The sequence below is a fragment of the Amblyomma maculatum genome, chromosome 11, assembly GCF_055883805.1.
Source record: "Amblyomma maculatum isolate TAMU_Amacu chromosome 11, ASM5588380v1, whole genome shotgun sequence".
Lineage (NCBI taxonomy): Eukaryota > Metazoa > Arthropoda > Arachnida > Ixodida > Ixodidae > Amblyomma > Amblyomma maculatum.
In genome coordinates this window covers 93,753,353-93,825,441 of record NC_139354.1, presented here as the reverse complement: position 1 = coordinate 93,825,441, position 72,089 = coordinate 93,753,353, and the positions used below count along the sequence as shown (strand labels likewise).

Here is a 72,089-nt window from a genome sequence, read left to right as displayed (position 1 = left end):
GGCAATTTGTATACATACAAGCGGTGCTGAAAAAGCTGCTGGGTACCGCCTGCGTGTCTCTAGTCTACCGTGCTCTTATACAAGCATCGCGTCATTTTTGTTCGCTGTACGGCTGGAGGTGTATGTGCCTGTTTGTGCGTTTTGTGAGATGCGTGATGTCCGGACCACGGTCCGCACTACGTCCTACGACAGTGCTGTGATGAGTGCGCTGAGCGTGTTCACATAGATGGTGTTCATTTATGATCGCCGATGTTTTATGTGCATGTCAGTGTTTCTTCAGTAGTAAGTCCAAAAATGTTGCGTAAAGAGAGCGTCGTGGCAACTTATTGACGCATGCTGTGCAACAGTCAGACCAAAATAAGTGATCGATAATTTGTTATCAGACTGCACTACGGAGCTCTAAACTCGGAAAATGGGCTATTTCTACAAATACACGCCTATTGTTTTGAAGCTTCGAAAAAGTAATGAAAGGCAATACTTTAACCTGGCGTTGCATAAAGTTGGGAATGCACATTATGTAGTTTTCGCATGTTGGATTGGACAGAAAAATAAGTGCTCATCCCACACTGCCAAGATGCGCAATTACTACAGGTGAAAATATTAGCTGCCAGGCACAGCACCTTCCTTCAGGCTTTGGGGTGTTATTGAAGGCCACTTTCTTATTAATAAAGGAACAAGTATGCTTTATATGTGCTAAGGACTAGTGTTGTATTATGTTGTTTTAGTTTTTCCTTACGTTTGCTTTTTTATGCTAGGCAAACGCAAATGGTACACGTTTAAGCTTGTCGGTGCGAAGCTGAACATGAATATCTGCCTTGCATGTGACTACTGTTCTGGAGAGGTTACACGCTGCGACGTCTCAGCATTTCATTCAGCTACTTGCCCCAAAGTTGTGAGATTTAACCCCTGTGATGGCAGCCGCACTTTGGTGGAGGCGAAATGTAAACACATCTGTTTGCTGCGATATTTCAATGCAAGGTGCAAAGCCCGGGCAGTTAATCTGGAGCCCTCCACTGCAGTATTCTTCATATATGTCACTTTAAGATGTGACACCCTACATACGACTTGTAGGATGTGCGTTTCTTTAGGTATTTAACCTCTCATCCATGTTATGCAACATTTGGCTAATTATGGTTCTGGGACAGTTGTTAAAGACGAAACCGAATCATTTCTTGGCATGATTTCCTGCTTGGATTAATTTGCTAATAACACTTCTTTGAAGCTTGCATCAATGCTGGACAGTTCAAATAGCAAGCAGTTGAATTACAGGAATGATGTAAAGGGTGCATTTCAGTTCTGACAAATGGAACGTAACGGTCCTCTCGATGCATGCACAGGTGCCCTTAGGTGAATACATAATCGGGAGTGTGTTTGTGACACAGGACTAAAATAAAATTGTAGAACGCTTGCTGTCCCATGCAGAAATAAACTGGTCGTTTTGTGCATGATTAACTGACTATGAATAGCGTCTTACTCAGACCATGATGTTATATATAATATATAGTTTGGCATCTCAAACAAATATGGCTATGAGGGACGCAATATTTGAGGGCTCAGGTATAATTTTAACCACATGGTGTTCTTCTACAAGCAATGGCACCGCACGGTGCATTACAGCCTATTTTGCCTCTATTGAAATGCCTGCTGCGGCTGGAATCAAATCTGCATTCATCGGCTCAACAACCGAGCACTCTTAACCACTGAACCAACAAGACGGGGTCTAGCAACAAAAAGCAAGCCATTATATTTCCTTCTAGCCTGTGGAGTCCTTCCCAGAACTAATGTAAACATGAAAAAGTGAATAGCAAAAAACACTATTTTTGTTGCACGTTATTATCACATTTCTACAAACAGTTACTAAAAGGAAACTTCTCACAATGTTTGCATGAAAACTATGAAAACGATGCACTCACTGCCCTCAAAGCAAAACGATGCACTCACTGCCCTCAAATTGTTAATGGACGAGGTTGTATCTATGCTACTACACTGCACTTCTCACAAAACCACAAGCCCCATCAACTTTGGCCAATCACTTGATCAAACTAACGGAGACAGATGTCGCACACGACCGTTGCTCGTCTCGCTGCACATCTCTGCATTCGTCGTATTTCAATTTCATGCCTTTCCGCTTACTTTCAACTTTTGCTAGCACTGTTAGTCACCCATATTCTGTGAAATATTACCTTACGTTGTTGAGACCCGCCTCCTCGCAATTGATGGTCTTCGGCATTCTTGATGCTATTATTTTGATATCCTCCTCACCTAGAAGAACGAAAAAATGACTTAAGCCTTGAGTAGACAAACATTTAGGGAGGTACCTAACCTGCACCTGTAAGGTTATGATGTGCCAGTGTTAATGGCTCTTGTCTGTTGATACCACTGTGGATTCCGGTTAATGTACCCCCGTAAGCAAACGTTGTACATTCCACTTAAATGGCAACGATTGCAATTTTTTCAGTATAAAAAATGTGCCACACAAAATTGCTTGGACAAGATGGCAGGTAAATCGAAGAGGATACGTAATGCATATCTCAGAAATAACTGCTTCTCTGTCAGAAAAATCTGGCGGGCAGTTTTCTCGCAGCGCGTGTAGTATGCCACTTTTGCTCACAACTGTACATGCCCTTTGCTGCAAACCTAATCATTAATCCCTTATTTCATGTCTCTGGTACTTCACACAAACTCATTAGCAGGCAGTCATAGGCTGCCGTGTTATGTGAAAGAAAACTTCATGTATACCTCTGTAAGGCTTGTAAGGCTTTTGTTAACCAAACTGCACAAATGTGCCTACATGGTCTATGTTGGATTTTTAGCAAGACAGCGGTGCAGCTTGGAAAGTCATTATGGTGGTCGAGTGCTGGCCCCGGAATTGAAAGGCGAACAGTAATATAAGAGAGCAACAGAAACGAGGCAAAGGGGAGAAGAAGACAAGAATGGTTCTGTTGCGATCTTATATTATCTATCTATCTATCTATCTATCTATCTATCTATCTATCTATCTATCTATCTATCTATCTATCTATCTATCTATCTATCTATCTATCTATCTATCTATATATATATATATATATATATATATATATATATATATATATATATATATATATATATATATATATGAAGGAAAGAAGACAACAGTCGGCGAGGCCAAGGAAACCGTTGGGGATGGTACTTTGTCTTTTTTTTATTGTTTACTTGGATAATCACAGAAATTAGTAATGTAATCTGTTTAGGGGAAAGATAATTAGACACAAAGTATAAGAAAATAAACAACGTGCTGATGGTGGGAACCGAACCCACGACCTCCGAATATCGCGTCCGGTGCTCTTCCAACTGAGCTACATCGGCCGCTGTCCCCTCTGCTACTTTCTTGGGTATTTATGTTGTCTGTATACGAACCTTAAGAGTGTTCACCAGCGCCACCCTCAACCATAGCGGCGGACGTGGAACGTCCTTTGTTACCGCCAGCGTCACGTAGAACGTGATCAAGAGCGAGGGCGAAAGCTGTGCTAGAACCCTCTTATGCTACCTATGGTCTCAAGACTGCCAGAACCGAGACCTCCGTAAACTACAAGCAGATCAATTAGGGGAAATGAGGGTGCTCGTTATAATACATGAAGGAAAGAAGCCGACAGTCGGCGAGGCCAAGGAAAGCATTGGGGATTGTATATATATATATATATATATATATATATATATATATATATATATATATATATATATATATATATATATATATATATATATATATATATTGTAGTGTGGTAATCTTCATCGATATAACCACTGACATGCGTCGCGTGCTGCCGCTCTCAAGGAGGAAGAAGTTGTTCGCTGCCTTGCTCTTTCGCCACGCCTGACGCTTCGCTGCGAGTCTCCCCTGAGCGGCTGGAATCATCTGGGTTCACCGAATAAACACACCCCTACAATTGGTGCAGGTGCTGCTGGGTACGTTCCCGTCCACCCTGGAACTAAGAAGCCGCACGTTACCCTCTGCTTCCAGCATGCCGGACGACACTGCCACGACATCGTCGCCCCTCCCAACCACCGTGCTGTGTTCTGGAGCTCTACGGCAGCGTGATCCGTGCTTCTTCAGTGGCACAGCCGACCAGGACGTCGACGATTGGTTGGCGGCATATGAGCGCGTCAGTAGCTACAACAGATGGGACGACGCTATCAAGCTAAGCAATGTAATCTTTTATCTGACTGACGTGGCGAACCTCTGGTTTCGCAACCATGAGGCAGACCTGCCATCTTGGTCTGCATTTAAAAAGAATTTTGCAGAAGTGTTCGGCCGCCCTGCAGTTCGCAAGCTCCGGGCAGAACAACGCTTGCGTGAGCGCACTCAGCAAGTCGATGAGTCGTTCACTAGTTATATAGAGGACATCGTGGACCTATGCAAGCGTGTCGATCCGCTAATGACTGAAGCGGATAAGATCGATAACATCATGAAAGGCATCTCTGACGACGCGTGCCAAATGCTCTGGGTAAAAAATCCTGCCACGGTGAGTGACGTGATCAAGCTTTGCCAGAGCTACGACGTGCTTCGTAAGAAGCGCGCTTCTACCCGGCGGTCCAGTGTTAGAGACGACGCCATCTCTACACTTGCGCTGGGCGGTTCTACCCCATCAGAGGACAGCCCTTTACTTCAGCAAATCAAAGCCTTCGTTCGAGAAGAGGTCGCCCGCCAGCTATCGCTGGTCCCTCAGTTACAGGATAGTGGCCGCCTTGTTCCTGACATGGCTCCGTCTTTGGCCCCTACCATACGGCGTGCCGTTCAAGATCACATCGCTGACGTTCTTCCTCCCAGCTCCATGCTCCCGCCCAGCCCTGTGCTGCCGCCCAGCCCCGTGCCAGCGCAAGTAACGGCACCACTGACTTACGCCCAAGTTGCGGCCAGGCCGCTCATGCCATCAGCATCTCTTTCCTACCAGGCCGCTCCTTCCAACCTTCCTTCGCCTTTGCCTGGGTCTGCATTCCATGTCCCTATTCCAAGGGTACGCCAACGCCCTACGAACCCTTGGCGTACCGCGGACAACCGACCAATCTGCTACTCTTGCGGGCTGCCGGGCCATGTCGCACGCCTTTGCCGCCAACGCCTTCCACCTTCTCGACCTGAACTATGGAACTACTCCTACAATACAGACCAGCCCTCGCCGAGAAATCCGCCCAGTTCCGAATTTGTATCTCGTGACAATCAAACGTACACAGCTCGCCGATCACCTTCCCCTCGTCGCCGTTCCCCGTCCCCACTCCGACGTTCTACCGGCACCGTTGAGGGAAACTAACAGTCGCAGTTCCCGGGGCAAGAACTGCGCTTGGTTCGAACTCTTCAAGTCCTCGGTGTTCTCCCACTAACGTAATTCAAGTGTTTGTCGACGGCGTCGCAGTACTCGCTCTAGTCGACACGGGCGCTGCCGTATCAGTCATCAGTGAAGCTCTTTGCCGTCGTCTTCGTAAGGTGACCACCGCACTTTCCGACTTTTCGCTTCGCACCGCCTCATCACAGCGCATTCATCCCTCAGCGGCGTGCACGGCCCGTGTTCTCATCGAAGACGTCTTATACACCATCGAGTTTATTGTACTGTCTCGCTGCTCACACGACATCATCCTGGGCTACGATTTCCTTTCCACTCATCATGCCGTTATTGACTGCGCCCGCGCGGAAGTTTCCTTTTTACCTCTTTGTGATACCGTCTTGTGTGACGTCCCTACCCGGCCTGCAAAACTCCTCGTCGCCAGTGACACAGACATTCCTCCATTTTCTGCTGCCCTCGTTCCACTCTCCTGTGAAAGCGTTATTAGTTCGACTGTCTTCTTCACACCTTCCGACGCCGCTTCACGCCATCCCTGCCTCCTGCTTCCATTTGCGGTCCTCAAGTTCGAAGATGGCCTTAGTGCAATGTACGTCTCAAATCCATTTTCGTGCCCGTCCGTCCTGCTACGCGGCGAGTGTCTCGGTCGTATTGAAGAACTTGATCCCGCGCTTGTAAATACTCTTCCTGCAACGCCTACTTCATTAGACGTTAATGTGCTCAGCTCTTGCGATACAGCGACCGCTTCGACACCACCCGATGTTCTTCAACAAGCTATTGACGCAGATCTCCCACCCGCACAACGCGATCAACTCGCTGCTCTTCTACAGAACTTCACTTCTGCCTTCGACCTTCCTCACACTGCTCTGGGTCGCACGTCTGTCGTTACGCACGCAATCGACACTGGTACAAACGCACCTTTACGACAGCGTCCTTATCGCGTGTCGGCCTCTGAGCGCCAAGTCATTGCTGACAACGTGGACGACATGCTTCGCCGGGGCGTCATACAGCCATCTAACAGTCCATGGGCTTCTCCGGTTGTTTTGGTCACCAAGAAAGATGGTTCCATCCGGTTTTGCGTCGATTACCGTAGGCTTAACAAAATCACGCGCAAAGATGTCTATCCTTTGCCGCGAATCGACGACGCCTTGGACTGTTTACAGGGAGCCGAGTATTTCTCCTCTTTGGATTTGCGCTCCGGCTACTGGCAGGTACCGATGGCTGATAATGACCGCTCGAAAACTGCCTTTATAACACCGGATGGATTATACGAGTTCAACGTTATGCCCTTTGGCCTCTGCAATGCCCCGGCTACTTTCGAGCGCCTGATGGACACTGTTCTTCGTGGACTCAAGTGGCAGACCTGTCTTTGTTATCTGGACGACATCGTAGTTTTTTCTGCCGACTTTTCTTCTCACCTTCTCCGCCTAAAGGATGTCCTCACGTGTCTCGCCGGCGCTGGGCTTCAGTTGAATTTGAAGAAGTGCCACTTTGCCGCTCGAAAACTCACAATTTTAGGCCACGTAGTTTCTAAGGACGGCATTCTTCCCGACCCCACCAAACTTCGCGCAGTTGCAGAGTTCCCGAAGCCAACCTCCCTGAAGCAGCTTCGGAGCTTTATCGGCCTCTGCTCCTACTTTCGACGTTTCATCTTGAACTTCGCCTCTATCATCGCTCCTCTGACCCAGCTCCTTGCCGGCAGCTCCGACCTTTCCGCCTGGACTCCAGCCTGCGATAAAGCCTTTGACACTTTACGCCGCCTTTTGGTTTCGCCGCCCATTCTACGCCACTTTGATCCGGCTGCGCCTACGGAGATCCACACTGATGCCAGCGGTATTGGGCTTGGTGCCGTCCTTACCCAACGTAAGCCTGGTTACAGCGAGTATGTTGTGGCATACGCCAGCCGAACATTGACAAAGGCAGAATCTAATTATTCAGTCACAGAAAGGGAATGTTTGGCCATTATTTGGGCTATCGGAAAATTTCGTCCTTATGTGTATGGTCGACCGTTTTACGTTGTGACCGATCACCACGCTTTGTGCTGGCTTGCCTCTCTGAAAGACCCATCCGGTCGCCTTGCTCGCTGGGCTCTTCGTCTCCAGGAGTTTGACATTCATGTCATTTATCGATCAGGCCTGAAGCATACGGACGCGGATGCTTTTTCCCGCTCGCCATTGCCTAGAGATAATTCGTCTGACCACGTCTGTGCCTACGATATGTCGACTCTTACAACTATCGACATGGCTACCGAGCAGCGGAATGACCCCTGGATCAATGCACTTTTGAATTTTCTCTCAAGTCCTACTCCCGGTCATTCGTCCAAAGCGCTCGTCCGCCAAGCACACCACTTCTCCATTCGTGACGGTCTTCTCTATCGCCGCAATTATTTGCTTGATGGACGGAAGTGGCTTCTAGTCATCCCGCGTCATCTCCGCGCCGACATTTGTGCTGCGTACCATGGTGACCCACAATGTGCTCACGGTGGCGTATTGAAAACCTACACACGCCTACGTCTGCGATTTTACTGGCGTGGAATGTACTGCTTCGTAAGACATTTCGTGCGCGCTTGCGAATCTTGTCAACGCCGAAAAACTCCTCAGAAGTCCTCTGTTTCGTTGCAGCCGTTACCCTGCCCTGCTCGTCCGTTTGACCGCGTTGGCATAGATCTCTATGGCCCTCTTCCGACTACTCCTGCTGGAAACCGGTGGATTATTGTGGCAGTAGACCATCTGACTCGCTACACTGAAACATCACCGTTACCCTCTGCCTCTGCAAGAGACGTTGCTTTGTTCATTCTCAACAACTTGATTCTTCGCCACGGGACTCCGAAGGAACTGCTCAGTGACCGCGGACGCGTTTTCTTGTGCGACGCTCTCGAGGCCCTACTGAAAGAATGTCGCATCATTCATCGCACCGCTACTTCTTACCACCCTCAGACGAATGGCCTGACAGAACGCTTCAACCGTACTCTGAGTGACATGCTGGCCATGTACGTCAACGACGCTCATTCCAACTGGGACCACGTTCTTCCCTTCGTAACCTACGCGTACAACACTGCGATACAGACCACCACTGGATTCTCTCCCTTTTTTCTTCTTTACGGGCGCGAGCCAACCTGCACAATGGACGCGCTTTTTCCCTACCGCCCTGATGTTTCTGAATCGACGCCACTCTCGGACGCCGCCCAGTATGCAGAAGAATGCCGTCAGCTCGCTCGTTCGCTCACAAAGGAAAATCAATGGCAACAAAAACACCATCGTGACACTGGTGAGGCGCCTTCATATGCGCCCAACTCCCTGGTGTGGCTCTGGGTTCCTGCCACAACCGCCGGCCTGTCAAAGAAGCTTCTTGCTCGGTATCACGGTCCATACCGAGTCCTTCAAAAAACATCTCCTGTGAACTACGTAGTTGAGCCCGTTACGCCATCTGCGGACTTGCGTCGCCGTGGACGCGAAATAGTCCATGTGGACCGAATCAAGCCCTACTACGATCCGTCTGTCCTTTCGGCACCATGAGTCGCCAGGATGGCTCCTTCTCTGCCCGGGGGGAAACTGTAGTGTGGTAATCTTCATCGATATAACCACTGACATGCGTCGCGTGCTGCCGCTCTCAAGGACGAAGAAGTTGTTCGCTGCCTTGCTCTTTCGCCACGCCTGACGCTTCGCTGCGAGTCTCCCCTGAGCGGCTGGAATCATCTGGGTTCACCGAATAAACACACCCCTACAATATATATATATATATATATATATATATATATATATATATATATATATATATATATATATATATATATATGCAGCGTCAAGCGTACTACGTCCGCGCGCTCTCACATGAAACATGCAGTTGCACGCTAAATATTCTACTTTCGAGGGGCTGCAAGCTGCTGTACAGCAGCATGCTATGGAGAAGTTTTATCATTTCTGCCTTGACCAAGCACAACTCAGTGTTTCAGGTGTGGTCAAGCCAGTTCGAATAGCTCGCCTTTCAAGACGAATTAACGGCTGATTGGGCAAGTTGGTGAACCATGACGAACAGTAATATCAGATCGCAATATCCCCTTTGCCTCGCTTCTGTTGCACTCTTTTATTACTGTTCGTCTTTCAATTCCGCGGCCAGCGCTGGACCTGCATTGCGACTTTCCACGCTACACCGCTTTCTTGCCAGAAAGTAACCTAGGCGGCGTTTGACGTTCACCTGGTTTTTGTGGGTCCCGTAATGATAAATAACGCCTTCATAAACGCGCTAAATGTTCATAAGTATTCAAAAAATGTTAAAACATCATACAGTCATGACAAACACATCATGAAGACTTTTTAGATTATCTTCGTAGAAGGCACAGCCACAGCTGACAGAGTTTCATACCTATGAAAGAGGACAATTACTAATATGCGAAAAACGGAGATGAACTAGCAATAAACTTTTCGGGGGGGGGGGGGGGGGGAATTGTTCTATTTAACACTTTCACTCCCGGTTGTCTTCAACAAAGCAAGCGGGCAGACGTTGACAAAACAATTGAGCACTCCAGTCAAGAACAAACACCCGCACATTTTTAGAGATCTGTAGACTTTTCAGAGGTCACTTTTCGATTGCTAGGACATAGGAGCCTCACACCAAACCAAAGGCTTCTCATATATTATGGCTAACCAAGGTATACCTAACAGCGTTGTGTTGATTTTTATTTCACGTAAGCAACTATTGCTGCCATGCGCCAAGCACAAGGTTTAATGCTGTTGTTTTTTGCATAATGACTAAAATGTTCTTTAGGATGCAACTTATTCAGAAACATTGCTTCCTTTGGGAAACCAAAAATGCAGGTAATTTGGGCTAGTGCAGTTTCTAGTAAGATTATACTGGAATCGAATCGAATCTGTTGCAAAATTGCAGAAAATGTTTATTCTTAATTTCTTGCGTCTGGGGCATATGAAAGTAAGATATTATTTATTGCTAAATCATATCTTATCAAAATGTCCTCCATGGTGTGTTTTTGATCACTGCATGATTTTCAATACTCGATGACAGGTTTAACGAAGTGTAGTTTGTTGTTTATTTCACTGTTCCAAACATTCTGCAATTTTACTCTCAAATTTCTTTGTGCGAGCTTCTTAGTATTTATATGCAGTATATTCAACCTCTGTAATTTAGTATTGCGGCTAGTTACCCCGCTTATTTCTCTTCAGCTCGTTTAAAGACAGCTGTCCTGTGTTCATAAAATATAGGGCTTCTGACGACAGGAACTTCTTTCAAGTCATAGAAATATATAAAACTGCAAATCATTAGGTATCTAAGGTATGCATATTGCCACCTAGCGTTGCCAGGTGGCGCATGACTGAGGTGTGAAAGGAGGACGAAGTGGAAGAGGACGAAAAAGTGTCGCTTGCACGTTTGCGTCTGTGCTGCTGTGTTCTTGTGTCTGGGCTACCCCCTGCTATCATTGGTATCCTTAGTCACCGTGTACGTGACATTCTGGTGGAGCTGCTGGGTAAAACGATCGCCTATGCAAGAATCTCCATCTACAAGACGTCGCGCCAGCCCTGTACCATTGGACACCCCCGTGCATCGCTCTAGTCGACGGCTCCAGGGACTGTCTCCGGAGTTTTAGCCAGCACCCGCCGCCATGACATCTAGTGCTCCTGCGCAGCAGGTGACGGGCCTCGCACCGGCCTGCAACTACACCTTGCAGGCCCCTCGGGTACCGAAGACTTTCCATGGGGACCTCTTTGAGGATGTGGAGGACTGGTTCCTTCAGTTTGAACGTGTCGCTGCATTCAACCAGTGGGACGATGCTACCAAACTAAGGAACGTCTACTTCAGCCTTGAGGACGGCGCCCGTATCTGGTACGAGAACCGAGAGCAAGCTTTAACTTCGTGGCGGGAATTCCGTCGTCAACTGCTCGAGGCTTACACTAGCGCAGATCGTCGCGAGCATGCAGAACGTGCCATTCACTCTCGCATCCAAAGGCCGAATGAGAGTGTCCAAGCATACGTCGAGGACATGACGCGCCTCTTCAGGCGAGCCGATCCCGCCATGTCCGAGGACAAAAAGGTCAGGCACTTGATGCAGGGTTTGAAAGAGCAGTTGTTCGCAGGCCTTGTGCGAAACCCACCCTCGACTGTAAACGGATTCCTTGCGGAGGCCACCACAATGGAAAAGGTGCTACACCAACGTGCCGTGGCTTATGACCGACCTTTTCATACACGCACAACCGCGGAATCATTTGCATCTTCAGAGCGGCATCCCGATGCATTGCGCGAACTGATTCGCAGCGTCGTGCGCGAAGAACTAAGCAAGTTCTGGAGCCCTCTGCAGCAATCGCCATCTTCCGTTTCTGCTATAGTGCGGGAGGAGGTGCGGCAGGCACTCAAGAGCCCTCTTTCGCCTGTAGTTCCGAGCCCGCCATTGCTGTCGGGGACCGACAATCGTCCCACATATGCGGAAGTTCTGCAGAGTCAGGCTCCCCCTTCACCACCGCCCATTCTCGCGTCACCTACAGTTCCGCTGCCCTCGGTGCAGCCAGTGCAGAACTTCGACAATCGCCCGCTGCCCCGACGCAAAGCCGACATTTGGCGCACGCCTGACCGCCGTCCGCTTTGCTTCCACTGCGGTGAACCAGGACATCTCTACCGGGATTGTCCGTATCGACGCCTCGGTCTCCACGGCTTCCGCATCGACTCGCCTCCTCCCCGGTTTGGTCAACGACCCCGAGTTATTGAGGAGTACCTGGCGGAGCAGCGTTCATCTCGTTCGCAGCGTCAGCCCCGCTCCCCTTCGCCAAGGCGCTCCTCCTCGTTCACTCACGGTTCCTCGCGAGAGGACCAAGGCCGCTCGTCTAGCCCTGGTCGGGAAAACTGAAAACAGCGACCTTCGGGGGCGAGGCCGCTGGTAGTCGCTGCGTTGAGGACCTCCCGTCGTCGCCGCTTCGATCCGACCGCGAGCTGCTGGTACCGTCACCTAGGGAAGCAAAAAGCGTTTCTCTGGACATTCCGGTTATTTTAGACGGTCGCACTACGGTCAATGCTTTAGTGGACACCGGTGCCGATTATTCAATTTTGAGTGGTCGCATGGCGACTGTTTTGAGGAAGGTGCTCACTGCTTGGCCAGGTGTGTGCCTTCGAACCGCCGGCGGTCATATAGTTACTCCAAAGGGGATGTGCACGGCTCGCATTCAGATTAACGGACGTACGTTCGTCGTTAGCTGCGTTGTTTTAAGTGACTGCTCCCGTGACCTTATCCTCGGCATTGACTTTCTGCGGGAGTACGGAGCAGTTATCGACCTGCGAAATAGACTCGTCACGTTTTCGATGGGACAATCTACCGAACAAGATAGTAGCAGTCCTTGCAATAACGCACTTCGTGTTTCCGCTGAGAGCGTCTCGCTGCCGCCGCGAAGCAGTGCTCTTGTGGAAGTTACCTGTGACGATTTCCGTACCGGTGATGCTGTAGCGGAGGCGAACCATACACTCCTGCTTGCTCATGGCATTTGCGCTCCCCGAAGTTTATTGTCGTTTCACAATGGCCGGGCTGCACTCCTTGTCACAAATTTTTCTAATGAGTACCGACACTTGTTCCCGGGGACTGCTATCGCTTTTGCTGACCATGTTGCGCACGATCCGGTCTGTTTTGCATCCACGGCAGTAGAAACTAACGAGCCATCTCTTGACAACATCGACATTAACTGTCACTTGTCAAAGGAGAAACGGCGGGCTTTAGAGCAACTGCTGCTAGACTTCAAGCACTGCTTTGCTTCTTCCTCGAAGGTTCGTCAAACGCCCATCACACAACATCGCATCATTACTTATGACGACGCTCGCCCAATACGACAGCAGCCTTATCGTGTGTCTGCCAAAGAACGAGAAGTGATCCAGACGCAAGTTCAGGAGATGCTGGATGATGGTGTTGTGCAGCCTTCACAAAGTCCGTGGTCTTCACCAGTAGTCCTTGTCAAAAAGAAAGACGGCACTCTTCGATTTTGCGTCGACTATCGGAAATTGAATAATGTGACAAAGAAAGATGTATACCCGTTGCCGCGCATCGATGACTCACTGGACAGATTGCGACGTGCGAACTATTTTTCATCTATTGATTTAAAAAGCGGCTATTGGCAAATCGAAGTAGATGAAAGAGACCGAGAAAAAACCGCATTTGTCACTCCAGATGGCCTATATGAATTCAAAGTACTCCCATTTGGATTGTGCTCTGCCCCAGCTACATTCCAAAGGATGATGGACACCGTCCTCACTGGCCTCAAGTGGCAGATCTGTCTTGTGTACTTGGACGACGTAGTTGTTTTTTCCGAAACATTTGATCAACACCTCGAACGCCTTCGAGCTGTCCTGGAAGCCCTCCGTTCTGCTGATCTCACGCTGAAGCCCCAGAAATGCCACTTCGGGTATACAGAACTCAAGTTCCTCGGCCATGTTGTAAGCGCTGATGGGGTGCGCCCGGATCCCGATAAGACTGCTGCCGTCGCACGATTACCCGTTCCAGCTAATAAGAAGGCTGTTCAGCGCTTCCTCGGCCTGTGCGCATATTATCGGCGTTTCATTGCGGACTTTTCTCAGATCGCAGAACCTCTGACGCGCCTTACAAGGAAGGACACCTCCTTTGTGTGGAACTCTGAGCAGCAGATGGCCTTCTCTTTGCTTCGTGAGCGCCTTCAAACATCCCCTGTTCTGGCGCACTTCGATGAAGCGGCTGACACTGAGGTACACACTGACGCCAGTAGTATCGGTCTCGGCGCGGTTCTTGTTCAGCATCAAGACGGGTTTGAGCGAGTAATAGCCTATGCCAGCCGCACTCTCTCTCGTGCCGAAATGAACTATTCCACCTCAGAAAAGGAATGCCTGGCGGTCGTATGGGCTACTATGAAGTTTCGTCCCTATCTTTACGGCCGGCCATTTAAAGTCGTCACCGACCATCATTGTTTGTGCTGGCTGGCAAATCTGCGAGACCCATCTGGACGACTTGCACGCTGGAGTTTACGTCTTCAGGAGTTTGACATAACCATTGTTTACAAGTCCGGCCGCAAACACGAAGACGCCGACACGCTGTCACGAGCACCCGTTGACACTGGCGATACTACAGCCGATGACGATAGCGGTTTTCTAGGAGCCCTCAGCGCATCTGAGCTCAGGGATCGACAAAGAGCTGATCCAGACATCCTTCCACTCATCGATTATCTGGAAGGGCGTGATACGATTCTGCCTCGACACCTATCTCGGCACCTTGGTTCCTTCTGCATACGGCAAGGCGTATTGTATAAAAGAAACTCCCAGAGCCAAGACAGAACTTACCTTCTGGTAGTGCCATGCGAGCTCCGTGAGGATATTCTCCTTGCTTGCCATGATAAACCAACGTCTGGTCATTTGGGTTGCTCACGGACTCTTGCTCGAGTGCGCAACATGTATTACTGGCCAGGACTTTCCGCAGCAGTGAAACGCTATGTACGAAGCTGTCGCGAATGCCAGCGCCGTAAAACACCGCCCCAGAAGCCTGCCGGATTTCTCAAGCCCGTTAAAGTACCCCGCATTCCGTTCGACCAAATTGGAATGGATCTCCTTGGCCCTTTCCCTTTGTCGCAGGCCGGAAACAAATGGATAGTAGTCGCTACTGACTACCTGACTCGATACGCTGAGACAAAGGCAATCCCTCATGCCACAGCTTCCGAAGTAGCAGAGTTTTTCATGCACAACATAGTCTTGCGGCATGGCGCCCCTTCCTACGTCATTACCGACAGAGGGACAGCTTTCACTTCACAGCTGATCGACCGCATATTTGAGCTGAGTTGCACGACCCATCGCAAAACCACAGCGTATCATCCACAAAGCAATGGCCTTACAGAAAGATTGAATAAGACGATTGCGGACATGTTGGCAATGTACGTCGATGTGCAGCACAAGACCTGGGACGAGGTGCTGCCGTACGTTACATTTGCGTATAATACAGCCTTACAAGAGACAACGCGCTTCACACCATTTCGACTTGTTTACGGACGCGAAGTTCAGAGCATGCTCGATTCCATGCTCCCGTGCCCAGATGATGACCAGCTATCCTCAGATGCCCAGCAATATGCATCCGCGCTGAGGAAGCCCGCCAGCTCGCCCGTGTGCACATTGGGCAGCAGCAGACCACTGACGCGCACCGTTACAACCTCCGGCACCGCCAGGTTGACTACAAGCCTGGAGATCAAGTCTGGGTATGGACACCAGTTCGCCGTCCAGGCTTGTCAGAGAAACTCCTTTCCCGCTACTTCGGGCCGTACAAAGTGTTGCGCCGTGTGAGTGACCTTAGTTATGAAGTTATCCCAGACGGTGCCACACAACCAAAACGTCGAAAGCACAGCTCGGACATTGTGCACATTGTGCGACTGAAGCCGTACTACCACCGATAGCGTATGGCCACCCGCTGTGACCACTCTCTTGCTTTTCACACCATTTTTACCGGCCCTTCTCATTTTTTTTTCGGAGGGAGGGGGTAATGCCACCTAGCGTTGCCAGGTGGCGCATGACTGAGGTGTGAAAGGAGGACGAAGTGGAAGAGGACGAAAAAGTGTCGCTTGCACGTTTGCGTCTGTGCTGCTGTGTTCTTGTGTCTGGGCTACCCCCTGCTATCATTGGTATCCTTAGTCACCGTGTACGTGACAATATATATGTCGATCGCTCAGTGAAATGGTGTCAGTACGCTGTTAGGACAGGTCTTGTAACAACTGCCTTAGGTGGTCATTTATTGGTGTGCCATGTAACCACACACACTGACAAAACTCTTGATCATGTTATGTCATGATGCTCCCTAGCAAAATTATAGATACACATTTCAGGTCATCCAGTGCACCAATTCACCATTTGCCACCAATATTTCTGCGAAAATGTCTTTTTCATGCATGTTAACCAGCATGATTAACAAACAGATCTTGTGCACAAGCCAAAAGTGCCACAATCCAAATGTCACGAGGCCACACAATATGGCAGGAGCTGCTATCGCAAGCTTGCAAAGTTACATTTTGAAATATGTTCTGGGGCGTTTCACCTCCGAGTAATACAGGTTACTCCTAGGCCCTGTAGGCACATTTAGAATATTTATTGTGCAACTGCATAACTACATGTTTCATGTGAGAGCGCGCGGACGTAGTACGCTTGGCGCTGCACACACACACACACGCATATATATATATATATATATATATATATATATATATATATATATATATATATATATATATATAATGCCACCTAGCGTTGCCAGGTGGCGCATGACTGAGGTGGAAAAGGAGGACGAAGTTGAAGAGGACGACAAAGTGTCGCTTACACGTTTGCGTCTGTGCTGCTGTGTTCTTGTGTCTGGGCTACCCCCTGCTATCATTGGTATCCTTAGTCACCGTGTACGTGACATTCTGGTGGAGGTGCTGGGTAAAACGATCGCCTATGCAAGAATCTCCATCTACAAGACGTCGCGCCAGCCCTGTACCATTGGACACCCCCGTGCATCGCTCCAGTCGACGGCTCCAGGGACTGTCTCCGGAGTTTCAGCCAGCACCCGCCGCCATGACATCTAGTGCTCCTGCGCAGCAGGTGACGGGCCTCGCACCGGCCTGTAACTACACCTTGCAGGCCCCTCGGGTACCGAAGACTTTCCATGGGGACCTCTTTGAGGATGTGGAGGATTGGTTCCTTCAGTTTGAACGTGTCGCTGCATTCAACCAGTGGGACGATGCTGCCAAACTAAGGAACGTCTACTTCAGCCTTGAGGACGGCGCCCGTATCTGGTACGAGAACCGAGAGCAAGCTTTAACTTCGTGGCGGGAATTCCGTCGTCAACTGCTCGAGGCTTACACTAGCGCAGATCGTCGCGAGCATGCAGAACGTGCCATTCACTCTCGCATTCAAAGGCCGAATGAGAGTGTCCAAGCATACGTCGAGGACATGACGCGCCTCTTCAGGCGAGCCGATCCCGCCATGTCCGAGGACAAAAAGGTCAGGCACTTGATGCAGGGTTTGAAAGAGCAGTTGTTCGCAGGCCTTGTGCGAAACCCACCCTCGACTGTAAACGGATTCCTTGCGGAGGCCACCACAATGGAAAAGGTGCTACACCAACGTGCCGTGGCTTATGACCGACCTTTTCATACACGCACAACCGCGGAATCATTTGCATCTTCAGAGCGGCATCCCGATGCATTGCACGAACTGATTCGCAGCGTCGTGCGCGAAGAACTAAGCAAGTTCTGGAGCCCTCTGCAGCAATCGCCATCTTCCGTTTCTGCTATAGTGCGGGAGGAGGTGTGGCAGGCACTCAAGAGCCCTCTTTCGCCTGTAGTTCCGAGCCCGCCATTGCTGTCGGGGACCGACAATCGTCCCACATATGCGGAAGTTCTGCAGAGTCAGGCTCCCCCTTCACCACCGCCCATTCTCGCGTCGCCTACAGTTCCGCTGCCCTCGGTGCAGCCAGTGCAGAACTTCGACAATCGCCCGCTGCCCCGACGCAAAGCCGACATTTGGCGCACGCCTGACCGCCGTCCGCTTTGCTTCCACTGCGGTGAACCAGGACATCTCTACCGGGATTGTCCGTATCGACGCCTCGGTCTCCACGGCTTCCGCATCGACTCGCCTCCTCCCCGGTTTGGTCAACGGCCCCGAGTTATTGAGGAGTACCTGGCGGAGCAGCGTTCATCTCGTTCGCAGCGTCAGCCCCGCTCCCCTTCGCCAAGGCGCTCCTCCTCGTTCACTCACGGTTCCTCGCGAGAGGACCAAGGCCGCTCGTCTAGCCCTGGTCGGGAAAACTGAAAACAGCGACCTTCGGGGGCGAGGCCGCTGGTAGTCGCTGCGTTGAAGACCTCCCGTCGTCGCCGCTTCGATCCGACCGCGAGCTGCTGGTACCGTCACCTAGGGAAGCAAAAAGCGTTTCTCTGGACCTTCCGGTTATTTTAGACGGTCGCACTACGGTCAATGCTTTAGTGGACACCGGTGCCGATTATTCAATTTTGAGTGGTCGCATGGCGACTGTTTTGAAGAAGGTGCTCACTGCTTGGCCAGGTGTGTGCCTTCGAACCGCCGGCGGTCATATAGTTACTCCAAAGGGGATGTGCACGGCTCGCATTCAGATTAACGGACGTACGTTCGTCGTTAGTTGCGTTGTTTTAAGTGACTGCTCCCGTGACCTTATCCTCGGCATTGACTTTCTGCGGGAGTACGGAGCAGTTATCGACCTGCGAAATAGACTCGTCACGTTTTCGATGGGACAGTCTACCGAACAAGATAGTAGCAGTCCTTGCAATAACGCACTTCGTGTTTCCGCTGAGAGCGTCTCGCTGCCGCCGCGAAGCAGTGCTCTTGTGGAAGTTACCTGTGACGATTTCCGTACCGGTGATGCTGTAGCGGAGGCGAACCATACACTCCTGCTTGCTCATGGCATTTGCGCTCCCCGAAGTTTATTGTCGTTTCACAATGGCCGGGCTGCACTCCTTGTCACAAATTTTTCTAATGAGTACCGACACTTGTTCCCGGGGACTGCTATCGCTTTTGCTGACCATGTTGCGCACGATCCGGTCTGTTTTGCATCCACGGCAGTAGAAACTAACGAGCCATCTCTTGACAACATCGACATTAACTGTCACTTGTCAAAGGAGAAACGGCGGGCTTTAGAGCAACTGCTGCTAGACTTCAAGCACTGCTTTGCTTCTTCCTCGAAGGTTCGTCAAACGCCCATTACACAGCATCGCATCATTACTTATGACGACGCTCGCCCAATACGACAGCAGCCTTATCGTGTGTCTGCCAAAGAACGAGAAGTGATCCAGACGCAAGTTCAGGAGATGCTGGATGATGGTGTTGTGCAGCCTTCACAAAGTCCGTGGTCTTCACCAGTTGTCCTTGTCAAAAAGAAAGACGGCACTCTTCGATTTTGCGTCGACTATCGAAAATTGAATAATGTGACAAAGAAAGATGTATACCCGTTGCCGCGCATCGATGACTCACTGGACAGATTGCGACGTGCGAAGTATTTTTCATCTATTGATTTAAAAAGCGGCTATTGGCAAATCGAAGTAGACGAAAGAGACCGAGAAAAAACCGCATTTGTCACTCCAGATGGCCTATATGAATTCAAAGTACTCCCATTTGGATTGTGCTCTGCCCCAGCTACATTCCAAAGGATGATGGACACCGTCCTCACTGGCCTCAAGTGGCAGATCTGTCTTGTGTACTTGGACGATGTAGTTGTTTTTTCCGAAACATTTGATCAACACCTCGAACGCCTTCGAGCTGTCCTGGAAGCCCTCCGTTCTGCTGATCTCACGCTGAAGCCCCAGAAATGCCACTTCGGGTATACAGAACTCAAGTTCCTCGGCCATGTTGTAAGCGCTGATGGGGTGCGCCCGGATCCCGATAAGACTGCTGCCGTCGCACGATTTCCCGTTCCAGCTAATAAGAAGGCTGTTCAGCGCTTCCTCGGCCTGTGCGCATATTATCGGCGTTTCATTGCGGACTTTTCTCAGATCGCAGAACCTCTGACGCGCCTTACAAGGAAGGACACCTCCTTTGTGTGGAACTCTGAGCAGCAGATGGCCTTCTCTTTGCTTCGTGAGCGCCTTCAAACATCCCCTGTTCTGGCGCACTTCGATGAAGCGGCTGACACTGAGGTACACACTGACGCCAGTAGTATCGGTCTTGGCGCGGTCCTTGTTCAGCATCAAGACGGGTTTGAGCGAGTAATAGCCTATGCCAGCCGCACTCTCTCTCGTGCCGAAATGAACTATTCCACCTCAGAAAAGGAATGCCTGGCGGTCGTATGGGCTACTATGAAGTTTCGTCCCTACCTTTACGGCCGGCCATTTAAAGTCGTCACCGACCATCATTGTTTGTGCTGGCTGGCAAATCTGCGAGACCCATCTGGACGACTTGCACGCTGGAGTTTACGTCTTCAGGAGTTTGACATAACCATTGTTTACAAGTCCGGCCGCAAACACGAAGACGCCGACACGCTGTCACGAGCACCCGTTGACACTGGCGATACTACAGCCGATGACGATAGCGGTTTTCTAGGAGCCCTCAGCGCATCTGATCTCAGGGATCGACAAAGAGCTGATCCAGACATCCTTCCACTCATCGATTATCTGGAAGGGCGTGATACGATTCTGCCTCGACACCTATCTCGGCACCTTGGTTCCTTCTGCATACGGCAAGGCGTATTGTATAAAAGAAACTCCCAGAGCCAAGACAGAACTTACCTTCTGGTAGTGCCATGCGAGCTCCGTGAGGATATTCTCCTTGCTTGCCATGATGAACCAACGTCTGGTCATTTGGGTTACTCACGGACGCTTGCTCGCGTCCGCAACATGTATTACTGGCCAGGACTTTCCGCAGCAGTGAAACGCTATGTACGAAGCTGTCGCGAATGCCAGCGCCATAAAACACCGCCCCAGAAGCCTGCCGGATTTCTCAAGCCCGTTAAAGTACCCCGCATTCCGTTCGACCAAATTGGAATGGATCTCCTTGGCCCTTTCCCTTTGTCGCAGGCCGGAAACAAATGGATAGTAGTCGCTACTGACTACCTGACTCGATACGCTGAGACAAAGGCAATCCCTCATGCCACAGCTTCCGAAGTAGCAGAGTTTTTCATGCACAACATAGTCTTGCGGCATGGCGCCCCTTCCTACGTCATTACCGACAGAGGGACAGCTTTCACATCACAGCTGATCGACCGCATATTTGAGCTGAGTTGCACGACCCATCGCAAAACCACAGCGTACCATCCACAAAGCAATGGCCTTACAGAAAGATTGAAGAAGACGATTGCGGACATGTTGGCAATGTACGTCGATGTGCAGCACAAGACCTGGGACGAGGTGCTGCCGTACGTTACATTTGCGTATAATACAGCCTTACAAGAGACAACGCGCTTCACACCATTTCGACTTGTTTACGGACGCGAAGTTCAGAGCATGCTCGATTCCATGCTCCCGTGCCCAGATGATGACCAGCTATCCTCAGATGCCCAGCAATATGCCATCCGCGCTGAGGAAGCCCGCCAGCTCGCCCGTGTGCACATTGGGCAGCAGCAGACCACTGACGCGCACCGTTACAACCTCCGGCACCGCCAGGTTGACTACAAGCCTGGAGATCAAGTCTGGGTATGGACACCAGTTCGCCGTCCAGGCTTGTCAGAGAAACTCCTTTCCCGCTACTTCGGGCCGTACAAAGTGTTGCGCCGTGTGAGTGACCTTAGTTATGAAGTTATCCCAGACGGTGCCACACAACCAAAACGTCGAAAGCACAGCTCGGACATTGTGCACATTGTGCGGCTGAAGCCGTACTACCACCGATAGCGTATGGCCACCCGCTGTGACCACTCTCTTGCTTTTCACACCATTTTTACCGGCCCTTCTCATTTTTTTCCGGAGGGAGGGGGTAATGCCACCTAGCGTTGCCAGGTGGCGCATGACTGAGGTGGAAAAGGAGGACGAAGTTGAAGAGGACGACAAAGTGTCGCTTACACGTTTGCGTCTGTGCTGCTGTGTTCTTGTGTCTGGGCTACCCCCTGCTATCATTGGTATCCTTAGTCACCGTGTACGTGACAATATATATATATATATATATATATATATATATATATATATGAAGGAAAGAAGCCAATAGTCGGCGAGGCCAAGGGAAGCGTTGGGGATGGTACTTTGTCTTTTTTTTAATATTTACTTGGATAATCACAGAAATTAGTATGTAATCTGTTTAGGGGAAAGATAATTAGACACAAAGTAGAAGAAAAAACAACGTGCCGATAGCGGGATCTGAACCCACGACCTCCGAATAACGCGTCCGCTGCTCTTCCAACTGAGCTACATCGGCCGCTGTCCCCCTTGCTACTTTCTTGGGTGTTTAAGTTGTCTCTATACGAACCTTGAGAGTGTTCACCAGCGCCACCCTCAGCCATAGCGGCGGACGTGGGACGTCCTTTGTTATCGCCAGCGTCACGTAGAACGTGATCAAGAGCGAGGGCGAAAGCTGTGCTAGAACCCCCTTACGCTACTTATGGCTTCAAGACTGCCAGAACCGAGACCCCCGTAAGCTACAAGCAGATCAATGAAGGGCAAATGAGGGTGCTCGTTATAATACATGAAGGAAAGAAGCCAACAGTCGGCGAGGCCAAGGAAAGCGTTGGGGATAGTAGTTTATGTCTTTTTTTTAAATATTTACTTGGATAATCAGAGAAATTAGTAATGTAATCTGTTTAGGGGAAAGATAATTAGACACAAAGTAGAAGAAAAACAACACAATGCGTGGTGGTCGGTGACTACTGTAAATGGCCGCCCATACAAGTAAGGGCGGAACCTCGTAATTTCCTAAATTAGGGCTAAGCACTCACGTTCAGTTATGGAATAATTCTGTTCGGCCGCATGCAGAGTTGAGTCGGCTGGCATAGGCGATGACGCGAGGGGAACCGAACTGACGTTGTGCGAGAACGGAACCAATTCCATGAACACTTGCGTCGGTGCGTACTTCTGTGGGCGCTGACGGATTAAAGTGAGCCAACACTGGCGGACCGGTGAGGTGGCGAATAAGAGCTTAAGAGCGGCGAAGGCGGCTGATTGTTCATGACCTCAGGAAAAGGAGACCTCTGTTTTCAGAAGCTGCGTAAGTGGACGGGCGATTTCCGCGAAGTTTGGTACAAAGCGCCTAAAATATGAGTAAACTCCGAGGAAGCTACGCCCGTCGCTGCGACATTTAGGTATACGAAAACCACTTACAGAGCGAATTTTGTCGCAAGGAGTTCTACATGGGCATCACATAAGCAGGAAGGCATCACCTTGAATTGATAGAGGCCATCCGGGGTGATAAAAGCCGTCTTTTCACGATCTCTTTCGTCAGCAGAGATCTGCCAATATCCAGAACGGAGGTCAATGGAGGAGAAGTATTTGACACCATCCAGGCAGTCGAGGGCGTCAACAATCCTTGGAAGAGGGTACACGTCTTTCTTTGTTATCTTGTTTAGGTGTCGATATTCTACGCAAAACCTCCAGCTTCTGTCCTTCATTTTGACGAGTACTACCGGAGACGCCCAGGGGCTGCTCGGCGGCTCAATAATGTTGATGGCCAGTATTTTCTCCACTTCTTCCTGAATGATCCGACGTTCGGAAAGAGCAACTCTGTTAGGCCGTCAGTGAATAAGGCGGACATCTCCAGTATCGATGCGATGTGGGACGATGGACGTTTGGCCCAGGGATCCGTGACCGAAATAAAAAATGTCGTTCTATGACCGCAAAAGGCCGGCAAGGGCACTGGCTTATTCGGGACGAAGATCAGAGGCAACTATGGCTGAAATGCGGTCCTCCGGACTATGTGACGGGACTGGTTGGGCAAGTATCTTGGCGTCACGGTCGGACAGCACTGCTGATATAGTAAAGCTGGACAAAGGTGACAGCTCGGCAAGAAAAATTATCTCTGGGAGAACTTGCGAAGACATGCTGAAGTTGAGTACCGAAATGTAGGTGACGCTATTCGCGACGTGTACAATGTTATGAGGTAGGAAAATGTCGCGCTGTAGAGTGACGTCGGTGATAGGGTTGACAACGCAGTTGCCGCCAGGAAGGGAAGGAAAAGGTGACATGGGCACGTATACTGCCGCCTCGGGAGGTAGGCGAGTAAATGTACTGTAGCGGAGGCGAAGCTGGGAGTGGTAAGCAGAATGGCCCAGAGGAACAGTCAATAAGAGCGGAATGGGCTGTCAAAACGTCCAGGCCTAAAACGACGTCTTGAGGACAACTAGTAAGGACGGCGAAGAGCACAGAAACGTGGTTGCCGGCGATGCTAACGCGCGCAGTGCATATTCCGAGGATGGTAGCAGTGTTGCCATCAGCAACATGAACTGTAGAGTTATTAGCGGGCGTAAGAATTTTTTTATGCGTTGGCGGAACGAAGAACTAAGGACTTAAATATGGGCTCCAGTGTCAATGAGAGCGGGAACAGGGACTCTATTTACGAGGACATTGATCAGGTTGCAGCGTGGTGGTATGGTCGAAACACAGTTGTCTGTCCGATGTTGGTAACACAGCGTCACGTCTGGGCGCTGCGTTGCCTAGTTTCCTGAGTAGGGGCCTTGGTACGTTGGACACAAGCTGCGGCGAGGAGTAGGTGATCGGGAACGGTGGGCTTGAGGCGATGGCGAACTGCTAGGACGACGGGCTTGCTGAAAGTTCTCGATACGAAGCTGTGCTGGAGTGACAAACGCGCCGTGGGGCATAGTAGTCATGGCGGACATGACTGTATTAGGGGCGAGCCGGGGGAGCCGGGCGGCTGCGGCAATAGCGGTACGTATGACCAGCCCGACAGAAGACGAAACAAATAGGCCTATCGTCAGATGTGCGCCGCTCCGCAGGATTGCGGGTATGGTAGCGCAGTGTGTACGGCTGTCTTGTGGCAGCAACAGCGATCACTAGTATTGGCTGTGGTGAAGGGGGTGGCGTGGTAGGATTGGACACGAGGCCCACATTTGCGAATTCTTGGCGGATGGCAGCCTTTATCATATCTATTGTTGGCTCTGGAGGAGGTGATGTAAGTGTAACAGGAGTCAAGGCCTCGATTTCTCTGCGAACGATGGTAGTGAGACTGTTCTGACTTGAAGGCAGCTGCAAAGTGGGCAGATCGTCACACGAGATGTAGTCGCCGTGTTGGGAAGGCGCTCAACCCGATGGACGATGCGGCGCTGCTTCGCCTGTTCGAAACAGCGACCGACTTGCAGGACAGAGTCCACTGTAGAGCAGTCTTTGCAGATAAGTATGGTGAATACGTCATCAGCGATACCCTTGAGTATATGTAACTCATGTCTCCTTTTCCGGAATTCCGCCACTTCCCTGCTGTCACCTCCTACGACGGAGGGCCATTCATTAGTCACGTACATGCATATCTCTTGCAAAAGCCCGTCAGCTGCTGTGAGCGCTTGCATCTCTTGGTGGGAAACCGCTGGTTGGTCCCATTCGTCGATTATAAGCACCATTTCCGACAGATCTGTTTCCGCTTGCGGCTCCTGCAGCAATTGAGGCAAACGGCTTAGAGCATCAGAAATTAGCATCTGTTTTCCAGGTTTACAAATGAGCTTGTACTTGTATGCCCCTAGCAAAAGCGCCCAGCGCGGAATTCGGGCGGCAGCCATGACAGAAGTTTGACGATCCTGTCGGAGTAGACCTAATAAGGGGCGGTGGTCCGTTACAAGCGCGAACTCCCGGCCCAACAGGTAATCGCGAAACCGTGTCACGCCAAACACCAGGGCTAAAGCCTCTCACTCAATTTGGGAGTAGTTTCTCTCAGCTGAGGTGAGCGTCCGTGATCGGAAGCCAATTGGCATGTCTTCACCATTTATTCGGTGGAAAAGGGCAGCACCGACACCGTAAGATGAAGCATCGCATTCCAACATCAACTCTAGCTGCGGATTAAAGTACGTTAGCACTGGGGCTGAACACCAAGCATCCTTGGCCTTCTTAAATGCCGCGTCTTCTTTTTCGTGCCAAACCCATTTTGCACCTTTTTCAAGAAGGCTGTACAGAGTGCAAGCATAGTGGAAAGATTTGGCAAAAACTTGTAAAATGTAACCATTCCCACAAAGGATCGCAACTCGGCAACATTTCGCGGTAAAGGGGCTAGCCTGATTGCATCCACGTGCTTCTCGAGGGGTTGTAGCCCTTCAATATCAATACGATGACCAAGATACGTCACCGATTGTTCGCCAAACTTGCACTTGTCATAACGAAGTTTGATACCGTTCACGCGGAAACGCTGTAGCACCGCTTGCAGATTTGCGTTATCAGCATCGCTGCTCTTGGCTACCAGTACATCGTCTAGATAAGCCTGAGTCCCTTTTAGTCCTTGCAGCACCGATTCAATCTTTCGTTGGAATATCGCTGGCGCTGATGCGATGCCAAACGGTAACCTGTTGTAGCAAAAGAGCCCCTTGTGTGTGTTTACCGCTGCTAATTTCCGCGAGTCTTAATCTAGCTCAACCTGATTGTAAGCATCTCGAAGGTCAAAAGTACTGAATTTTTTTCCTCCACATAGATTTGCAAAAATGTCGTCTATGACAGGCAAGGGGTACTGCTCAACCTCGCACACAGGGTTTAGTGTAATCTTAAAGTCCCCTCAAATGCGCACTGTTCCGTCCTTCTTCAAGACTGGCACGATGGGCGTTGCCCATTCAGAATCAGGAACTGGTGATATTATGCCAGCCGAGACTAATCTGTCAAGCTCTTAAGACACTTTATCACGAAGTGCAAAAGGGATTTTCCTTGCCTTAAAGAACTTGGGGTTTGCTCCGGCCTTGATGTGCAGTCGGGCTGGCGGACCAATCATGAGACCAGCGCCTTCAGTAAACAGGTCGCAGTTTTGCTGGAGCAGCATCGGCACGTCCTCCCTGGCTTGCTTTGATACGGAAGGCTTCGAATACATGGTCAGCACCTGAATGCGTTCGTCTGTTAATTTTTTCAGCAGGTCCCGACAGCAAAGACTGGGGCCATTGGAGTCTAAAACCGTCAGACTGCATTGTACTGTGGTACCTTCATAGGAAACTGGCATGGTCAGTGTACCGAGGAGTGGCAACTTTCCGAGATAGCATGAAAGCTGTACTTCTGACTTTTGCAGCTGCGGCCATTGATGGGAGTGCACTTGGTAAATGCTTTTGGGAATGACGCAAACAGGGGAGCCGGTATCAATATCCATCATTATTTCGATGCCATTGCATGCAAACGATTTTCTGATGGGGGGTATAAAAGAGCGCGTGGTGGTCAAGGACCAGATTTGGGACGCGCTACTATCACTCTCTTCGGTTTCTGGCGTCTGTGCTGTTAGTGCTAGCGTCCTGCTTGTCTCATTTGCCGCACACATTCGCGCTAAATGCCCTGGCCGTGCACACTTAAAACATTTGCGCTTGATTAGTCGACAAGCCTTTGTATTATAATCATGCTTACCGCAACATTTGCATTGTTGCACGCCCTGTGACTTCGTGCGCGATTCGTATTGGCCAGAGAGCTTTAGCAATCTCGCTTGTTCTTGGTCAGTAACAATCCCTAGCGAATCACGTTCAGCGTTCTCTGCGGCGAGGGCAAGAGCCTCGGCTTCTTCGAGATTCAGATTTTTCTTCGCTAACAGCTGCTTCTGCAGATTCTTGGATCTGACACCACACACAATACGGTCCCTTATCATTCTGTCTAGAACCGTTCCAAAATTGCAACTGTGTGCCATCTGCCGTATTGCCACAATGAATGCCTGTACAGATTCCCCTTCTTGCTGGCAGCGATGGAAGAACTTGAAACTTCCAAAGATTTCATTCGGTACCGGGTCGTAGCAGCTGCTTAGCGTCTCCACAACTTCTTTGTAGGTACGGTCGTTAGGCTTTCGCGGTGCTACCTTCGCGTTCAAAATTTCTATTGTCCTTGTTCCAAGCGCCGCTACCAGCAGGGCTCTTTTCTTAGCATCGTCTATCAGATCGTTCGCTTCGAAATAAGCTTGAACCTTGACAAGGTACGGCTGCCACTTATCTTTCTCGTCTTCGAATTCCGGTAGCCTGTGTGCCATGGCTGATCCTTGGCGGTGGGTTCCTTCTGCGTGACTGTAGTGCTTGGGCGTATTGCTGGTTTCCTTGCCTTGTCAGATGGAAGGAAGGATGCACTAGGTGCGATCCTCCTTGCTGCAGCAGAATCCTCGTCGCCACTGTTGCGTTCTACCGGCCAAAGGCCGGCAGCTACGCGATGAAAACCAGGCAGATTCGCAGAGCGAAAAGACGACGCTTTATTTCCGGCTCGGAAATATATAGAGAAGGAAAGAAAGGAGGGGAAGAAGGAAAGAGGGACTATCTACGCATGCGCTGGTTAGCTGCAGCATTGTTGTCAGCAGCAGTATATGACTCACTTTATCATCTTCGGCCATGGAGGTGTTCACCTTTCGACATAGGGCGAGGGCGTCGTGTATGCAGGCGAGGTATGATAAGGCTGACGATAGAGCACGAGCAGCCAGGTCGTTTTTGGCTGCTAGAGTGCATACAAACATCGAGAACTATGCCGTAGAGCTTATACGCCAAAACTGGCACAATATATGTGACCAGATGGATAAGGCTCCTAACACCAGAAGCACCTGGAAACTACTCCGTCACCTCCTCGACCCTGAAGGGAGCAAGTTCCAAGCTCGCCAGCAGCTCCAGCGTATCTTCCACCAATTTCCCGGAACCTCAGACGCCCTCAGACAGGAGGTAGTAGACACCAACATCCGCCCAGGAGCGGTGATATCTCTCCCTCCTTATCAGGAAAAGGAAAACGTTCGTTTAGATGCTCCCATCACTTTACCGGAGGTACGAGCCGAGCTCAATCGTCTCAAGACAAACTCAGCTCCAGGGCCGGACCGGATATCTAACCGTATGCTTCGGAACCTCGACGACGCCTCAATTCATGCACTCACAGATTTTCTGCGAAAATGCTGGGAGCGGGGAGCCATCCCGCAAGAATGGAAATGCGCCAACCTCGTGCTCATCCCCAAGCCGGGCAAACCACCTACTTTCTCGAACCTCCGCCCCATTTCTCTCGCGTCCTGCGTGCGAAAACTATTGGAGCATGTAATTCAGACCCGTCTTCTTCGTTACTTAGAAGAACATCACCTACTTCCAGGCACGATGTTTGGGTTTCGACCACCCTTTGCGGCCCCAGACATCATGCTCTTGCTCAAGCATCAGGTGCTGACACACAGCACTTTGGACACCAAAGTCATAGTTGGTCTAGATGTCGCGAAGGCCTGTGGCAATGTCCGGCACAAATCCATTCTGCAGAACCTCCAGACCCTAGGGGTGGGACAACGAACGTATGCATATATACGCGACTTTATCACGAACCGCGCAGTGCAACTTGACACCGGCTCAGGAGATCCTTCCATCATCTCTCCTAGAAGCCGGGGTACACCCCAAGGCTCAGTGCTTTCCCCACTCCTGTTAAATATTGCGCTGGTTGGCGTACCCATTCTTTTTGCAGATATCGCCCACTTGCACCACAGCCTATACGCCGACGACCTCACTCTGTGGATTACACACGGCAGTGACGGCCAGATAAAGGAGACTGCAGACAGCCATCGATCGCGTTGGTACCTACTTGGCCATAGTCGGCCTATCCTGCTCGGCCACAAAGTGAATACATTATTGTCCCAACCCAGGGTAGACGCTTCAGATCACCCCCGGCATCCTTCAGTCTGCAAGTACAAGCGCTCCCCCATACCCCGTACCGACCGAATCCGCATCCTAGGCCTTCATCTACAAGATAATGGAGGGAAAGCCACTACTATTGAGCGAATAGATCAATCTGTAATCCAGATCAGCCACCTGCTCAATAGAGTCGCCAACAAGCATAAGGGCATGCGCGAATTCAACCTTTTGCGCCTCGTACAAGCCTTCGTTTGAACGCGCATTGCCTACGTTGCCTCTTACCTTCGGCTCAAGCGAACAGATCAGGAGCGAATGAATGCATCACTACGCAAGGCATACACGACAGCATTGGGTATACCCATGTCCACTGCCACCACCAAACTGATGGCCCTCAGGATCTCCGACACAGTCGATGAGCTAATTGAAGCGACTCTAACTTCCCAATAGGAGCGCCTCTCGCTGACACATATGAGCCGTGCAGTACTGAACCAGGTGGGAATCACCCCTCTGAGGGCGACTTCTACGTATATGGACCTCACGCCTGAGCAGAGACTCAGTCTTCGTGTACCTCCGCTTCCCAAACGTATGCATCCAGAGTATCATACAGAGCGCAGAGCCGACTGAGCCCGGCAACAGTACAAAGGTTTTACCGGTCGCCCCGACCTTACATACACAGATGCCTCCCACCACCTCCTTCGCCCCGCTATGGTGGCGGTCGCATTGGTACCACACCGAAACTGACACAATGCTTGCAGTGTCCTTAACGCCGCTACTGTTAAAACAGCGGAAGAGTTTGCTATCGTGTTAGCTCTGACCGACCGACCGACCGACTGACCGACCGACCGACCGACCGACAGACCGACCGACAGGCAATTCGTAACTTCGATGCAGGTCGTATATCGCGACAGGCGCACACTAGTTCAGTCGTTCAGTCGAGTCCCCTTACCGTCTACACCCCTTACTGTCTATATGGGCCCCAGCCCATCGGGAACGCATAGGCGCATGTTCTAGCCCGAGAACTCAGCTACCGGGCGGAGTACTCTCCTCAGCCTGCCGCTTCCTCTGACACTCCCAAACGCACTCATTTAGGCATTGTTACATACACGGACATCCTCCAGCATTATCGGCTCGAACGGTGTCTATACCCCCGTACACACCGGGAACTATCCCTGCGCAAGGCCGTCCATGGGCGCAAAATACGAACAGGAACCTTTCCAAACCCATGGCTATACAGGAATTTTTTTTTTCAAATCTTATTGCACCTACGTGCAAACACTCCTCATATGCGGCTACATTCATTCACATGGTGTGGATATGTACACCCCACAACTCAGACAATTCAGCTACAGTGGATGCGTGGGAGTTCCTTCTGCGTACTACCGAGCTCGCCCAACATCACCAGCTCATCTTGAGCGCATTGGAGGCCGCAGAGCCCCAAGGGATCCCTGCTGACCTTCTCTAAGCAGTGCAACCAGTATTTCGGCTGGTTTCCCTTCTTTGAGAGCAAATAAAGAGCTTATCACCATTATCATCTTTATCGCCACTCGGCATGCCTTTTCCACGGCTCTGAAGTAGAATCTGAAGGAAGGATTTAACTAGAAGCATCCTATTTCCTCTGCCTGCATGTGAGGAACGAGCATAGCATTTCACAGATTACATCGTATTACATATACTTTGGACGGCCCAGTGCACGGCGAGGTGTTCAGTGTGAATTGTGCCGGCGCTCAATCTTCGCAGGTCAATGCAGGATCTAAGACAGCGTAAATGCTAGGAATAGCTCGCTTGCATTACGTGCAGATCGAGGTGATAGTGCGAATCGGAAGCTGTTCGCGAATGTGCGTATCTCGATGCTAGCTGGTGCAGTAAGTCGCGTCGCCTTTGGCTGTGCGTGCTCGCCGCACAAAATCCTGAGTGCAGACCGTGATCTGCGGCTGTTAGAATGGGCGAACACTTCGTAGCATCTCATTGAGAGTGGCTAAGGCTAGATGAGATAATGATTCATTCACACGTAGTAAGCGGAATGCGGACTTATACTGCGTTCGATGTGCATTTAGCCATGAGCCTACATGTAAGTCTGCCGTATCTTTACGAGAATAAAACGGATATGCCGGACGCATCTTTAAACACTTCGATATAAAAATAAAAATAGTTAACACCCTCTATGGGCTGTTAGCACTTAAAAGAAAAGCTGCGGTTTAAGATGCGTGCTTTCAACGTCCGCGGCACTCGATAGATTCGGGGCGCAGTACGTACTTAAAAAGCACTGAAGGCGCCGGCGGTCCATATATGCAGGCATCTTGCAAAGAACGAGCAAATCCAGGTATGGCGGAGTTAGACAGCGTTTACTAAGCGCAAAAGATGTGCCAAACTATATCGTGTATCTCTACTGGCCGGTGTACGCCCCATTGATTTGCCGCCGCGACGTTTGCATGCAACGTGGTGTGAGTGGCAGCGCTGCTCGCTGCACGCAAACAGATATGAAAACGCTGTGATCGGCATCATGTGAGGGCGAGACGTAAAAACGGCTAAACCTTACTTTGAAGGTCCTGAATTTAGTGTCATTCCGGAAGAGCGCGTAGCAATATATACGCATGCGTGAGGAGGACGTGGTCTATATGTCTACGTCGACGTCCAGCGCTTCAATTCACCGACTATTGGCTGCATATAATTACGCCAAACGCATATTAAGACCCATTGTTACAATAAGATGCATGTTATGAATTCTCCAGCAATTAAGCGTAAGTAAGCGCTCCTAATTTTCTCAGGGAATGTGACCAGCACTGCCACAGTGTGCAAACTGTGTGCAGTGTGACACTGGCACAGCTTGGCGCCGCACAACACTGGGACCAGTCAGTTTGCAGTGAACGTCCATTGGGCGCAGTTTGACACACTGCGATCGCAGCCTGAAAGGTGTAGCTTTGCGCTGTGATACGCTGGTACCAGTGAGCATGCAGTGAATATCCAGTAGGGGCTTGTGCGACCCAGTGCTAAACTGCGAGCGTCAATACCATCCAAGTGTGGCCCAGCGGATCCAAGTGTGAAGCCAGTGTGGCGCAGTATTGCCAGTCCATAAAATATACTGTTTTACTTTCCAGTGTCCCAGTTGCACTGCATTTTTCGATAGGGTAGAAACTGGTTCGCTTTGTCGCATCCGTCAGAGGCCATATCGCGTGTCTCCATCTGAGCGCAGTCATTCATGTGCAATTAAAGGACATGCTACGGAAGAAGAAATGTGTTCAGTGTCCACAATAAAGCACTACCGTGGTGCACTCAAATCATGCAGCGAGGAATAAAGATATTTTTCTTGATGCATTCTGAGTGAATTCAGTGCACCACTGCTTGAAATGTGGTCTGATCACTAAGTCGAGTGGACACTTGGAAGAACATTGCAGGGAGTTTTAGTATTACTCTGTCTTCGGTAATACTAAAACAGTTTCTTGCTTACGGCAGATTTAAAAAAGACTGGGCAGATGAGCGCCATCAAAATAAACCTATTAACTTTGGCAGTCCATGGTAGTGCCACAATACTCCAGAAAGTCCATTCCTAATGTGATAGATTATGTAGAGTGGGTAGCACGACGAAGCCTAGTCGAAAAAACTACAGAACAGTGTCAAAATATGACAAAATATCATGTAGTTCTGTCGTAACTATCAGATTATTCTTTAGTTCTGTAGTACGTTTGTGTAGGTCTGTAGTTTTTCTATAGTATATTTGTGTTGTCTGTAGTTCTGTAGCACTTTTATGTTGCAACTACAGACATTTCTGTTGTTACTACAGAATGTTCTGTTGTCATAACAGGCTTTCCGTCAAAAAACCGCGCAGAAATTCTGTCGAAACATTAGAAACTTTTCTGTAGTTTTTCCGAATGGGAATCAGCTTGAAAAATGTCACTACCCTCAGACACGTGCGTACTACACCCACCCCGAGGCGACAACGCCTCTCCAGTAACGCCACAAAGCGTTGAAACACGATCCCATTCAAACATCACTTTGGGTCCCACCAAGCGCCGCAACTCATTACTCAACACAGACACAGTCGCACCCGTATCCACTAAAGCTAATGTACATACACCATGGATGAACACACGAAATTTGTTTTTGAGTATTGCAGCTGAAGGAGGGATATTGGCCTACAACAGATTTCCAGCGGTCTCATCCCCATCGGCCGCACTGGTTAGATTTCCTGACAAGGTGATACGGAGCGTCGTCATGGTGATTGGGAACGGCGCGCGCGGAATGCAGGTTGGGGAAGTATCACTCCGTATGCAACTGGCGCACACATAGTTTCACACAAACACAAGAGATTAAAGCAAGGCGTTCACACCAATGATGCGGTCACTTCCAACTGGCTATTGTTTGTGATACGAAGAAGAAGAACGCATCACAAAAAAAATCGTAAGGCACAATAAGAAGAAAACAGAATATTAAAAAATTCGAACAAAAATTTCTGGAGGAAAAATAAAACGAAAATAATTGAAATTGTGTCTATCGTCTTATCATATTGTCCGAACAAAGCAGTATCACTTCTTTCCTGCTGAGCGGTGCAGACACACGACCCTAATTTAAACTCGGCTGGATATCTTCTTAAGACAACGTGAGATGCCATGCACGCACGTAGGGCAGGACAACAACTTATCTTCTCTTTTCACTCTTTTGATCGGGATCGCTTATTGTTCGCACAGCTTTCAGCCACAGATATCAGCATGCTCCTCGAAGAACCATTTCGTTTCATCCTCACAATCTGTAAGTTGACACTGTTGCCCATTAATTGCGGACAGGATTTGATCAACGCTTGCCGCAAACACGAGACAGCTACCCCCTTCTTGATCAACTTTGTAAGACCGGAGTCGTAAGGAAGAAGGTCTTTTGCCCCTCGTGTCCTATAAAACCAACACGTATGTTCGTGAAGCACAAGTAAGATATCCAAGTACTGGATCTGTGCATTCTCTGTTTGCTGAAAGGTGGACTCAAGCACTGGATGTGCTTTAGGGAATGGTGCCACAATGGTCTGAACTTTTCTCTTTGTGTATTCTTCATAAGGCAGGCAAACCAAAAATTCATTGACATATCGGAATGCCTTGGCAACTCCATCTTCCTTAACATGATTAAAAAGTGTGCTACCACACTTAGCAAGAAATAGGTCAATTGAAGATTTAATGCAACCAACATTTTGGTCGAGAACAATTTCTTCGAATTCAACATATAAGTATCGGAGGTATAGCTTCAACAAACCTAAAAACCGGTCAGTGCTCATTCCACTTTCATCCTCAAACTTCCCTGCACCGTAGATATCTATTGTTTCTTCGACAGCGAGGATGGGCATATGCTTTGGAATGTTGTAATACAAATGAAGCTGCGCAGTGCTGCCATGTGGAACGGGCCTCAACGATGACTGGGAAGGGTTTCCTTCCTTGTGTTTCTTAACAGCAAAGAATGGTGTCAGGGCCAGCTTCCTGCATCCCATAATCGCCTTGGTTAATGCTTCCTTGCCCACCTCTTTGAACATATTAGAAGCGCTTGCTTACGAGCAAGCAAAGCTGTCTCAAGGAAAACTTTCTTTTCGACTGAAAGTTTTTAAGATCCCTTTTTTCTCCTTGGCCTGGTAATCATCTTTATGCATAACCACAAACTCCCCCGTCCTATCAGTAAGAATCAGCCGCAGATCCAGGCTATTCAACCAATCCATGTTTCTTTGTGGACTGGGCGGTGCTCTTTTAGAACCTCGAACTTTAAGAAGCAACCCCACCGCTTTGGCCGAAAAAGAAAAAAATTGAAATTTGACTACCCCCTCCTATTTAAACGGCTCACTACACAAAGTGGCTCAGAATATTTGTACAACCGAGCCGCCGATGCAGTCCCACGAAAAGTGATACCTTTTCATACTTGCTTCAAGTCTAGCTTGCATCTTTTAAGCCATTATACAACTTCCTTGCGTACCACTCTGCCCCTCTTGATGGCCCTGGATTTCGCGGTTTGTGCGTATGCACCGTAACGTCACTTTGACACTCGTTATGAGAGTTGCTTCAAACTTCCGTAGTCAGCAACTTAAGAAGGAAATAAAAAAAATTGCAAGCTTCGAAACTGTTCAAATCATCTGCGTCTCACCACCGGGTTTTACACAGTGAGCAGATTTCGCTCTGAACTTTCTTCTGGAACATAGAGATCGGGAAAATGCTAAAGTTTTAAAGGACGTCAGCGTCATATGTCACGCATTGGTCATTTCGTGAAATAAATGGGAATGTCACATTCAGTGAGTCATTTCAGTATCAATGCTACATGTGTCTGGAATAAAACTAGATTTATTGGTGGTCATTTCATATACACTCACTTTTAAAAACTGACCGCATTTTTCTGGAAAGGTTTACGGAATTGCTTCTTATTTCTGCTTACACAAGAGTAAATTCCTTGTAGCTTTTTATGCATGCCTTGGTAGAGTTCGTGTACGCCAGGTGCTAGCATGTATTGCTTTTAAGTAGTCTTCCCCACATGGACTCAAATATCTTTGTTATGTTTTTGTGCAGGACGAGAAAAAGCGTCGCTTCCATCCTTAGAGTTTTCTTGAGCGCGGCGCATGTTGGGCTTCGCACATAAGCACAGGTGTCACTTATCATCTTGGTGATTTCTTTTTATTTTGGTGCTATACTGTATCCTGTACGTGACATCGGGAACAAGGTAAATTTTAGTGAAATGACAACTTAGAAATTAAACCTTCATTTCAAATCTAGCGTGCGTTCGGCCCTTCCCTGCGTGGGTTTTTGTTTCAGGCTTGTTAAATTGTTGAAATACAACATATAGGATAGCTTGATCAAGATCAACATGGCTATACTGTCTTTTCCTGTTTACAGGCCTCGAGTGAACTCTATAGGACAGTTAGCTCAGGAAACTGTAGCCTGCTTGTCCTAGGAAAAAATGTATTCAAAAACCAAAATACTTAGCCCAAATTCTCGTTTTCTGCATTATGTGCAACCATAAGCTGTCGTTCGCTTTTGTTGTGCCTAGAGAAATGACGCCTCTCTCTTCGTTGTGTGCTCGATGTTCGCTGCTGTTGTGCTCGGTGAAAGGGTTGAGCTTTAGCGGCGCAAATTCACCTTCTTCTCTCAAGAGGGCTGTTTCGATACCACTGGCAGCAGATCACTTTCAACTTCAGCGAACGCGTCGTTAAATCCCGGCAGGCACTTCGATATCCCGCCGGTTTAGAGAGCGGCAAGTGATGCCTGTTGAAGTGGGAACAAATTACGTGCCCCATTCCGAAGGTCCGTCGAGCGGTTTTAGGGTTTTCGTGTTGCAAACTCAGTGGTTGTCAAAAGTGCCGAGAGACCTTAACTACGGAAAAGAAGACAAACAGCGAATTCTTCGGTGCAGTTATTCTATGCTGGGCCAGCCGCACGACTATCGTGCCACTTAACTTGCATATTTAAAACACTCATCGGTGCCTATGTGAACAAGAAAAAGTGCTTTTCCCGACGGTTTGTAAGAGTTCAACAAATACTTCTAAACAAAATTTGTGTGATGCAACGGCCCTTCTCGAATGCTCAGCGTATATTCCGGGCATTCAGAACATACAGGAAAGCAAGAAGAACTAAAGTCTATTTGGCAACTGCGGCTATCCCAGGATAAAACGAGATGAAATGATGCAATTATGGTTACGCATCCAGTATGATAGATCACAGAGCAAGGGTTGAGGAGCAGCCTTTGTGCTAACCCAAGCGATCATTTTGACAAATGAACTTGTAATGGTCTGGCAGCGGGATAATCACTGGCAGGGTTTATATGCGCTTTTACATCCAGAGAATAGCGAGAAGGGTAATGTGGGAGGGGGGGGGGAGAGGAGCAGAGAACGTGAGAAAACATTGATGATGGCGTAGCTTGGTTAAGCCTGGATATCAGAAGCGAAAAGCTTCGGTGGCCTTGGCTTAGTTTGTGCTTTCTTGGCGTAGTTGTGGCTTACCTTGTTGTTCACGGTTGCATCTTATAGATATTACATGGTTTATCGTCACGGCGAAGCATTGCTTACAGCCGTACATCACAAAAGATTAAACTTTATTCCGATTCCATATCTTCATAACCGTTACACATCTGAATAGACATAAACACAGCCCGGTGAAAGCGTGCGGCACCGGCTAAAGGTCAACCGGCGGAGTCGCAGCGGCGGCTCCGACCACCTGCGCCTCTCCTGTGACGTCACGTGGTTTGCGTATGCGCAGCTATAGCTTTTATTGCGAAACCAATACTACGCTAGGTCTAATCACTCGTCGTTGTGTGCCGGTTCCGTGTCTGTGTCCATGCCCGTGGTCCCCTGGCAGGAGCTACCAACTTGGGTCTCTCGTTCCACATCGGACGGCTATGTCAGACAGCCTGCCAGGACCCTTGCATTCACGTTACCCCTAAAGGCCACTAAGGAACTTTCATACGGCTTGGTTAAAGCGGGGCGTTGTATGTGTTTCTAACGACGGAGCATACGCGAGACTCGGAGCTGACTAGCCTAGTGGAGCTTTTCGCTTCAAAAATGTTTACGTGAGTATGAATTCTTATCAACAGGAAGCTTTAGTGACGGGACATGAAAAGCGAAAGCAAATGTGGGAGCCGCGAGACAAGGGCATTACGCGGTACATTGGTCTATCCGCAGCCGAAGAAAATTTGATACCGGTAGGTGTGTGTTGGAAAAGGGCAGGCATTCTAAAGAGACCTGATAAGTGATATAGCAGCGGAATACTTGCCAATGGCTTTCCGGAAGAGGTTAAATACCAGAATATGCTAAGAATGTTAGGCAAAAAGAAAACAGAGGAGAAAAGTTCATATTAAAAAAGCCAAAAAATATATTGGTGAAGTCATGCCTGCGAAACGTTGCATTATTATAATTTGTAGAGAATAAATTTGACCGTTTTGGTCACCATTTTTCTTTAGCACCTAAGCGAAATATTTCTTGCTGTACAGTTTCGCTTGGCGGACAGAGATGTATTAATAGTTTACTGCTTCGTAGTCCTCCCCGCTGCCTTTATGTTATTAAAAATAAAATGCATTGAGAAATGTCCTCATCGGCAATAGAAGGCGATACAATATTTGCATCTCTAATCAATCTTGCCTCTGCCTGAATTCATAAAAAAAAGCCATGCATTTTAGAACTTATATGCCAGGTAGACGAAGATGCCTTGAGTATTGAAAGGAGGAGGAGGAGGAGGAGGAGGAGGAAACAACTTTATTTAACGCATTACATTAAGCGTTAAGAATGTCCTGGGCCAGGGTCACCAAGGCCAACTGATCTTGCAGCTGGTCAGAGGCTAACCAAGCCCGCCACTTTGGGGGAGGAGGGTGTGGAAAGTGAGGAGATTGGAGGGCGACAGGGCATGAAAAGATGCAGATGCAATGCTCCAAGTTTGCATAGTGTTCTGGGCAATTTGGGCATGCAGGGGAATGTATGAGTATTGGAAAAAATCACTCATAAATGCAATGCCTAAGCCACGTCTCTAGCCTCTACATTAGGATATAATGAATAGCAAACCGCGGCAGCGGTTCATTCGTTACGTTACAGTCTCGGCCGAAAAGGTGGATGCGCAAATGTACCCACAGAACTTACGAACAATTGTGAAGTCGGCACAGACCGATAAAATAGGAAAGCTTAAATATGTAGACGCTCTATGAAACGAAACAACTAAAAGGCAGAATTGTGTCGCCGGGGTGGCGCAGTGGTTACGACGCTCGGCTACTGTTCCCGAGGATGCAGGATCGAATCCCGGCCTCGGCGGCCACTTTTCGATGGAGGCGAGAAGCAAGGCGCCCGTGTGCTGTACGATGGTAGTGCACGTTTAAGAACCGCAGGTGGTCGAGATTTCCGGAGTCCTTCACTACGGCGTCTCTCATAGCGTAATTCGCTTTGGGGCGTTAAACCCCGCAAAACCAGACCAAAAGGCAAAATTCATACATTCATGTGGGCCAGTCGGTGAGGCATCATGGAGAGTATCAGCGCAACGAAACACGGACCCAAAAACATGCGAACTGTGCCAGCCCTGTTTGTCGTGTGTTCAATTGTGGCCCTGTTTCCTTGCGTTGCTCCTTTCCAAAAGGGGCACGCTTTAGGATACCGAATATGGGTTTCTTCTGTAATGCGCTCATGACGAGGTTCGTTTCAAAAAGTACGCTAGTGAAGATGTGAAAGGGGTTCGGCGCAATGATTAGACTAAAATGGTTTCCACTTAAATAACTTCAAATAGCTTCAAGTAGAAACAAAAATGAATCTCTGTCAGATTTAAAAGTAATAATGGCGGTAAGGTTTTTCGTCTTATTATCTGATCATTCAACTCCTTTAAGACATAGCAATTGTTGTGTTTCTCAGCTTCGTTTTGTTCACGCACGCAGTTAACTGTATAAACATTAGACTTCATTCATTTACTGCAATAACTATGAGGCCTTCCGTATGTTTATTATTATAGCACGAGCGTCAACAGCCCTCAGATGCTGCGCTGCTGTCGGATGGGAGGAAAAGCATTTAGAGGCAAAGGGGATGGCAACAATTCCTGCTGTTGAATGTGATGGCATCCGCTAGGCTGTTGTAATTATTTCCAGGAACGCCTACGCATCATCGATTGGGATTTATTTAGCCCTACGAAGCTGCGACCAATTATGTTATCTTCTGCCTCTGGTCCGGATGATATCTAAAAGGTCACTCAATTGCTACAAACAGTGTAGGACGCGTAAAACTTCCAGTTTTTGTCAACATAAACTGTTTTTATAGAGACCTCGTTATCAGGGCAAGAATGTATTTATAAGTCATTAATTATCCCTTAGCGTTCACCTTATCCCAGCCGTACATCTACAAAGTAAACTATACTGTGCTCACCGATATTTTGGTAATGAAAAAAAGTATTTTTCATGCGATATGTGACCTCAGGACTATGGTAAATCTAGGACTATCTGTCAGCGTTGCTACCACGTGTTTTATGTATGCCCTGTCTTCCTTGGTTGTTGTGTATTTATGTTAACGAACCTAACACACATGCCAAAGAAATTATTTTTATTGCGAGAGTAAACTTGCGAAAACTAAAAGTGGGAATAACTTTCCAAGGTCTAAACGATTCCACGAAGCTGGACTGGATTTGTAGTAATGGCAAAATTAACAATAAATAAAACCTACGCTATGGCGGCGCTACTACGAACACCACCACAGCCTGCCGACCACCATGCTAAATAAGGTATTTGGTCTGATATAGAGGAACGAATACGCAGCACATGAAACCTGAATGGAGCATCGTCAGATCTCTGAGAAACCGTTTCTTCGAAACCGATTCCTTCACACGAAAGGCAGCAGCCAAACACAATGCTTTTTCTATCAGCATGATATAGGCACATGATGATTCTCTCTCTCTTTCGCAATTTCACTCACTGTTCTCGTAACAGCAACACAGCTTTATCGATAATTGTACGATACGTGAATACTTTCTTCAGCAAACGGAAGAACCGGAAATGGGCATGGAAAAGTCCAAACGGGGAGACTAAAAATGAAATTGACCTCATACTGTGTTCAACCCCCGCCATTATGCAAGATGCAGAGGTAATCGGGAAAGTGCGATGCAGTGACCACAGGATGGTGAGGTCCCGAAGTAGCCTAAATCTGATGAAGGAACGCAACAGATTGGTAAGAAAGAAACCGATCAACGAATTAGCGGTGAGGGAGTGGGCAGACAAGTTCAGGATTTCGCTACAGAATAGATATTCAGCTCTAACCGAGGATAGCGACATTACCCTAGAAGCAATGAACAATAATTTCAGAGACATCATTACTAGCTGCGTTGCAGAAGTAGGCGGTAGGATAGTTAGAGAGGATACCGGTAACCTGTCTAAGGAGACGAAAGATTTGATTAAGAAACGCTAGTGTAAGAAAGCTTTCAATCGAACAGACGAGATAGAATTGGCCTAGATATCAGAGCTAATCAATAAGCGCAAGGTGGCCGATATAAGGAAGTATAACACGGAGAAAATTGAGCATGCTGTAAAGAACGAGGGGAGCCTTAAAGCGGTAAAGAAGAAACTGGGCATAGGCAAAACCCAGATGTATGCCCTAAGGGACAAGGCAGGCAACGTCATCACGAAAATGCACACGATAGTCAAAGTAGCCGAGGAGTTCTTTATATATCTCCTCAGTAGGCAAAGTAGTCGGACCATATTGAGATTGTCGGCAGGGAAAAAGTCAGACGTTCCGACAATGATAAAGGACGAGGTCGAGAAAGCATTAGAAACTATGAAAAGGGGGAAAGCAGCTGGAGAGGATCAGATAACTATAGATTTGTTGAAGGACGGGGGGATATAGTGCTAGAAAAACTGGCCACCCTGTATACGCAGTGCCTGGTGTCATCTGCGGTACCGGAAGAATGGAAGAATGCAAACATTATCCTCATTCATAAGAAAGGGGACTCTAAGGGCCTTAAAGTTTACAGACTAATCAGCCTATTGTCTGTTACGTATAATGTATTTACTAAGGTAGTTGCTAATAGAATCAGGACAACCTTAGACTGCAATCAAGCAAAGGATCAAACATGTTTTCGGAAACGTTACTCTACTATTGATCATATCCATACCATCAACCAGGTGATGGAAAAATGCTCGGAATATAACCAGCCCTTATACATAGCATTAATTGATTACGAAAAAGCATTTGACTCAGTCTAAGCCTCGGTGGTGATGCATGCATTGCGAAATCATGGGGTGACGAGCCATACGTCAAAGTGCTAGAAGATGTATATATATATATATATATATATATATATATATATATATATATATATATATATATATATATATATATATATATTGCCACCTAGCGTTGCCAGGTAGCGCATGACTGAGGTGAAAAAGGAGGACGAAGTTGAAGAGGACGACAAAGTGTCGCTTACACGTTTGCGTCTGTGCTGCTGTGTTCTTGTGTCTGGGCTACCCCCTGCTATCATTGGTATCCTTAGTCACCGTGTACGTGACATTCTGGTGGAGGTGCTGGGTAAAACGATCGCCTATGCAAGAATCTCCATCTACAAGACGTCGCGCCAGCCCTGTACCATTGGACACCCCCGTGCATCGCTCCAGTCGACGGCTCCAGGGACTGTCTCCGGAGTTTCAGCCAGCACCCGCCGCCATGACATCTAGTGCTCCTGCGCAGCAGGTGACGGGCCTCGCACCGGCCTGTAACTACACCTTGCAGGCCCCTCGGGTACCGAAGACTTTCCATGGGGACCTCTTTGAGGATGTGGAGGATTGGTTCCTTCAGTTTGAACGTGTCGCGGCATTCAACCAGTGGGACGATGCTGCCAAACTAAGGAACGTCTACTTCAGCCTTGAGGACGGCGCCCGTATCTGGTACGAGAACCGAGAGCAAGCTTTAACTTCGTGGCGGGAATTCCGTCGTCAACTGCTCGAGGCTTACACTAGCGCAGATCGTCGCGAGCATGCAGAACGTGCCATTCACTCTCGCATCCAAAGGCCGAATGAGAGTGTCCAAGCATACGTCGAGGACATGACGCGCCTCTTCAGGCGAGCCGATCCCGCCATGTCCGAGGACAAAAAGGTCAGGCACTTGATGCAGGGTTTGAAAGAGCAGTTGTTCGCAGGCCTTGTGCGAAACCCACCCTCGACTGTAAACGGATTCCTTGCGGAGGCCACCACAATGGAAAAGGTGCTACACCAACGTGCCGTGGCTTATGACCGACCTTTTCATACACGCACAACCGCGGAATCATTTGCATCTTCAGAGCGGCATCCCGATGCATTGCGCGAACTGATTCGCAGCGTCGTGCGCGAAGAACTAAGCAAGTTCTGAAGCCCTCCGTTCTGCTGATCTCACGCTGAAGCCCCAGAAATGCCACTTCGGGTATACAGAACTCAAGTTCCTCGGCCATGTTGTAAGCGCTGATGGGGTGCGCCCGGATCCCGATAAGACTGCTGCCATCGCACGATTTCCCGTTCCAGCTAATAAGAAGGCTGTTCAGCGCTTCCTCGGCCTGTGCGCATATTATCGGCGTTTCATTGCGGACTTTTCTCAGATCGCAGAACCTCTGACGCGCCTTACAAGGAAGGACACCTCCTTTGTATGGAACTCTGAGCAGCAGATGGCCTTCTCTTTGCTTCGTGAGCGCCTTCAAACATCCCCTGTTCTGGCGCACTTCGATGAAGCGGCTGACACTGAGATACACACTGACGCCAGTAGTATCGGTCTTGGCGCGGTCCTTGTTCAGCATCAAGACGGGTTTGAGCGAGTAATAGCCTATGCCAGCCGCACTCTATCTCGTGCCGAAATGAACTATTCCACCTCAGAAAAGGAATGCCTGGCGGTCGTATGGGCTACTATGAAGTTTCGTCCCTATCTTTACGGCCGGCCATTTAAAGTCGTCACCGACCATCATTGTTTGTGCTGGCTGGCAAATCTGCGAGACCCATCTGGACGACTTGCACGCTGGAGTTTACGTCTTCAGGAGTTTGACATAACCATTGTTTACAAGTCCGGCCGCAAACACGAAGACGCCGACACGCTGTCACGAGCACCCGTTGACACTGGCGATACTACAGCCGATGACGATAGCGGTTTTCTAGGAGCCCTCAGCGCATCTGAGCTCAGGGATCGACAAAGAGCTGATCCAGACATCCTTCCACTCATCGATTATCTGGAAGGGCGTGATACGATTCTGCCTCGACACCTATCTCGGCACCTTGGTTCCTTCTGCATACGGCAAGGCGTATTGTATAAAAGAAACTCCCAGAGCCAAGACAGAACTTACCTTCTGGTAGTGCCATGCGAGCTCCGTGAGGATATTCTCCTTGCTTGCCATGATGAACCAACGTCTGGTCATTTGGGTTACTCACGGACGCTTGCTCGCGTCCGCAACATGTATTACTGGCCAGGACTTTCCGCAGCAGTGAAACGCTATGTACGAAGCTGTCGCGAATGCCAGCGCCGTAAAACACCGCCCCAGAAGCCTGCCGGATTTCTCAAGCCCGTTAAAGTACCCCGCATTCCGTTCGACCAAATTGGAATGGATCTCCTTGGCCCTTTCCCTTTGTCGCAGGCCGGAAACAAATGGATAGTAGTCGCTACTGACTACCTGACTCGATACGCTGAGACAAAGGCAATCCCTCATGCCACAGCTTCCGAAGTAGCAGAGTTTTTCATGCACAACATAGTCTTGCGGCATGGCGCCCCTTCCTACGTCATTACCGACAGAGGGACAGCTTTCACATCACAGCTGATCGACCGCATATTTGAGCTGAGTTGCACGACCCATCGCAAAACCACAGCGTACCATCCACAAAGCAATGGCCTTACAGAAAGATTGAACAAGACGATTGCGGACATGTTGGCAATGTACGTCGATGTGCAGCACAAGACCTGGGACGAGGTGCTGCCGTACGTTACATTTGCGTATAATACAGCCTTACAAGAGACAACGCGCTTCACACCATTTCGACTTGTTTACGGACGCGAAGTTCAGAGCATGCTCGATTCCATGCTCCCGTGCCCAGATGATGACCAGCTATCCTCAGATGCCCAGCAATATGCCATCCGCGCTGAGGAAGCCCGCCAGCTCGCCCGTGTGCACATTGGGCAGCAGCAGACCACTGACGCGCACCGTTACAACCTCCGGCACCGCCAGGTTGACTACAAGCCTGGAGATCAAGTCTGGGTATGGACACCAGTTCGCCGTCCAGGCTTGTCAGAGAAACTCCTTTCCCGCTACTTCGGGCCGTACAAAGTGTTGCGCCGTGTGAGTGACCTTAGTTATGAAGTTATCCCAGACGGTGCCACACAACCAAAACGTCGAAAGCACAGCTCGGACATTGTGCACATTGTGCGACTGAAGCCGTACTACCACCGATAGCGTATGGCCACCCGCTGTGACCACTCTCTTGCTTTTCACACCATTTTTACCGGCCCTTCTCATTTTTTTCCGGAGGGAGGGGGTAATGCCACCTAGCGTTGCCAGGTAGCGCATGACTGAGGTGAAAAAGGAGGACGAAGTTGAAGAGGACGACAAAGTGTCGCTTACACGTTTGCGTCTGTGCTGCTGTGTTCTTGTGTCTGGGCTACCCCCTGCTATCATTGGTATCCTTAGTCACCGTGTACGTGACAATATAGTGTCTGCACAGCAACCATAGTTCTGCATAAAGAAACACAATTCCCATAAAGAAAGGTGTTAGGACACGAGACCCGATCTCCCCAGTACTATTCATAGCTTGTTTAGAGGCAGTATTCAGAGACTTGGAATGGGAGCAGTTAGGGATAAAGGTAGATGGAGAATACTTCAGTAATCGGTGGTTTGCTGATGACGTTGCCTTGCTAAGTAACTCGGGGGATTAACTGCAAATAATAATTGATGATCTAAACAGGAAAAGTAGAAAGGTGGGCTTGAAAATCAATGTGCAGAAGACTAAGGTAGTGTTCAACAGCCTCGGGAAGGAACAACAGTTTAAATTAAGTAGCGAAGTACTGGAAGTAGTGGGCGAATATGTCTACTTAGGACAGATAATAACCGCAGATCCGGACCATGAAAAGGAAATAACAAGAAGAATAAGATTGGGATGGAGCGCATTTGGCAAGCACTCACAGATTATGACTAGCAGCTTACCGGTATCGCTCAAGAGGAAAGTATACAACAGTTGCATCTTACCTGTACTCACCTATGGGGCTGAAACGTGGAGGCTAACCAAGATGGTTCTACTTAAGTTGAGGACAACGCAGAGGGCATTGGAACGAAAAATGGTAGGGGTAACATTAAGAGATAGGAAGCGTGCAGATTGGGCCAGAGAAATAACAAATTACTGGCATTCTAGGGGAAATCAACAAGACGAAATGGGCATGGGCGGGACACGTAGTGCGAAGAGAGGATAACTGATGGTCGCTTTGGGTAACAAACTGGATTTCGGGGGAAGGAAAGCGTAGCAGTGGGCGACAAAAGTTAAGTATGCGCATGAGGTTAAGAAGTTGGCTGGGGTGAAGTGGATGCAGCTAGCACAGAACCGGGTTAATTGGAGAAATATGGGAGAGGCCTTCGCCCTGCAGTGGGTATAGTCAGGCTGTTGATGATGATGATGATGGTTCAACTTTATTAAGGCTGAACATAAAGAGATGTGAACGGACGCGGCCGACAAATACTTTGTCATAAGGTGAATGTTCTGTTTAGAGATGTACTGAGGATAGCCTCAACCGGCTTAGCAGGGAGCAGTACTGGAGCGGACAAATTTCTTCGTGATCCTCTATGCCTAAATATACCGAGGCCAGGGAGGGAAATCCCCGGTTTTGTCTTAACATAGCATGACCACCGGCGGTGAATGCACCGCGGAGCCGTTAGACGGGCAACGAATGAGCGACCTGGTACGAAAAAGGGAGATTTCATCTTTTGTGCGACTGACTTCATTGCAGTTTTGGCTGTCCTCCGCCTGCAGTACCCACGCACGCACGCACGCACGCACGCACGCACGCACGCACGCACGCATGCACACACGCACACACACACACACACACACACACACACACACACACACACACACACACACACACACACACACACACACACACACACACACACACACACACACACACACACACACACACACACACACACACACACACACACACACACACACACACACACACACACACACACACACACACACACACACACACACACACACACACACACACACACACACACACACACACACACACACACACACACACACACACACACACACACACACACACACACACACACACACACACACACACACACACACACACACACACACACACACACAACGGACTTTGAAAATCCTATTTAGAACATTTTTCGTGAAAAAAAGGAAAAAGTGCGATTCTAAACAGAAACTATCAATTTAATAGTTGATGACGTCACATACAGTACAGGATTAACAAGCATAAGCGCGTCGAATGGCACAAATTTAGACCGGAAATCGCGAAGGACTTCACAAAATGCCTATGATGTAAACGTATAGGCCTAAAATAGTGATGCTCACGCTTAGACAGATCAATAACGCGTTAATTAGGTCATTGACATCACAAGCACGCTGTTGCGAAAAGTTTCTGAACTGAGGCAACGAAAATTTGCATCTTGAGATCGAGTAGCGCACGAATGAATGAATGCACAGCTTTCAAATTTAGCATAAAGTGTACGGACCGGGAGCGAACCAGCCATAAATTTTTTTTCTGCGGAAGTAAGGGAACGTTGAACAGTGACCGCAGTTGCCCCCTTGGGCGGGAAAATATGTACATTGTAAGTGGTGGGATTTATAGGACAGGGCGCTTGTAGAAGCGGAGTAACTGAACAACTGACATTAGCTACTTAGAATTCCAAGCCATAAGCGGATTTGTAGAGAACAAATCCTTTTCACAGAGACTGTGCGGTGAAGGTGAGGCCGTAAAAGATATAGACAGACATGCTCCCGGCATTTTAGGAAGCTGGTTTCGGGCTACATGGTCCACTTAAGTTGATTGGACACGACGTCACATGCTTAAGCTGTCATGGAGCGGACAGAAGGCGAGAGCAGCCCGATGAAAGGTAAGGCATATCATACAGCAATTAAATAGAGAATATTTCGCTGTGTCTTGCCTTGAAGATTTATAGGTAAAGGCGTGTATCGGAATGCCAGATATTAGAGCCTTGGGGATAGAGTGAGATGTACGTTAATACCATGCACGTCGCCGTCAAGTTAGGCGCTTGAAAAGCTCATCGGGTCTGAATAGATATGCTGTCGCCAGCTTATTCTTAGCTTTGGACAGCATGCACGCAGGTTATCAAGAACTCTAAACAAAAAATAGCGATTGTGGACAAAGATAATTTCGTGGGGATTGCCATGATAAAAAGACGTTGTATAATAAGCATCAGCAAGTGCTGTTTTGGAATTGCGGCCATCGGCGCCTTCGGTTGCAAGCCTTTTTGCAATACAGGCAGCGGTCTGCTGGTTTGCTGTCAAGAGATACGTACGTTGCAGGGCGCATATTTTTAGATTAAACAAAGCTTGAATACATAATAAAGCATGGCAGTTTAAGAAGCCCTTCTGAAACATTGCAAATGTCAGACCAAGTTTAACAAACTCGTTTATATTTCTTATCTCGAATTCGCTTTCAAAAAGGGCACCATCTGTGTTTCATGAACATAAACATCTTCATTTCAGGGAATACTCTCATAAATTTTTATGACGAGTTGGTATTGTGACCTGAGGGATCACCATACGTTGACAGAGCGACTGACGGAATTTCCGGTAGTTAGTTGATGAAAGCCATTTGCGCACATTAAGGCTTTAAAACGACTTTCGTGGACATATTGTTTCGCATAGCAGAGACAAAGCAGAATTGTGTGCTTGGCACCTAGTGAGGCCGTCGATTCGCAAGCACAGTGAGCGATGAAAGACTTTCGGTATGCCGCCATATGCCCCCAGATCTCTACTTTATTAGCTATCATTTTTACGGCATTATACCTACGTAGCAAGCGTGTCTATCTGGTACAAGAATGGCCAGCGTGGTCGTGGGAGGATTCTACCGCACCAATACCAAGCTTCAGACACTTGTCAGCACCGTAGAATCTCTGCGAGCCGACCAGTACCTCATTATCTTTAGTCGCAGGCGTTGCCACAAGCGCTGACCATTTCGATCAACGCTCAGCCATTCGGGAAACTTGGGGAGCTGCTTTAGGGAAGATGGGCTTCAAAGTACTTTTTCTCCTCGGCGAAAGCAAAGGCCAAGATCTACAGGGAAGAATGCTGGTAGAGCACTCTATTAACGGAGACATTCTCCAAGGAGATTTTACTGACACGTATGGCAACCTTACCTACAAGACGGTGATGTTAATCCGCTGGGTGAAAGTGTTCTGCAAGGACGTGAAATTCGTCTTCAAGATCGACGACGATGTGTTTCTGAGTGTGTGGGATTTAGTTGACGTTCTTAGAAATGTGAGTGGCGTTAAGCGTGCAATGTGGGGAAGACTGTACCACCGTTTTGGGCCTGATCGAAATAGCACATCAAAGTGGTATGCATCCGAAAAGAGTTTTGCGCCTGATATCTATTCTTACTTTTTGTCGGGGACAGCGTATCTTATTTCTGGAGACAGCATTCCCTTTCTTGTAACGGCCACCTACTACCTGCCCTTTTACGGCCTTGAAGATGTGTACTTAAATGGCTTCATTGCAGAACGAACAGGCATCAAGCGTCTTAATAGGGGTGGGTTTTTTGCAACGAAACAGCCTTTACACCAGCCGTGCGCGACACCAGTGATGGTGACCTCTCACATGTGGAGTCCAGCTGAATTGAGAGCTGCTTGGAATAGCACTTCTAATTTAAATCTAAGCTTGTGCAAAATTTTAGAGGAAAAATAATTGTTCTCATGGCCAGTGGTTAAACCAACCGGTGATCCATGTTCGCAAGGACATCAAGAAAGGCACGTGTTCCATAATGTTTTATTGATGTCCCTTTTGTGAAGCGTTTCTTTTTGGTAGAAGAGAATTGCTAAAAATTTGTTTGGAAATTTATTGCTGAATATTCGTTTTCTATGCTTCTGACGCTGTCGTTATAGGTATTATCTGTAATAAGTATTTCTAACTACAAATACACCGAAGTGAATAAGCTATCTGCGTGGTAAACAAAGCTCTTATTGACTCTGTTACCTTAAAAAACATAATAAAAAAGTTCGTTTTTGTCTGTCTTGTGAAGCCGAAGCGTAAGTATGGCACCACATAGACTATCCGGCTGATTATGAAAGATTGGACAATTCAAAGGAGGTTAACTTCTTTTATTCTCACATGTTTGTTCCGAACCGCTTCAGGAGCCTGCAAGTTTGGTGCGAGTGTCGAGGTATTGTTTCCGAGTTCCTGCCGCTAGCCGGAATTCATAATCCAAGAAATGTAATGCTTGTCATTGTTGCTAAAACGTTAGTGTTAACCGTGGGTGTTATTTCCGGGTTATAAGGCCCGTCCGGCTTTATCTGCCGACGATGAGGCGAACGCTTCCGATTGCTCGGCCCAATATTTATGCTCGATCGGTTCTAAGTATTTTTCTATAATTACGATTGGTCTCTGAAATGTCTGTTCAATTTGACCGTCACTGCGTCAGATCATCCACAGATGAAATTGACGTTTGTATTCGTAAATGTATCAAAATGGCACTAGGTTTACCACCCTATACATCATAACAAGATTTTGAGACTAGGGTTTCTAGTACCCTCGAAGAGTTGATTGAGGCTGCAACGACATCACGATACCGGAGACAGTTGCGCGGTCAAACAGGTCGCAACCTAGCCACGAGCCGGGTGCATGCCCCAGAGGTACAGATGTTTCTAGGCAGGCTAAGAGCAAACTAGAGATACCTTCACACCCCAAAAACATGCACCCCGTCTACCATGAGAGCCGGAGGAATGATGTAGCCGTAGCGTTGAAAGCATGTTTTAAGGGCAGGCAAGATTTCGTGTATACAGATGCCGTTCAATTCGCAGATGGTGTGAGACGCATTTGTTAACAACTAGTGAAAACGGGGGCTCAGTAGTGTGCTGGAGCACCCGACATTTGACCGAATGGAGGCGGATAAGGTGGCCACTGCGCATGTTCAAAACTAGCAACTCGTCAACATTAATGTTACTGAGTGAAAGTTTGCGATTAGAAACTTAGACGGGAGCCGCATTTTGACCATAGCAGCAAGAGTGGTGACTTTTAGCCCACCACCGGCAGAGCAGGTAGAGCTCAGTTGGACATCGTTGCAGCAGGAGTTGAGGAGGAACTGGTCCTCAAAGCTCACGTACTGGTCCGAGGATTAGCTACTTTCCGGGACCTCAGTGACGTTTCATACGCAACCCCGTACCCCTCGCGCGATGAGGAGCCCATACAGTTTGAGGATCACCTTAATACATACTGTCACGTCTCGATTGAACGCCAAGGAGGACCCAAAGATAGGACGGGTTTAATAAATAAACCTGGACGAGTCTTGCGCTCCAACTTCCTTCTCTTCCAGGCTCGCGCTTGTGGGGCCCAGTCATCATCTTTGGCGTCGGCTGCTATGCGGCAATACCAATCTATCCTAAATCAATAAAACTTAGGCAGATCAGTTCTTTCAAAAGCGTGTCGGCAAGTCACCAACATCGGAGAGGTTATGTGGCGTAAGCACAAACCGCAGCTATTCCGAAGCCCCAGCTTTACAGGAAGTGGCACCCGGAAATTTTCAGTCCCGGGCGCAAACGTTGCGAAGGTTTAGAGGAAACTATCCACATGATATGGAAGTGCCCTAAATTTCGAGTGACCAGACAGAACAGATGAGTCCTGGGAAGCACTCTATTCAAACAGGATGAAAAAAGACAACGTGAAGTTATCCGCCTGGCTCAGGCGACTGCTCAAATCCAGGAGATCCCAGTCGACGGCCGAGGTGGAGAACGTGACTGGGACAGATCTCCGCCTCTGATCCTCGCAAACCTTTTGGCGGGTGCAAGTAAATGTCATTTCTCTCTCAGTTGTGTAAATCGAGCGATAACGTGTAGAAGTTGTTTGGCGCAGTGGTTGCTACATGACTATTTAGGTGCCGCATAATGCGTCTGTTTACTGCTACTTAGCAACTCACGGGCAATTGGGATGCATAAATGCTCAGGGGAGCGGAAAAAAAACATTCTAGCTTTCACTTGAACCACTGAAGCTGGGTAAGGCGAAATCATTTATTGCACGGTGGTCCGGAAGCCTCGAGTACGCACCCCTTTCGCTCCTTCTTCTTTCACTCAAGCCTTTCTTTCTTCCCTTACGGCGCGGCTCATGTGTCGGTGCAGAAGCGTGAGATATTGCGCCTTGTATTCCCAGAAATCCAGTTTAAAACGCCGCTGATTGCTGCTTTAGTGCGTCCTTTTCTGCATGCTGTGTGGTGCGGCTTTTGAAGAAGCGCCAAAAGAAAGGCGCATCATGGACGTCTGAATTGAAAGCCCGGCTGAGTCAGCTTCGTATATGCGTGAATCGCCTGGTGAAGTCACCAATCATGGCCCGATGTTACGTTATGATGGCATCACGTCCGATCATTGGCGATGACGTCGGTAGGTCAAAACGCTACAGTCAGTCATGTGCACTGGGAGCGGCGTGCTCTCCTGCTCCATGCGCAGGAGAGCACACCACTGTATGGGCACCGATGTTTGAGCACAGTTGTTGTATGGGCTCCCTTTCCTGCTCCATGTGTGGCGGAGGGAGCCCATACAACCAAGCTGCTTCTTTACACTCCTAGAATTTTAACAGCCACAGCCCTTAGAACTAATGTGTCCTCAATTCTCAAGAAGGGATCGCTCGTCTCAGTTTCCATATGAACATACGCATTAAACTTGTTCTCATTCCATTCTACATGCCTGCTAAATCCCGTTTTTCCATCAAGCAAGTTATGCAGTGCCGAATATCATGCCATTACATCTTGAATAGCTTTCATTTCTCATGAAGTCAGGTTTTCTTAAGCGAGAACAGCTGCCGCAAAATTCCAAGTGTGGCAGACGTCAAAGAAAGCACGAGCTTAATTAAAGGGACAAGAGTTAAGGCCAATGCCCATTGCTCTGGAGAAATAACAGCTCGCATTCCTGTCCTTGTATTCCATCCTTTACCACATTTAAATTCCTTGCCCTTTTATTGCTTTCAGTGTTACAATGGTCTCATAAAAGTGTATAGAATTTTTAACCAAGTCTTTGATGACACCTCTTACACGGGCAACTTCGTATGAAAGCTGGCGCAGTGACTGCTGCAAAGTTTTTAGTCTCTCTTTACTAGCAGTCTGCAGATATGCAAATTACTTATACCCACTGTAAGAAAGGACCTGTCTTTGGTGTCTTCTAGACTGTCGTTTACAGAGGCAGCAAGAGCTGGCATAAAAATGAAATCAGCCGTGCAAAATTCTGTAGTACCCGAACGATGCATTCTGGATAGTCCACTGTATTGTATTAGGCAGCGGACGACACAGCACAGCCAGGCTGCAGTGAACTGGCCGAGTGCCTTAGTGATATCTTCGACGGTTCACCAAGCAAGCACGCAGTTACTCGTGCGCTGTTTCCACGTGAGTGGAAGATGTCGACATATTTCTTTATAATCAATATGCCGGTTCTGTGCCGTCCTCGTAAGAGCTCACAGTGACCTAGACATCGTGTTCACATTTTATGGTTGCCTTTGTTGACATGTGGTTGGACGTTTTCAGCCGCTCAACAGTGCCGGTGAAATACTGAGGCTTTTCTTTTAACAAGACTTCGCAAATGTCTTCACCCGCAGCACGTACAGCCATCCTTGCTGTCAAGATGATTGAAATTTCGTCATCAGCAGTCAGTAAATAATCAAGTTAAGTGTCAGCAATAAACGGCGGAAGAAAATATTTTCATCATGTTTCCATTTACACTACAATTAATAAAAGCTATCACTAGTAGTAGTATTAGTAGAAAACTTTATTAAAGCGAAACACTTGGGCACTTAATACATCGATGGCCTGCAGGACGAGCAGGAGCTGTTCTTCCTCACCCTCGCCCCCAAGCCAGTTCAGCCGGGTCGAGATAATATGGGAGGGGGTGGGAAAGAAACCCGATTACTCCACAACCGGGCTTGAAAATAGGCAGTGGGAAAGGTTAGCATAAGGGGAGGGCTGTTTGGGCAAGATGGATCATGATGGAATTTGTACAAATATAGCCGAGCAAGGGTTACGAGCGTATTCATCTGTATCTGCCGAAGGGCACGAGTCCCCCAAACGAAGAGATTAGAATGAGGTTCGGGGTAGAACTTGCGGTCTAAGCGAGCAGCATTGTAATATTTGCTGACAGGGGTGCGAAGAGACAGCCTCGACCCGCCCTTGATGGACCTCGGCCAGGAGATTAACGGTGCCTGATTACAAGTTTCACGGGCGAGCTGGTTCGCCAGCTCATTGCCGCCAATCCCCGAGTGTCCAGGGATCCATCGGAGGAAGACGGGGTAGGGCTGCAGTGAAACAAGTGCGGCCTTGAGCTCCGTGGACAGATGAGGTGTGAGAGCTTTGGGTTGAATGACGCGGATAGCCACCTGGGAGTCGGTGTTTATAATATACTGAAGCACAGGTGGGAGAGAATGGAAACTTTGAGTGGCAGAAATGGAATTTACACTGCTAAATTATCCAGGAGTCGCAACACTACCTGCAACACAAACACGCTCACCAGACTTGACGTGGTGGCAGGGCCCTGGTGCACCACAATGGCAGGCGGAATTAGATGCGTGGGGTAGTGACCATGTCCCCATTAGTATTGGTCTTATTTGGGACATATGAAGAAAATTCGAAAGAAAGCGTCTGTTACACATTGGGATGGTGTACGGCAGGATACTCGAACGCATTCAGTTAGCCCGAATACTCTCGTTACCACCCTTCAAACAGCACTCAAGGATCACACCATTACAACTACAGTGAACGAAGATCAGCCAACTCCCGACCTGCACCTACTAAAACTTTGGGCACGCCGAAAGCGGGCCGAGATACAGGCTGGTCGCCATCCTGAAGACGTGCAAAGAAGAATTGAGGTAAACAGAGTGACGGCACAGGCACGCCGACATAAAAAACAGCTGGCTCATAGGAGATGGGATGAGTGGTGCAGTCGTTTGGGCTCAGGAACGACTAACAAGGCCCTCTGAAGGACTTTCCATGGCATGGAAAAGAGGCGGCAGGTTAAAGATCATGCAGAAAGTATTAGACTCGCATTACAGCTTACACCAGAGGAGTTTGCAGATCAGGCTGCTGCCCTTTTCTTCCCAAACCGCGCGCATTATCCGGCGCCTTCACCGACAGTGGATGCGGTCGATAAAACAGGAATAACATTACCATTTACCAAATTGGAGTTATTGGCTGCTATAGAAGAAGCGAATGGTAAAACTGCGCCTGGACATGACGATATTCCTTATGAAGTATTCAAGAATTTAGAAGGAGCCGCAGTTGACGGCTTGTTGGATGTGGTAAATGAGGCTTGGCAAGGAGGAGATATTCCACTCGGCTGGAAACACTCTGTGGTGGTAACAATACCAAAGGCTGGGAAACCTCCCACATGTCTAGAATCTTTGCGGCCTATCTCGCTAACACCCACAATTTGCAAAATCTATAAAAAGATGATAGCCACCCGCTTGTCATGGTGGTTGGAAAGTAATAAAAAATACCATGCTCGACAAATTGGGTTCCGAACAAACCTTGGGACAGAAAATGGACTGGCTGTTCTCGCTGAAGAGGTCATACACGTGTCGCCTTATAGCCACCTAGTGCGCACTGTAGTGGCTACCGACATGGCGAAGGCGTACGACAACGTGTTACATGCCAAGATTCTTAGCAACATGGAATGTATGGGCATTCCGTTGCAGGTCATAAAAGCAGTACATAATCTGCTTAAGGACAGGACGTTTTCTATCCGGATAAACGGAAAACAAATTGGCAATTACACCTCGAACAGGGGCGTGCCACAAGGGTCAGTGTTAGCACCTTTATTATTTAATATTGCACTGATCCCATTGGCGTGGAAATTAGCTAAAATACCAGAAGTGGGGTTCATGATATACGCAAATGATGTCACGATTTGGTCTGTTCATAAACAAATTGAGACATAGAATCGGCATCTGCAAGAGGCTTTAAATACCATAGATGAGTACGTGCAAAGTGCAGGCCTGGAATTATCACCTCAAAAGTACAGTTACATTCATGTTGCCAACAAGAATGGAAGAAAACATTTGGAAAATCAAAGAGTCTCCCTAAAGATTGGAAATCAGGCATTGGAAGAGGTGGACGAGTTGAGAGTTCTTGGCCTAGAAATTCACAAATCCGCCAAAGGAACACAATGGCTTCATAAGGTGAAAAAAGTAGCTGCGACTTCCTTAAACTTGATAAAACGCATTTCGTCTAGGGGAGGAGGAGCTCGAGCGGACATGGCAAGACGTCTTGTACAATCAGTGTTACAGCTAAGGATACTATACCAGGCCCAATTCCAAAGACTCACGAGGCGGCAATGGGCGAAATTGGAAACAATAAATAGAAACGTAATGCGCACTATCACGGCCTTACCAAAACTTACCCCTATCCCTATTCTCCAAGAGTTTGCACAGATTAATACGTTGACAGAATTAATTGAACAACGAGAGGCAACAAGGGATATGAAGCGAAAGTACGTTACGCCCATAGCATCCTTGTACAACGAAGTGGCAGTTCGAACACCACCAATGGCTGACCCCCCTCCGTGGGAATTCACTACTATAACGACAAACAAGACCACTCGGCTTCGTCGCAAAGAAAAGCTGACATCTCGATCTCTGGTTGATGCACTTCCAGGTACCTTATTTGCATATACGGACGCGTCAATTATAGAAAATGGCGGTAGAACAGCAGCTACTAGTCCAACACACAGCGAACTAAAGGTACATAAAGAATATCTTTTAGAATACCCGGACCCGCTTGTGATGGAACTCTATGCAATCCGCGATGCTATGGAGGCCATAAATAAAATAGATTCGATAACAGAAGCCCACATCTATACAGACTCCTTAGCCGCCATAAAACAACTGAAGAAAGTGACGAAGGCGCTATGTGTTACCCAAGAAATCCACGCACTCAATAAAAAAACAAAGATAAGCATCCAGATACATTGGACACAAGACAATGCTGAGAACGCTGAGCAGAGAAAAGTTGACCACCTCACACACGAAGTTCCACACACTAATGCGCCCCCCACCAGGCTCCCTTTCGATGCCCGCTCCGCTGTTTCCATTTTAGCATCCTCTTTAAGGAAAAGTACACGTGCCCTCATTCCCCCGTGTACATTCCCACTCCCTCGTAACTTAACGAGATTGGAGGAGGTTTCCCTTAGAAGGATAAGAGCTGGGCGGCCCTTACCCCGTCGGTAAAATGCCGATGGGAATCGCAAGCTGATATCATACCAACCACATGCCCAAAGTGTTCCACACCAGCTGCAGAAGTGGATGTTCGCCACCTGCTATGGACTTGTGCAGGGACAAGGGAATCAAGGACACAGATTCTGCGCGAAGTGGGTCTAACCACAGCAAGGGAAGAGGACTTTTCTAAATGGCTCACCGACAACGCTAAGAGCGGGAGCCTGCTCCGGTTCCTCACGGAAAATCATTTACATGAGTTTATATAATATGCCTTATGGCAAGTTTGCGTAAAAAAAAATGAATGGTGGAGACAACTTGAAGCGACATAATATCCGGAGGGCGAAGAAAGGGGTCGCTAGTGTGTGTGACAGGGTAGGTAGACGAGGATGAAAGAAGACTTCTTCCGGATTCGCGAGGAGCCACATAAGAGGCATCCGTGAAGATGCTGAAGATAGGGAATAGACGATAACTGAACCGCGAGAGAAGCCATGGCGATATTAAAATGAGCGGGTGAAATAACCGAACTCTGCGGGGTACCGCGGATAAAACGGTGGGGTGTAGAAGTGAAGTTCAATGCTCGGAAATGGGCCCCGCGACTAGAAAGAAAAGCTCGAATGCTGTTATACATGAGGGAGCCGCAGTCAGGGCTGAAAAGGCAGGTTAGAACATCGTCATGGGCGACGCAATCGATTGCCTTACAGACATATACTGTGACCAGGACGTGAACCTGCGAGCTACCACAGGCGACAAAATTATGCTGAATTATGGGGAAAAGGTCCTATGCAGATACATGGGGACGCAAGCCAACGAGGGTATGAAGGAGCGAGTTCGAAGCCTCCAAATGCAAACCAAGCCTAGTGAGCGCCATTCTTTCCATCGTTTTGCCGACACTGGAGGTCAGAGTAATGGGCCTGAGATTTGAAAGTGCTGGAGGCTTACCAGTTTTAGGAACGAGAGAAATAAGTTAGGAAGTCCAAGATGATGGCAAAAAGCCTCCTTGCCAAATGGTGTTATAGAGGTTGAGAAGATGCTCTTTTGAGTTATCGGGAGGATTACAAAGAGCGGAGTGAGTGAGTCCATTTTCACGGGGAACCGACTCTGTGGCGTTAGCAAGAAGTGCAGCTTCAAGCTCGCGCATTGAAAAAGGAGCATCAAGATCATTGCTTGCACAGCTTCTATATTCAGGATAAAAGGGGGACAATTAGGATGGGAGATAAAGATTTGTAAGGGTTGCGAAAACCTCATCGGTAGACTTTGCGGCTAGGGCTTTATGAAGAGTCGGGGCAAGGGCAGAGGTGGTACAAAGAAGTGTTCAAAAATGACTCCAGGTTCATTTTTTATGGAGCTCCGTGTCCAGATAGTTACATAGGGAGTTGCATCGATAATCCTCAAGCGTAGCACAATATGCCACAATATCGTCTCGCCAATTTGAAAGGGAGGACTGCAATTGGATGTTGTAGGGCTGCGGTTTGGCTGTTCGGAGAAGCTATTTGCGACGCTTCTATAGAATCACTATCATTAACAAATATTGCTGTCACCAATATCATTAACAAATATTGCTGTCACCAACACCATTAAACTCAGACAAACAACCACGATCAATATTCGTCGCTACCTATGACTAACGAAAGTTCTTCACTGAGAGCTTTGAAGGTAAACAGAATGCCGCGGGATGCTTCTCGCGGACGCACGCACGGACAGACGTACACAACCCTCTGGAGACTAGGAAGGCCTTATCCTTAATTCTACTTAACCTACACTCTCTTGCATCGAGCAGGCGGCAGACATTTTATGAAGTTTTTCGCGTTTCGATTCGATTCAAAAGACAGTTATAACCACTTCAGCCGGCAAAAATTATATGGTGAAATATTATTTCTGCTAATATATGTGCACAAAAAAAAGAATATTAAAAATTGTGCACCTAAAGGCACCGAAGTAATATGGTCACAAAAGCAAAACAGTCCTAAAGAAGCATATGGTGTGAACACTTTGAACTAATGTGAACTAAAGAATAACATCCAGATTGCAAAAGCTGAATCAGTGAAATACCTCGGTGTACACATTTCATGTGACCTAACATGGATACAGCATACTAACCAGATAATAAATTCTGCTAACCGCGCTCTAGGTTATATACGACGTAACCTTTCTATCGCTTCTCCCCCTATTAAACAACTTGCTTTCCAAACGTTTGTGCGTCCTAAACTAGAGTATGCTAATGCTATTTTTGACCCATACCAAAATAACCTTACTAATGCCCTCGAATCTGTTCAGAACAGAGCTACAAGATTCATTTTGTCAAATTATTCATACTATTCGAGTATTTCGGCACTAAAAGCACAATTAAACTTACCCTCCCTAGCCTCACGGCGTAGAATCGCGCGCCTTAACCTTTTTCATAAATTTTTTTTATTCTTTGCCATCTGATAACACGTACATAAAGAGAGCCCACCGTATCTCCCGCTCCAGCCACATTAATGCAGTGTATCCCCCTCAAGCTCACACTACTACTTTTCAGCAGTCTTTTTTCTTGCGCACCGCACAGGACTGGAATGGCCTGCCCACCGAAGTCGCTACAGTCATCGACCCCAAAATATTCAAACGGCTCATTGAAAACATCTCATATTGATCATCGACCCCAAAATTTTCAAGCGCATCATCGAAAACACCTCATTAAGATTTTTGTTATACTTATATGCCCTGTAACGCCCACTCCCTCATGTAATGTCTCATCAGAGACCTTTGAGGAATAAATAAATAAATAAATAAATAAATAAATAATGTCTGTCAAGATAGCTAGCTAAAGCAAAAACAGTCATGCGCTTGAAAAGTGTACCTCTTCAAGTATTATTTTATCACACAAGAAAAACCTAAAGAAAGAGGAAGCTGCCCCAACTCCTTCGAATAGTTATGTGAAAATGTTATTTACAAATGAGGGACTCTGTTATTGATTGCTCATTGATGTTCAAATTAAGCTAGTAATGTTTATCTCACGTCGTTTATGCGAATCCAATCATTTTATTGGTTCTCTGCTTGAAATGTATATTATGTGCAATTATAAACTTGTCTAGCTGCCTAACACAATGTTAACAACTTAATTGCTTCAGTCATGCAAACTCTTCACTATATGACTCGATGTCTAACCTCAGACCCTTATTTCTTCCCATACAGACAGTAGACAATTGGTGCACAGGGACATAAGTAGTATTAGATGAAGATACAAACCAAAAAGCATATATTTTACTACATAATTCTGCCATAATTCATGATTTCAAGTTTTAGGGCCCAAATTAATATTTTCATGCCCTCATCTTTATTACGCCCTTAACTTATTATCTGGCGTTATTTATTATATGCTCTTCATTTTATTAATTAAGGGTAATGTTTCAGTCATCATATTCGCATTCTACAGAGCACTGTCGACATGTGTAGAAAGAATTATCCAGTAAATTCTATGGCGAGTGCATTAAATCTCTGTTTCATAGTCGCATTGGGAGGTGCAATAAAGATTTGAAAACAAAATTAAGAGAACCGCCCCAACGCCAGATACGAGCCATCGTACTTCCGAGCCTGTGCCGAGAACGCTAACCGCTACATTATGCTGAGTTTTATTGTTCCTTGGCTTCACCGGAATACTTTCAGAAAGGAGAAACCTGAAGAACGCATGCCTAAAATCCCCGGCTTGCGCAGTGGGTGCCCACCCCTCCTCGGAATTTCTCCACTATTGCAAATGTCATACCTCCAAGAGCCACGCCTAAGATATTTGAATTGTAGCCAGCATGGCCGCTCTTCCAGAGCAGCATATTCTCACACGCAAGGCTCATACGGAGTTTGCAAATATTGTGTGTATTGCATTGCCTGCACCTTCTTTCTCTCACCATGGTTGACCTAAAGGACGTAAGCAAGCTGTGCAAAGATGTAGCCGACTTGGGTTTTGCTCAGCCTGGTTCTGAGCATATAAGACTCGCTCAGAACCTGGGTATCTGTTTTCTTGACAGGCGTATAACGGTAATTTAAAGAAAAGAGCGCGCCGAGGAATTTGAAAAAGCCCGCAGCTTCCTTTAAGAACCTTCACGAGCCGTCACAGAGGCTTTACGAGCATGTCCAGTGAGTGCGAAAAGATAAGGCGAATGAGAACTAAGGCCTATTAAGCACAGCTGCCTTTCAAGAGTTTCTTAATTGAACCTTTTCTTGTGACTACACATGCCCACCTGCAGCAAGCTGATGCACTGACAAATCATTACCCGCAACACTCTACAGGAAGAAATGGGTTGTCACTAAGCATGCGGCTATAAAAAGAGCTTCGCACAAATGTTGCCAGTATTTGGTGCATTACCTGATACCTTCTTTCTCGTAGAATGCATGCCCTGAAGGAGGTAGGCAAGCAGTGAAAAGAATATTTTGTAGACTTTAGCCTGAGCAGATACGAAAGTTAAAGCCAGCTGTTTCGTCTGAGAGCCACGAATTCTGCCCCTCTGTGTCATGTAATGTTTTTAGTCAAGTCCAGAGGAACCAATTAAATTGGAATGAAACCACCTCAAAGTATGCAAACAGAAATGCTCTGTATTGTACCTATTTTCCAAGTAAAATCTTTAGCGTATGTCTTAATTAGTAGCTGCACATATTACCTCTAATTTCTTCTGTGAAACGTGAATTCCCGACTATACTCTGTCAGCCAGAAAAGGGCGACGTCTTCAGCGGATCTTTCGCATTGAGCGATGAAGAATCCACGAATAAGGGCATTGTCAATTTTCCTGAGACAAACATATTTAAGACATAGGGCGAACCAAAAAGGCAGTAAGCAGGCAAACTTAGGCAAACAGATGATTTCAGTGAAATAATTGACCTGGGTCAGCAGTTAGACTTCGACGCAACTCATTATTAAAATGTTTGAGACTCGTCAGCAAAATATCACTAACAATTGCTACAGTGCTGGGAGCGAGCCTCTAGACCTGGTGAGACCGTGGACTGCATCGAACCGCTGCTCTCAACGACCTCAATGTCGCATAATGGACTTGTAGTATATTTTATGGAGGTGTTGGGCATTAATCCCAGTACCTCTCGCACACACGCTATGTCCAAGCACAATTCTTTCGTGATGGAGTCATTTGACTCGGATTTCGTGAATGGGCTGTTGGCGCAACCTACTTGTAGTTACCGATGCCAACAGGGCGCTGCACATGAACAGTGCCAAGGCGGCTACCACTTGTGTCTACGTACACTTCAGTAGGCTCTTCAGGGTCGAAATGGCACAGGATGGGTGGTGGTGTGGGATGCGACGCAAAGTACTGATATCTTCGCATTTGGGAGCCCACTAAGAAATACTGCAATGTTCCCGAAGCGGTGCGTCAGCGGGTTCACACTGACAGCAAAGACGTGCGTAAAACGCCAGAAATATGAGCAGAGGCACAAGGAGCTCCGAATTTGCTCGATGGTAGTATGTTTTGCAAAGGCAGTCAGAGCACGGAGTTTTCTGATGTCAGTGCGGATACTATTCCTGGACACAAAGTGGCCTAAAATGGTCAAGTGAAGAGCAGAGAAACGTAACCACTATTCTAATGCTCCAAGACTGTGAAAGCAAAATTGTGACAGACGTTGTCAATGATATTTGAAAGGTCAATGGATCAGTGCTGCCTGGCCAGTTTCGTTTGATACCCCCTCAAATACAGAGCTTTCAATAAGAAGCTGAGGTTTAATACTGCTGCTTCTGACACCACTCGCCTGGCTTGACCTTATGAAGTAGATGAAGGCTTGCCGCGTAGGGCCTAAAGGAGCCTTGCACATATTCGTAATCTACACTACAGGGACAGACTAGGTATTGCGTATACCTTTGTTATTAATGTAATATGCCAAAAAAACGGAAGTAGCGGGCAGAAAACTAGCCACTGATATGCCTGGTAAACTCCAGGCAAAAGTAGTGTAATGGAAAGTGAAAATTGTTCTAGAGAACGCATCATCATCATCATCAGCCTGATTATACCCACTGCAGGGCGAAGGCCTCTCCCATATTTCTCCACTTAACCCGGTTCTGTGCTAGCTGCATCCACTTGACCCTTGTGAACTTCTTAATCTCATCCGCCCACCTAACTTTCTGCCGCCCCTCCTACGCTTTCCTTCCCTTGGAATCCAGTTTGTTACCCTAAGCGACCATCGGTTATCCTCTCTTCGCACTACATGTCCTGCCCATGTCCATTTCTTCTTCTTAATTTCCACTAGAATGTCGGTAACTTGAGTTATTTCTCTGACCCACTCTGCACGCTTCCTATCTCTTAATGTTACCCCTACCATTCCATAGCCCTCTGGGTTGTCCTCAACTTAAGTAGAACTCTCTTGGTTAGCCTCCACGTTTCAGCGCCATAGGTGAGTACAGGTAAAATGCAACTGTTGTATACTTTCCTCTTGAGCGATACCGGTCAGCTGCTAGTCATAATCTGCGAGTGCTTGCCAAATGCGCTCCATCCCAATCGTATTCTTCTTGTTATTTCCTTTTCGTGGTCCGGATCTGCGGTTACTACCTGTCCTAAGTAGACCTCTGCTGCTGCTGCTGCTGCCGCTGCTGCTGCCGCTCTGCCGCTGCCGCTGCCGCTGCCGCCGCCGCCGCCGCCGCTGCCGCCGCTGCTGCCGCCGCCAACTGCTGCCGCTTCTGCCGTTGCCGCTGCCGCTGCCGCCGCCACCGCCGCCGCCGCCGCCGCCGCCGCCGCTCGGTGGCCCCGGGTCTTGTTACGGACGAAGGAGGGAGGGCAGTGGAGCGGCAGGAGCGCGCGCAGTAGACCCGCACTCAGATTCATTAAACGTCACATATCATGACCATTAAGCATATTCTTTATATTCTTTCTGCCCTCTGTTCTTCTGTTGTCATCGCTTGCCGCCACGTAACAACATGAAACTAGTCCCGGACATACGCGTCAACCTGCTTGCACATGTATTGTAAACCATCATTAAAGGCCCCCTGAAACGCCATTTACGGCGTATTTTGATGCTACATGTGCTTAGAGGTGGTCTTAGTGAGCATCGAGATCACATTCAAAAAGCTCTGCGTGTTAGCTGTAATTTACAAATAATTTTGGAAAATTGCTGCTCGCAGCCGATTTGGGCGACTCACCACCGTGCGTTTTCAGCCGCCCAGCCCATGCGACGTCATTGCGGTTAGCGTTATCATTGGCCATGGCCATATGACGTCACGTGTAATTTTTGCAATTATAGATTTAAAAATTAGCACTATTCTTCCTGAACGTAGTACTTTATTCGTTAGTTACTATTGTACATTAAAGAAAGGTAAGAATTCTGCGCGCATCTTGATAGAAGCGGAACACTTCCGGCCGAGAGAGATCCGTCTGCTCGCAAAAGCACGTGTTGCCCGGTTGTCAGTCTTGAAATCTCGCGATCCCAACTGCTGCTGCTTTTTTTCTGGTCTGCAATGGACCACCATTGCTGTGTAGTTGGCTGTAAAGCCGAGGACAGGAAAGATGTTATAATGTGACATCGTGTCCCTACAAAGCAAGGTGTCACGCGGGAAGCTGGCTCCAACTCGTCGGGCTGTCATCGTCGGACAAGCGCCAGGAGCACAGAGTTTGTGGCCGCCACTTTTCCCCTGATGCATACCAGTATAATCCCAGTTTGGCGCAGCAAACTAGCCTCAACGTGAGACGTTAAAGCCTCAAGTCAGACGTTGTGCCGACGCAGTTTCTCCCTGGAATGGTAAGTTTTCTGGGTTGCCAGTTATTGCGGAAACACGCGTAGCATGGCTCGGAGTCTCGCATGGAAGTGCATGAAGCCTAACGGAAGTTTTGCAGGCGCAGATTCCTTCCGCGCAAACCGCTCTTGCGAGAGGACCACAACAAGTTAAGGCGCTGAAACTGTATGAAAGGGAGCTCTCGCCCAGCGGCGCGCGGATAAGGAAAAAAAAAAAAAAGATAAGGCGACCTGCGCACATGGAACCATGAATTAACATACACTAACGTGTACGCGATCACAACAATCGTAGTATAATTTGCCTGGGTGGTGCAGTGGGTTAGGGTGGTCGATTGCTGTGCCCAAGGCGCAGCGGCGCTTTTCGACAGAAGCGCAAGAAAGGTGCCCGCGTACCGGTGCGGACAAAAGTAAACGGAGCACGCTTTTTCTTCTATCATTTTTCACTCGGTGCATATTTAAAACTGGTAGTCGTGGTATACGTGGACCGGTATTAGACGCAGGTGCCCTTTCACGGACAAATAATTGCTGATCTCCAGTGAGGAAGGCGTTATTTTAATTTGACTGAAAAAGCCTAGCTGCTCCGTTTACTCACGTCCGCACCTGTACATGTGCTGTGCGATGTCACTCAGTGCTGTGCGGCGCCTCGTCTGAGTCGAATTTGGGGCGTTGAACCCCATAAACCAAGCCTGACTTGTAATAAAAAAATACCAGCATACTAATAACAATACAGACCAACTGCACCCCCCCCCCCCCATCTACCTTAACATATTCTTATTTTACAGTGCGTCTAGTCTACTCTTGATCTTTGCCTTTTAACCCTGTATATGCACGTCTTTCTTATTCAGGAAGCGGAAAATTGAGGGAAAATTGGCTCGTTATGATACAATTAATGAAAGGAGCCAACAGTTGAGTCCAAGGTAAATGTAAATTTTTTTTTAATACTTTTGTGGCTGTTATTGATCAGAATTAGTCCTGTAACGATTTTAGGCAGAAAGATAATTAAATACCAAGTGGAAGGAAAAATAACATGTGGAATATAGATAAAAAAAAAGAAGGTATCCCCTATGTTTACCTTGCACTTGCAGACTGTTGCCTCCTTTCATTCTCATTCATGTGCAGAATAATAAAACTGCCATTAACACAATGTTGATTACGCACAAATTTCCTTTCTTTTCCTAGCATGGCAAACCATCATCGCCAGGAAGCCCGAAAACCTCAGCACTACACAGGTTTCCTCTGGACAGGTTAGTACTGTGATCATGGTATTAATAACAATGTATATATACTTTTATATTTATATTTATGTATATTTAGGCCACATATATAACTTTGGAATATGATGCACACATATATAATGGCTCTATTGCTAGAAGCTATATAAACTAGCACAACTGTTGCTATGTCATTATGCTTTCATGCAGTTATGTGTTCAATCATTGCTTCAGGCACCTACCGGAGGTTATCCAAATACCACATCTCTTCGTGTAGAGGTGAGAATATTTTGGATAGTTCATTTTGTCCAGTGGATGATGCAAGTCTTTTCCGTTACATGCTTAATTTTCAAGTGTACTGAACAGCTTTGTATTATATTGCATATGATGGCTCTATTGCCTGAGTAAGTAAGCTATGCAAATTTGTGCAAATGTTATGTCTGCTTCCATGCAAAAGCTCGATCATCGCTTGAGGCACCTTCTGGAAGCAATTAAAATGTAGCTCTTCCTCTAGAGATGAGATTATTTTGGAGTTCAAATAGTTAATTTTGTTTAGTGAATGATGCAAGGATTTGGTGTGCACTGGCGCACCAAAACAAGAAACTCGGAGCACATATATTAACTGGATTAACATGGGAGACCCAACGTTCAAAAATAATGAGCTGCTGGATTGGTTCATGGAACAGTGTATTACTCGACTGTCCTGCACTGTGTCTTTTGTTTGTGCTGCTAACATGCCTCCAAATTTTTCAGGGCTCTTGAAACTCCACAAACTACAGCTTGTCTGTGCAAATTTTTTAATCATATCAGTTCTCCACTTTCAGAATATTTGTGTATGTGTAGCAAGTTGACAATGGTTGCATTTTGTTACGGGCAGTTCACTCTATACAGTACCTGAAAATGAAAGCATGAAAAATTTCAAATCTGCAACCATCATTATAATATGAATATCTGTTTGCATGAAGCATCACAAGCGGGGCCTTCAACTACTCGCACGCGTACTGTGGCAACACAATGTGGGGGTGCCATTCTGTTAGTAAGTCATTATTGATAAAGATGTTGCAGTGTTGTGAAAATGTATTAAAAAGCTTTATGATTGATTACATTAAACATAGATGGGGTACTTGCCAATAATTTTAAATATATGAATTTTTTCCAGGTACACAGGTGTCTATTGGACTTAAATCTCTAGTCAGCACCAAGGTTCAGAGAAGCCTGCCACCAGAGAAGTCGGTGGCAGGCTGCTATCACTGGCCGCTCGTTAGAACAGAACTTATTTCATCCACTTTTGTGAGTTTGCTGGCTATGGCAGGCAAAAAAATTGGTCATTCCAGCACTGTTCATTCGGCAAAAAAAAAGAAAACTTGACGAAATACGTCACCTATGTGTCACATAAACACTCAGTCAAACCTGCAAATATACCCTCCCTGTGACACAGTCCATTCGAATGATAGCGTTCATAACTCTCATGCATGGCTTGACATGATTAAGGATGTGGTAATACTCACAATGGGTCAACAAATATTGCCTTGATGAGTCTATAGAGACCATGCCTCAAACATACCTTGCACACCACTAATCTCGGACGTGGTGTTAGGATATTCACAGTTGCGTCAGGTGGCAAAAGGGCAATCTTTCCTTACACAATATGGTCATGCTGTGTCTGCCTAGTGTACATTAGTGCTGTCTTTAGAGCTACTACGGAGCCATCACATGCACTTTGAAGTTTAATTTTGCACAAATATTTGAACAAATCACTAAGATGCACAAGGATATTTGATTCTGTTGTGAAAAAAATATACGTTGCGTAGCCCTAAAGTGTACCTAATTTGCCATGGCATTTTTCTGTTCCCTGTTTATAGAACGAAAAAAAAAATGCATACCTACTATAAACTTTGACAGCAGCTTTATTTAGCACATTTTACAGCCAAGACATTTCGAGATGAACATCCACGGCTACTACGTATTAGTTCATAATATTAACAATCATATGGCACCAATCGCTGACGTCACTGCACTTCTTTTTCAGCGACCATCAGGATGAAACGGCCCAGTCAGCGATTGAGGAACCCCTCTACAAAGAGCGAAAATTCCTTGTGTTCGAAAGTTGCCTGAGGCAGCCTCTTGAGATCTGAACAATGTGCGGGCAAACAAGAACCCTTTACTTTAGCATAACGGGAAGCCTTGTGACTGTGAAGAGGACATGCTCACTGCAGCATTTCTTCCTCTGGAAAAGCCAACCACTGGTTGAAGGAAAGGCAGCAAGAAATGTCCTCCTGGCTGCAGGCATCTTGTTCTCTGGCTGCGGTATAGCTTCTTTTCTTCGGTTCCTGCAATCGATCGGGTTGCAAAGCATCACAGAGAGGACCTACTACAACTACCAATGGGCATACTTGCTACCTGCCAGAAATGAGGTTTGACAATAAGGATATCTCTCTTACAACATTCAAGTCAAAGTATACGTCATTAACTCGATAACTAGATGTCGCGTCCTTTCATGACAACAACTTGAAGCTACAGTGCAACATATAAAACATATAAAATGCAGCATATATGCAACAGCGGAGGCATTGCAGTGCAATGCACCTGCTATTGCACATATCTGTTGCCTTTGGCTACATGTTTAAAAGACCAGCTGCATGCTCTAGTACTGATAGCCTAATTTTTGCAATATTTTTTTCGTAAATGTGCCGTGAGAAAAGTGAAAAGCAATGCAGCATTTGAAAGCTGCCCCCCTCATCCTAACATGCATTAAGGCAACCACATGACTGCAAGTTTGTAGCCTCTAAATTGAACATCTTCTTTGCAGCTTTTTCAGCAAAGGCAAGCAGAACTTGCTAGTGAGCTTGTAGGGACAACAACAGACCTGGCAGGTCGCTGTGACTCGCCAGGCTACAGCGCAAAGTACATGACTTACAGTGTACTAGCTGTGCAGAATGGAGCCATTTTGCACGCTGCACAAGATCAAGTCGGTGAGGTAATGCAACTCATTCTTTCCGAGAACTGAGATTGCACTAACATCACATCCTATCTTACGGCATTTCAACCCTTCTGCTCCAACTTCAGTACACACGGACGCAAGGGGCATAGGCCTCAGTGCTGTCCTCGTTTAGCTCTATGACGACTGTGAACATGTGATTGCTCACGCCAGTCGGACTCTAAGCAAGACTGAGCCCAACTACACCATCACCGAGCAGGAATGTCTCGCGGTTGTTTTCGCCGTGCAGCGGTTTCGCTGCTACCTGTACGGAGAGCCTTTCGTAGTAGTAACCGATCACCATTCCCTATGCTGGCTACTCAATCTCTGTGATCCGTCTAGTCGCCTAGCCCGCTGGGCACTTCGCTTGCAAGAATACGACTACAGCATTTCATACAAAAGTCGCCGACGGCACGCAGATGGAGACTGCCTCTCCTGGTTGCCACCTGCCACGACGGAATGCGACGCGGACAACTTTGATCATTACGTCACTGCTTTATCTCAGAGATTTCCAGATACTCATACCTTTTGAACCGACGAACACACCGATCAGCATCTGGAGTCGTTCTTAGCTGCTGCTCAAGACCCAACCTCGAACAGCCAGTTTTGCCTATGCCTATGCCTATGTGATGGCCTGCAAAACATAAAGGTTTACTCAGATACTGGCCTTCGCTTCCTGCTGGTAATACCTGAAATCTTACCGCTACCGACCAACTCTGCAACTACGATACCTCATTAGATAAGAAGGCTGTGAGAATCCGTTTTTCTACAGACTGTCCGTTAATTGAATATTCTTTTCGCCTTTGTTTAAACTTTGACCTGGCTTAGTATTTTACGCTGTGTTTTTGTGTAACTCTCGCCCTTACTTGCTATCTCTGGAATACTTGCTTTGTTATTTTATAGTCTTCTTTATCGGAGCGTTTGTTCATTGTCAGTTTTTTCTCTTGTAATTTATTGAGTCGTTTTTTATTACTATCATGTCCTGGTGTTTTATTAATTTTTTTATGCACTGTAATTTGGATACTACCTATATATATGTTCCCACTGTGTGTTAAAAAAGTGACGCATAAATTTATTCCTTGATCACACACCAACACACGCACTTCACTGGTTAACTGTGTTTTCAAACCTCATAGAGGGACGACGGGTAACCTTAAAGGGTATCCCGCGCCTCTGTTAATCGTCAAGGCGGGGTTTGTGACAATATAGAACAGACCAAAACTGCAGGAAAGGTATTACATATGCTAATAAATTACAAAAATTACAAAAAGGTCAATGAGCTGCAAGGATTCATGGAATTTGCCAACTTTGAGAAAAATTTGTGGCACAACCTGCATACTCTAGTGCAGTGAAAAGAACTGCTCCCCCCCCCCCCCCCCTAAAAAAAAGAAATTGCAAGAGTGCATTCAATTCTGCTTAGGTGCAGTAATGTGAAAGCACTGCGAATTATGTCACACTGCTTAAATTAGTCCGACATTACGCTAGCAAACCTCGGCCGCACTCGTCCAGATGGCGTATGTGTATGCCATATTTAGCCAGGTTAAATGAAGGAGTGGTGCAGATGGAACTTCATGAAGATCACAATGTTTGCCGCACAGCTGAACAGTATGTTGTAGTTTGAACTTGATGAAGAAAACGATGCTTATTGTACAGCATGAGAGTGTGTTGCAAAGTGCATTGCTCGTACCGTAGACAGGGAATGCCTCAGCCCACATAACCAAAGCAGAAGCCAGTGGAGGCCGCTTGGAACCGTCAAAGCCGACAGCCCACCATCACACACCCGCGTAACTGGTCGGAATGCCCTGCCCCAAGGAAGGTGACCTCTTCCCCTTGGATAAGTGCTCCCTTCTTCTCTCCTTGCAAATTTCATCGTGGTCTTTTTCTGCAAAGCTGTTAATTCTTCAGTTCTGTTCCTTCTTTCTGGTGCTCTGTCCTATACTGCCTTTCGTTTTCCTTCGACAATCCTGCACAGATGAATACAATGTAAACACCAACACTGGAAAAAGCGACCATGAAAAGAAGCCACAGAAGAGGAGATATGCGGATAGAAAAGCGACATTAAAAACTAGAAACATATTCACAGATCTCAAAGAAGCAAGATAGCAAGCCAAGCTGTCGACAAAGTTCAGGCCCCAGAAATTGCAAGAGAACAAGTTAAAAACATCCTTATCAATAGTGCCAAATGAATGAATATGAAAGAAGCTCCTCGCTCTATAAAATTCTCGAGGAATAAATATTAGAACAGGCAATGACAAGGTCTCCCAGCCCAACTAAGTGATTCCTGCGGTACAGGCCACAAAATGAGAAGCAGTGGCTACCTTAGCTGGCAGAATTCGTGTACATATATTCACTGTGAAAGGAGAGCGATGTAATGCACAGTTAGATACAGCTGATAATCAAGAAATAGGGGATTATGTCCAGGCATGATAGCTGCTGATAGCAGAGACAGCTAAAATAAGGGTTTTAGAGCATTCGCTCTACTTCTCCCGTGCACAAACCTCAAAGTGAATGCAATGTTGACTTTGAACTCTCACGCTGTGCAGCAAACAATGTCATCTTTATAGCTTAGACATGAGAGCCCTATGCTATTGCCACAACCTATCACACCTCGTAGTAACACTACAGCACACTCTCGCACTGTACAGTAAACATCGCCTCCATCAATTTCTAATTGCAAGACATTTTCGTGCGCTACAATGATCATCGTCTTAATGTTTCATCTACTCCTCCTTCATTAAACTTACGGAAATACACCATGCACATAAGCCACCTCACTAAAGACGGAGGTTGCAACCGTGCCAGACAGCCTGCCGAGACCATTGAACAAAGAGAAGCCAAACTAGCCCATTGCCAAAAAGCTGAGCAAGAGTGCAAGCGAGCCAAGACCGAAG

General features: G+C 47.6%; 1 long non-coding RNA gene across 2 annotated transcripts; it reads left to right on the top strand.

Annotated features, from left to right (window-relative positions):
- Positions 1 to 64,740: 64,740 nt before the first annotated feature.
- LOC146174411 (uncharacterized) lies at positions 64,741 to 70,367 on the top strand. 2 transcript variants are annotated; one of them, XR_014702147.1, is made up of 4 exons: positions 64,741 to 65,016; positions 66,190 to 66,254; positions 66,456 to 66,500; positions 68,251 to 70,367. It is a non-coding gene; the product is annotated as an uncharacterized LOC146174411 (long non-coding RNA). The 2 variants fall into 2 exon arrangements; XR_014702148.1 differs by lacking the exon at positions 64,741 to 65,016 and having other exon boundaries at positions 66,088 to 66,254.
- The last annotated feature ends 1,722 nt before the right edge of the window (positions 70,368 to 72,089 follow it).